Source organism: Centroberyx affinis, unplaced genomic scaffold, assembly GCF_046629955.1.
Source record: "Centroberyx affinis isolate AG114_WGS23_722 - 3 ecotype Tasmania unplaced genomic scaffold, CSIRO-AGI_Caff_v1 ptg002440l_1, whole genome shotgun sequence".
Taxonomy (NCBI): Eukaryota; Metazoa; Chordata; class Actinopteri; order Beryciformes; family Berycidae; genus Centroberyx; species Centroberyx affinis.
Genome location: NW_027280683.1, coordinates 7,875 through 79,137, shown reverse-complemented (window position 1 = coordinate 79,137; position 71,263 = coordinate 7,875). Strand labels below are relative to the sequence as shown.

The 71,263-nt window shown below is 43.7% G+C and overlaps 5 protein-coding genes across 5 annotated transcripts; 4 read left to right on the top strand and 1 right to left on the bottom strand.

The window, feature by feature from the left end:
- Positions 1–12,235: 12,235 nt before the first annotated feature.
- Positions 12,236–16,297, top strand: irx1b (iroquois homeobox 1b). The gene is made up of 5 exons (XM_071533842.1): positions 12,236–12,472; positions 13,411–13,653; positions 14,374–15,166; positions 15,436–15,496; positions 16,249–16,297. The coding sequence occupies exons 1-5, from the start codon at positions 12,236–12,238 to the stop codon at positions 16,295–16,297; spliced, it is 1,383 nt and encodes a 460-aa protein (XP_071389943.1).
- Positions 16,298–27,380: 11,083 nt separating this feature from the next.
- Positions 27,381–31,127, top strand: irx4b (iroquois homeobox 4b). The gene is made up of 6 exons (XM_071533846.1): positions 27,381–27,425; positions 27,933–28,124; positions 28,589–28,701; positions 29,641–29,797; positions 30,257–30,410; positions 30,529–31,127. Exons 1-6 carry the CDS (start codon positions 27,381–27,383, stop codon positions 31,125–31,127), a joined length of 1,260 nt encoding a protein of 419 aa, XP_071389947.1.
- Positions 31,128–36,195: 5,068 nt separating this feature from the next.
- Positions 36,196–39,001, bottom strand: ndufs6 (NADH:ubiquinone oxidoreductase subunit S6). Its single transcript, XM_071533843.1, has 4 exons — positions 38,841–39,001; positions 38,193–38,246; positions 37,400–37,522; positions 36,196–36,330 (listed from the first exon to the last, which is right to left on the bottom strand). The coding sequence occupies exons 1-4, from the start codon at positions 38,982–38,984 to the stop codon at positions 36,262–36,264; spliced, it is 390 nt and encodes a 129-aa protein (XP_071389944.1). The 5' UTR covers positions 38,985–39,001; the 3' UTR covers positions 36,196–36,261.
- A 1,090-nt stretch (positions 39,002–40,091) lies between these two features.
- Positions 40,092–40,472, top strand: mrpl36 (mitochondrial ribosomal protein L36). Its single transcript, XM_071533844.1, has one exon. It carries the CDS (start codon positions 40,092–40,094, stop codon positions 40,470–40,472), a length of 381 nt encoding a protein of 126 aa, XP_071389945.1.
- Positions 40,473–45,727: 5,255 nt separating this feature from the next.
- LOC139656306 (lysophosphatidylcholine acyltransferase 1-like) lies at positions 45,728–67,281 on the top strand. Its single transcript, XM_071533841.1, has 14 exons — positions 45,728–45,969; positions 54,629–54,768; positions 55,595–55,809; positions 56,924–57,036; positions 57,251–57,311; positions 60,495–60,553; positions 62,540–62,574; positions 62,874–62,928; positions 63,477–63,559; positions 63,773–63,898; positions 64,266–64,419; positions 64,793–64,891; positions 64,965–65,115; positions 65,747–67,281. The coding sequence occupies exons 1-14, from the start codon at positions 45,868–45,870 to the stop codon at positions 65,881–65,883; spliced, it is 1,530 nt and encodes a 509-aa protein (XP_071389942.1). The 5' UTR covers positions 45,728–45,867; the 3' UTR covers positions 65,884–67,281.
- The last annotated feature ends 3,982 nt before the right edge of the window (positions 67,282–71,263 follow it).

The window sequence follows — 71,263 nt, the reverse complement described above, 5'->3', positions numbered from 1 at the left end:
TGTTGATGCAGTTTGAGTTTCTGTAGGTGGCGCTCTGTTCTTTGTCTGTTCAGCCATGGTGGCTATCACTGCTCATGTTAACTGCCCACTTCTTCTATTTATTCCAAACAACCTGCTGTTGCTGCTACCAAGAACACAAAACTCTGCTCAACTTTTTGTTCATTCATCTGTCCATCAAACACAATATCTTCTAACTGAACTCAGGAGACTGGTTTTGTGTTTAAGAGGCATATAAAAAAGTTGAGCTGACTTGACGCTGACCGACCGAAGGGGGCGCTACAATTACAGATCATATCTGTTACAGGGGGGTTGCATCATTTGTAGGAGACGACATGTTTACTACTGCCTCGTTTCATTTTGGCCGAGCGCTCGGCTTTTTGAGCGGCGGCCCATGAGAAAACAGTGGCAGACACACACAGACGGGCCACTGGATTCTTTGCGCTCGTGGGCCCCATATCCACTGCGCACTTTAATCTTTAATGATACGGTGATGACGGAGTACTCTTGACCTCCAGGTTTTGCACAGACGCACACACACACACACACACACACACACACGCAGTCACACACCTTAAATCTCTCCAATTCCTCCCCTCGACTCATCCGTCGTGTCGTTTAACTTCTCAGCGTTCCTACAGATTGGTAACTTCCCCGGTCCGGCTCTTCGACAATAGCCAGGTCCTGCCCGGAGCTGGGGAAAGCTGGCCAGCCATTGTCCGTGCTGAAAGCCCAGTTATTCATTGCCCATGAGTTAAAGAGCTGACCCTGGTGTAACACTGACGGAGCTGGCTAACAACACTGAGGCCCTTTGTCTCGCCCGGCCCCGTCTCTGATCACCCTGTAATGAACTGAGAGCTCTGTCGAAAATTTACAGCCCGCCGTTGCCTTCGCCCCTCTCCTCCCTTTCATCCCCCTGTCCCCCTTGTCTTCTCTTTTAGTGCTCTTTTCTCAACAGACATCATTTTAAAAGGTTCCCCTCCCTCCAGACCCCTAATACAATAACAATGGTGACAATACGGGATGGGCCATTAATTTCCCCTCAATGGATCCCAGTTGTTTTCCCCTCTTCTCCCGTCTTCCCTCCTCTCTTTTTCTCGCTCTGTTTTGTTCACCTTCTCCAGCTCTATAGGAATGGGTGAAGAGGTTTCTTCATCCCATAGGGGTCCCAATGCACAAACACACACACACACACACACACAAACACAGAGAGAGAGAGTGAGAAAGAGAGCGAGAGAGAGAGAGTCCTAAATGAATCACCTCCTACTGTTCCCATAATGGGCAGTTAAATGCTCTAAATGCTTTACGACATTTAATCATTACCTCACACAGGCAGTAGTCTCACACACACACACACACACACACACACACACACACACACACACACACACACACACACACCACCTCAAACATTAACCTTATCTCTGAGAAATACAGTCAGGACATATGCATAACTGCTAGTCGTATTTCGGGATCCTAGCTATGCCCAAACTATTTTTTGGTACGGCTAATATCTTTTTTTCCCCCCCCTGAAATATTTTCTCAATCTGGAATTGGTGATGGATTTCTGTGAACTGCAGATGGACCTGCTGTAATAAATCCTCCCCTTGAAGTGTGTGCGAGTGAGTGTACGTGCGTGTGCGTGTGCACATGTGTGTGCGCGCGCGCGCGCGTGTGTGTGTATGTGTGATATCCCAGGCTAAATTGTTTCCTCCAGGCTTTGAGAGGTGGGCATTCAACAGCCTGCCAAAAGAGCTATAGGCGATAATTAAATGATTCCACGCTTGAAAGGAGAAAGAAACAGAGAGAGAGAGCGAGCGAGAGAGAGCGAGCGAGAGAGAGAGAGATACTGAGACACAAAGGGAGGGAGGAGAGAGCTGGATAGAGCGGGAGAGAGAGAAACAGAGAAAGACAGATCGAGATTTTTTTTTGCCACAGTGTGGGATAGTATCACACTCGGTGGGCCAATACACCGTGGATCCAACCCGGTGCCTGAAGCCAGCATGTGGATAAAGACACACCATTAATCAGCCATCTTGGAGGAGTCAAACTGCTCCTGCCAAACGCCAAGTGACCAAGTTCAATTCTACCTCCAATTTTTTTTTTTTTTTTTATCCTTTATTTATCCGGGGAAAGTCAACTGAGCGTGCATGCCCTTTTTCTGCAACACCCTGTTTCACATTCACACACTGGCACAGACTGACAGCGGGAGCTTCCCAGTAAAACCACAGGCTTCCACTGTCAGCCACTGAGCAGCTTCACTGGAGCAGCTGGGGGTTCAGTGCCTTGCTCAAGGGCAGCTCAGTAGTAGTAGCTGAAGGAGGATTTCTAGATTTTCCCAGCCAATCCACGGATTCGAACTGCCACAAGCCTGCTTCTCTAACCTGTGAAAAGTGAAAAAATCCATCATGTTTTGCCCATTGAAAGCCTGCTTAAAGATTTGATCATGTAATATATGCAACTTTATAATAAATTTGCCAGTGAAAGTTTTGAAAAAATTATATGTATAAGTCTTTGTAAACTAAGTAAACTAAAATTTAACAGAAGCTAATAATTGGTCAAATGATAAAGACTAAAAAGTAGCTGCTAAACTTAAAGGGTAATTCCATCCATTTTCGACCTGGACCCTATTTTATGTGACTTTCCATCATAATAATCAATTCTGATGAAAATATTGTCAACTGCTTTGTTATAGAACTACATACATTGCCTATCTCTCTCTTTCGATTTCTCTCACCCTTTCTCTCCCATTCTCTGCGTTTTAGTATACTCTGACATATTCATTCCCAAAAATGTCACTCGCAAGCACACACACACTCACACATACACATACACAGAAATTGTTGGTGTGTATGCCAAATTTTTAAGACTTGGAGCGCTCAGTTCTCATCGCTTGACACTCCTAGTTCCCCAGGTTTCAATGCTCAAACACAAATCTCTCTCTCTCTCTCTCTCTCTGTCTCTCTCTCTCTCTCTCCCTGACAGTAGGTGTTGCATACTAATGTGTGTGTGTCTCAGGGGGGCGAGATGAGGAAGTCCTCTCCCATTACTCAGTGCCCACCAGCTGGGCAGGGGCAAGGGCTACAGCAGCCAGACAGATGGTACTGTCACCCCCTGCTCACACACACACACACACACACACACACACAATGGTGCAACAGCAAGGAGGAAGTCATTAGCTTCGAAAACCGCAAGATTCCTTATTGAACGGGAGGGAGAGGAAGGGCAAGAGAGATATAAAGAGAGAGATGGAGAGAGAGAGAGCGAGAGAGAGAGAGAGAGAGAGAGAGAGAGAGAGAGAGAGAGCGAGAGAGAGAGGTTTTATCCTAAACTGAGTTCTGCTGAGGCAATCTGTCATGGTTGAAGTAATTGCCCTCGCCTTGCGTGAATGAAGTGATCTGTCATCGCCCACTGCATTACTGCCTTAGGAGTTGCTCACACACACACACACACACTCATACACACACACACACACACGCGGTCAGAAAGCCATGACCCTCCTGAACGCTCCGACTAAGACGCATGCAGCTGTGACATCTTGAATAAACCGCCCTTAGAAAATAACGGGGGGGGAAAAAAGATGACAAAAAAAAAGGAAAAGGACACATGGTAACTCTTTCCCTGCGCTCCGTCATTCATAATCACTCTTTGTCTGCTTTATGGAGAGTATAGTTGGGGACTCTGACTCTGTTTTATCAGTAAGAGTAGAGAGGGCTTGGGTCTCATTAGGTCAATATCCTCTGGTCTTATTGTAGCTTATTTGGCTTGGTTGATACACTGTGTTGAGTAAGAAAACAAAGGGGAGGGGAGGTATAATTGCAGTTTAAGTGGTGCCATTGGACTAATATTTGTCCAAGTGGTGAAAAGGGACATTAGTCACATTGATTAGCAATGATTATTGGACCGCTGGGCGGTGTTTTGAGCTGAATGGCTGCACGAGTTGGGTTGATTGTTTGGCATTAATGTGGAGCGAATGGCCAACAAATGTAAAGAGATATAAGGTTGGGTAGATAATAAAGGTAGATGAATGAATTGAGTCGATATTGGCCTTTTATTAAAGGTCAGAAAGGTCAGTGTCGTCCACATCTGATGTGATGGAGTTTGTTTGATTACATATTTATTATAGAATTGATCATTACTGCGCTCGTTGTCTATGAGAAGCCCTTCACCTGAATTGATTCTAATACCACATTTTGCCCAGATTCCGTACATAATAATATGTTTTGTTATTATTATCATTCTGGGTTTCAGTGGAGAGTTTTAGTGTCCCATGATGGTCTAAATGCTGTTTCAGAGGTTTTTACACTCTGAGAAGAAAAAAATTATTGGAGAAACACTGAATGTTAGTATTTCTGGAGATTTGTTTTTCGCATGGAAACAGTCCAATTTAAAGATACTGAATATCGGCACAAAATATTTGCAATATCTGCAGCTTCAGTCAAAAATATCAGTATTGGTATTGGCCTACAAAAACCCATATTGATCAAACCCTAGTGCATACATACCATAGACTCACAGATGCACCCCGCCGCACACACACACACACACACACCTACACACACTCCTCCACCACCGCCGCACACACACACACACACAAACAGACGGTCAAATAGACATACAGTCTGTCATATTTGCGTCTGGTAAACAAGAGCTGAGAGGCTGTTAAAGCCGGCAAGCTGAGTAAACCGGAGACAACGGTGTGCTTAATGAACTGGGCCGCCTCCCAGCACAACATCTCATCATCGCTCGGACTTAAACAAACCACTCAGCCGCTAATTGGCCGAGCTGCCTGGAGCTGCTGTGAGGAATGCACGCTCCCCACCTCCGCTGTTGCTCCTCCAAGCCGTGACAGACACCGGCAAGACGGGCTTTCTGCTGTTGACTCTTAGCGAGGATGTGTGACAGTGTGGCCTTCTCTTGGGCTTGACCGTGTAGATCCAGGTTCATTTTTTCTCCTACTTTTCATTCATGTACTTCCAATTGATGTTTTTAGCATTTGTCACTTTTCACGCACAACGTATATTTCACATGATTCCAGTGTCGAAATTGACAGTTACGTTATGTTTAAAGTGATAATCTATGAGTTCATCGCTTTTTTTTTATTCCGTTTTTTTGCACTTCCCAGAGATCACCTGTCAATCAAACAGTATGTCCAGTACTGTGACGTCTTTTTTCCTTGCATCACTTTCTGTCTGCCAGAGGATTTTTCCTAGCAAAGACCTACCAGACACCAGGTGTTTAGAACAGTAAATGAACCGGCTATAGGTTTATGTTTTATCAGCCGGCGCTAGAGAGTAACAAAATGGAAATGTATTTATATGAAAATGTTGAATAGTGTGTAGTGTTTCTTCAAATAGTCTATTTTGGCAACAGTCAACGGTAAATACACTTTCCAATGAATATGTTTTTCTAATCACGTGATATTAGGGCGGTATGGTTAGTCTACTCACAGGCTTAATGCCTCGGTAAAACACTATCAGTATCAGATACTGTCTGAACAATGGACAGGCTGTTTCTTATTGTGCAGCCAGCGTTCCCCTGACAGTGTCATATTTTTTTTGGAGGTTGGAGTTTTTTCCCCGGGCCATGCAGACGAACCTGGTTGCAGGGTGGAGGAGTGCGGCGCTCCATGAGCTGAGCGTATAGGCTCTGACAGGAAGTTGACAGAGCTTAAGATCGGGAAGCACACCCAAATGGCTCGTGGTCACAGCCTTGAAATAACAGAGAGAGCTTGACGCCAGCACATCTCTCCAGTCGGTCCATGTGCACATATCTGTTTCCTATACTGTACTGGAAGTTCATTCGAGGGCTGTGCAGACAGCTGTAACAGGGATTTGACCAATATGGGTTTCTGAAAGCGGATCTCAGTGCTGATATTTGTGGATAGATGCTGCCGATAGCTGTTATTTTATGCTGATATTCACTTTAATTTTATTGTTTTCATACCCATAAATCCAAGAAATGATTTGGTGTGTACCCCAAAGTGTTTGATTGAATAGGTGCATTAGGTCTAACTGTAATCTAAAGCCCCTCTCACGCATAGAACCCATGAGTTTGTGTTAACTTTTCTGGCAGCACTAGTGGTTTCCCCGACTATCTGTAAAATTTCCATGTGGAATGCGTTCACACATGACACGACGGTCCCAGAAAGGTGAGGCGAGGCCGGGTGTTGCGTTTAAGGCATGTGACACAAGACGTCACTTGCTACTGTTTTAGAAAAATGGTGGATGAGGAGCTCCTGTGGTTCTCCTACTATTATTAATGCGCATATTAATCTGTTCCTTCTCTTGGATGGCTAGTGGCTCCCTTGTCTTGGCCATTTTCATGCGAAAAAAATTCCAAACAAATACAAGAATTCCGTTTCTTCCCCAGAATCGTATTCTTGACAGGGTGGAAAAGCCGCTGAAACGGCATCGTGGGACACTGAAACGCTCCATTGAAAGCTTACTAATGAAATTCTTTCAGGTGGGTTAAGGCTGGTTCATGTTTCATGCAGAAATGGACGTGACGGAGGGCACACAAAACGACACATTGGACGCATTGGAATTGTGCGCAAGGTTTTGCACCACCTGGAATTTGAAACAATACAGACGGCTGTACAAAGAGGAACCGGAAATACTGGCCGATTCCAGGCGGATTCTTATTTCTCGATGGGGGATGTGGAGAGCTACGGCACCGCTGAAGTGCTTCCTCAAAGTTTGGTCGTCGTGAAAAGCGATAGAAGCATGAACACCGAGGTACACAGATGACACGTATGCAGCTTCTACACCTCTAACCACACACGAAGCATGAACCAGCCGGTAGCAGCTCCTTCACTGCAGGTTTTTACAGGCTGAAGCTGTCGAGTAAAATCATATCCTCATCTCCATCATATCGACACCGACTCACAGCAAATCGATATATCACCTAACCCTAGCTGTAAGTACAAAGTCATAGTGAAGTTTGGCGAACAGGCAAAGAGATCCACACGGTACGTCTGGTGTGAAGCTTTTTGAAACAAACAATAAGAGTATCATACGATATGAGCCAGGAGCTCTCCATTTCAGCCAGATGAAAGCGCGATGTTAAAGCCCCGCACCATCTCTCTCTCTCTCTCTTTCCCACTAGTAGTTAATAGGTGATTAAGCCCTGTTGCAGACAGTGGGCCATGGGGAGCCGATTGATCTGCCCTTTGACCCCTCACTCTGATGGAGGGGGGTGGCTGGAGGTCAGGCCTGTAAGGGATACCCTCTTTATCCCTCCCCCAGAACAGGAGCTCAAAGCTGGGGGAGGCACCCAGGCATGATCCCCGGGTCTCTGGAGCCCCCCCCCCCCCCCCGCGCCACATTCATATGGTCAATATGAGCCAAAGAGCAAACACCTTGGTGCTTTGTGGCGGGGCGATGCTTTGACCTGTCTCATGGAACTGAATTGAGTATCTTTGATTTTCCCAAGGGTAACTGAAGCTGTGACAATAACGTCTGAATACATAGACTCCAAACGGATTAATGGAAAGTAAATAATAAGAAACAATTACACAATATCTGTCATAGGTGACCAGTTGGCGATTTGGTGCTCATTCCTCCGGCTTGGTGATAGCAGGTAATTCTGAAGTGAAGATGGAGCTGATCCTTTTCTCAGCTGAGGACTTGTTGGGGATTTTCACTGGAGAGGACTGTGTAATGCTCCTTCTCTTTGAGGTATCCATTGAAGTCAGCACTATTGCATTAAGCTTACTGGTCTTCCTAAGGGCACCTTTTCATCACAACACACACACACACACACATACACACACACAGTCACACACACACATCCCTTCCCTCTCACTCCCCCTTTAAAGTTGAGGTATTGTCTTTAACAGCATTATAACGGTATCATTCCCCTCCTACTGTGAACAACAAAGACAAGAAACGCCAAAGCCTAGAACACAGCAATCTGTGTGTGTGTGTGTGCGTGTGTGTGTGTGTGTGCCTGTGTGTGTGTGTGTGTGTGTGTTCTTTAAAGCAATGCTAATGGACCCTAAGAAGCATTAAAGTGACCCCTACTGTAACAAAAGAGTTAATAATCCGTTTAGAAAACAATCAGATCCCTGGCCATGAGAAAAGCCCCCCGCTAAGCCTTTCTGTAAAGAGGAGGAGGTGGGAATTCACCTCTTTTTTTTTTCAGTCAGCGATCTTGTTGAACATCGCTTGTTTTCAACGCGCTCTCTATGGGGAATGACGGAACTGTATTTAACGGCAGCGCTTAGCCGCGGTCAGCGAATAAAAGGCGACGCGGCTGGATTTCGCGAGCGCCGCGGCCATTTTGAGCGCTTCGCCGTGACCCTCGCCGGAGGTCAGGGTTTGTTATCAGCCCCATCCACTGTAAATGAGTCCCATTGGACTTCTAAAGGAGCTATTAACAAACAAACGCCGGCACGCCCGCTAATTGCTAATGATATAGGCTCTTTGTGTGGCGTTTCCCCTCTGGGTCGAAATGTTCAACCAACAGCATCCATCTCCGCTGAAATAAAGGGCGAGTGGCTTTCATCTGGGCTTGCTCTCCCTCTAGGTGGAATTTCCATTGATATGATAGGTGATATAAGCCGTTATGACTGTGAATGAATCTCCTGCCCTGGATGTCAGATGCGACGCGGCTTAGAAAAAAGTGTTATTGAGTGATGAAAATAAGTTCAGGCTCGACGTGAGGGTTCATAAAACTTTGGGTAACTGAAGGCATTACCTCCAGCTGGCAGGCTTATCTGGCATGCATTAGAGCAATCCATCTGTTTTAACATCAGGTCAGTGCCGAATCTATCAACGCTTATCTCCGCTGTCAAGTAGGTGAAGACAAGTTATTCTCTATCTTTATCCCGCTTGTCTTTCCTCCCCTCTGCTCCCTCCAGAATCTCAGGCATCTTGGAAACTCTGATCACGACGTTCCCAAAAGACGATTTATCAGTCTTTAAAATATATCTATCTCTATGTAAACAAGTGAGAAATCTGCCAGTGGTGTGAGATAAACTTGTTTCCCGAATTGTCTTAAATCAAGCATCATTTTTAATGAATTCATTTTCAATCAGTGGAGTGACCTGCCGTATTCTGCCTTGCTTCACAAGATATTAAAACTTGTTTCTGGGGAAAAAAAAAAATCATTGGAAATATCTCACCCCAGTGGCAACATTTTTTCACTTTTTTTTAAGTTAATTAAGATTTTAACTCAGTATATATTTTTCTAGTGAACATTCACATTTTATGTCTCCGACGCCGTTGAAAATTCAAATTTTGACATATAATAGAACATAGGTCTCGCAGTGAGGCATTTGTGAATGCAATGAATGCCAAATAAGCCAATTACAAGATCATTATTGCATTACTCCTATCATCCCTGCTTTGTTGCAGCGTTAGCGAGCGCACAAAAAAAAGCGCCGCCATGACTCGCCTGGGCTTTTCTTCGTTTACCTCGCCGCAAATTACCCAGGAGGAAATGTCCAGTGCAAGTGGATTGTGGGACTTTATTTGAATGTTTCCTGCGGTAAGTTATTCCTTTGTCTGGGCCGGGCTAATAGCAGGGAATGGGATTCAAATAGAGTCAAGCTGCCTCCTGAGATCCCTCAATCCACCGTCGCCATAAAAAGAGGTCTGAGGCCAGTCTAAATATTTGGTAGTCTTAGCAGGTTCATGTTAAAAGACACACAACTCCTCACACACACACATACGCGTGCACACACACATACACTCGCACACACACACACACACACGGTGAATGCACAAGCAGGCCGAGGCTGTGAAGTTGAATGGCATAGCTCAAAGCCTTCCTCCCCCTATCCCTCTCTCTTTCTCTCTCTAAACCGCCAAACCATTCTCCCCCTTTCTCCAGCTCAGAGGAATTCATTAACTGCCTCTCCACAGAGACACTATGGAAATCAGGGAGCTACAAAGGCAGAGAGAGAGAGAGAGAGAGAGAGGGAGAGAGGAGGACAGGGAGAGAAGAGAGGGGGGGGGGGGGGGTGGGGGGTGGAGGGGGGAGGGTGGGTGGATGGGGCTATATTATCCTATTAGATGGTGGATATGTCTCGTTTCCCTCCCCTGTCATGAGAAAAACATTAATTTTAAGTGAGAAACGAGAGAGAGGGAGAGAGAGAGGGAGAGAGAGAGAGAGAGAGAGGGAGAGAGAGAGAGAGGGATGGTGAGGGTCTTTAACATTGCTCTTTTATCGAGCTGAAATGGAGAGTCCCCTGGCTCCATTTACCTTGGCAATGAGGATAGAGCCGCTCTCCATGAATGCCATTTAAAATGCCATGGAGATTAAGCATCCATTTCTCTCTCTCTCTCTCTCTCTCTCTCTCTCTCTCTCTCCACACACACACACACACACACACACACACACACATGCAGCGCCGCTCGTCATAATATGTGTTTAGAAAACAGCTTTGAGATTCATGAGTAAAGCCCTAGGTGCCAGCGCTGAGGAGGGAAGAAAACGGTGAAAGAGAGAGAGAGAGAGAGAGAGAGAGAGAGAGAGAGAGAGAGAGAGAGGGTCCATCACTTAGCCAGACTGAGCTTTAAGCACTGTAATTAAATCATTAGATCTCCCTCCCGCCCTCCCTCTCTCCTCTCTCTCTCTCTTTCTCTTGCCCTCCCTCTCTCTCTCTCTCTCTCTCCAGCTAGGCTCAGCCAAGCTCATCAGGCGCTCCAGTGTGAAATGATGAATCTGTATTTATGGGGATGGAGTAATTACACAGCTAACCTCTGAGGGAACCCAGGAGGGCCACAGGGCCACTGAGCAGGGCGCAGGGTGCTCAACCTCATTAGCGCTGCCCAAGTGTGTGTGTGTGCGTGTGTGTGTGTGTGTGGAGAGAGAGTGTGTGTGTGTTCAAAGGAGCACATTGAACTAGAGTTGCTGTTTTGATAGCTAAGCCTCATCAATGAAAAAACATCAATCTGCATCCTTCCATATTAAGCAGTCAGACTGCAGTCCATTTGTTTTACAGGTTTCAAATATTCAAAATATATTTGCAGTTAACTTGCATCCCAAATGCAAATGCACACACCATTATTCTATCATTAGAAAATGTACACTCTTCCATAACTGTTTTTTAAATGCTTTCAGCCTATAGGCCTATAATTTCAATACAGTAGTCCATTCTTCTCAGCAAACATCTGTCATTTTCCAGTCGACAGGTCCTGTGTGTCTCATATCTCTGCTATCTCTTATCCTCGTCAATCTCTCTCATTATCTCCAGGCTCCTTTATCTCCAGTCTGAAAATATGCTCCACTGACTTCCGTCGATAATCACGGACATTCCGCTCGGATCTGGCCGACCATATCGATGCCTCCCGGCCCATCTGCTGGCCAGTATGTCCGCCCCGTATCCTCCGGATCAGTTGTCAAACCCAGGAAAGAAACATTTTTGAAACATTTCCCAATGAGAAAGGTCCAAAATATATGTGTTCATCCAAGTTACAACAGTTGTTAATATGGAATTCCTTTTTTCCCCCTCCTCTTTTAGTATTATTATTATTATTAGCCTATTTTAAATATGTATATGAATATTATTATTATGTAATTTTTTCATTTACTCTGAGATGTTTTTCTGTATTCTGACGGCAGAAGTGGACTGTCAAAAAAATAAAGAAATAAAGAATAAAGAAAATAAAGAAAAATGACAATGGATATCCTGTCATCCCTGTTACTTTAGGACAGAGATGGTGGATTTTGCTAAATAAAGTCATACAGAGTATTGACCACAAAAAGGCAGGTGGAATATACAGTTCACGCGCGCGCGCGCGCACACACACACACTTAACAGTGAGAATCGCTGTCTTTCACAGGTTCCTGTTCTGTATCTCTGTACAGACATGGTGAATATTGCAGGGCAGAAATTAGATCACACACACACACACACACACACACACACACACACACACACACACACACACACACGACCTAACCAATGCACTAATCGCCTGCCCCGGGCATAGGAGGAGCTTGGTGCTTAAGTAGGCTGCCAATCAGTCAGTCAGCTCCACATCCAGAAGCTCCTGCGGCCAGACAGACGCATCACTCCGCACTCAAGGTGCCAAACTGCGGCTCTGAGAGGACTACGGGTCGGTGGAAGTGGAAGCTGACAGACTCAGGGGGGGCTGTGGTGATTTAGACACCCCCTTCATCTTCTTCTTCTTTCTGGGAATTGCTACTTTCTCTTTTTTTTTTTTTTGCTGCCTCCTCTTCTTGTTGTGTGACTTTGACTTTGAGAGAGATTTACGCGTCTCCGGACATGTCTTTCCCTCAGCTGGGATACCCCCAGTTCCTAAGTGCCTCCCACGAGGTGTACGGGGGCGAGCGGCCGGCCTCTGCCCGGGAAGGAGGCACCGACGGCGGCGTGAGCTCGTCCGCTACCGCCGCCGCTGTCGGCTCCATGCTGGGGATGTACGGGAGCCCATGGGCGGCTCACAACTACAGTGCCTTTCTGCCGTACAGCGGAGCCACAGACCTCGCCCTCATATCCCAAATGGTGAGAGTTTAACCTTGTTGTGCGTCCATGGTTGAACGAGACGAGGTGTTCGATGATATATTCATTTTGTTGTGGTTTATTCTCTTGTATCGATAAACTACTTCGCAATCATGCCATGCAAATGATTTAGATTTTTTTTTTTAACTTACCGGTCATTTATTTTCCAATTTAAGTGAAGAAGCATTTGTAGTTTTTTATCCTCGGTAAATCTAATTTTCAAAATCATACCAATCTTTGACGTTAACATGTATGTTAAACTGCTAATTAAGCCTAAATTTAGTGCATTGAGGCTACTTTGCAAAGTCTTCACACTTGCAATTCATATATGAAATTCAGATGAGCCGATATTACAAAAAATAAGCATATGATAGCCTAAATCATTTGATTAACAAATATAACATTTAATTTTACATACAAATGTGGGTTCAGTTTTTTGCTACAAGGCTTTGAAAAATAAATCGCGGACATCTCAAAACAAACAAACATATATAGCCTAAACAATGCAGTGATAATCTAAACTTTATCCACTATATATTGTGCAAAACTATGGAATATCAGTATTTCTAAAAGAGAGGAAAAAAACATAAAGGGGGGGTTTTATTTAGAGATTCAGAAAAAGAAGATGTTTATTAAGGTAGGTGGAAAGACCGCAAAATTAAAATAACCTAATGAGCGCTTCAAAAAAGCAAAGAATAGGCTAATTATCGATTGTTAATTCAGGATATATTTAATTTAGGCTGCCCGGTCTAGTTGGTGCAAAATCAAATTTAAGCATATTTTAAAACTTTTTAAAACTTTTTGTTTAAACTGTACAAATAAAATCCTAATTAAAAAGTCATTATTTTACGTATGCTGTGAACTTGAAGAGAGAGAGAGAGAGAGTACATTTTAAGGCCAGGTCGCTCAACAAGTTGCCACCTTTCTCCCCGACACTTCAGGGCTCCCAGTATGACCTGAAGGACAGCCCGGGGGCCCACCCGGCCGCTCTGCCGGTCCACGCCGCTCAAGGCTTCTACCCGTACGGCCAGTATCCGTACGGGGACCCGTCGAGGGCCAAGACGGCCACCCGGGAGACCACCAGCACTCTGAAGGCCTGGCTGCAGGAGCACCAGAAGAACCCCTATCCCACCAAAGGAGAGAAGATCATGCTGGCCATCATCACCAAAATGACACTCACACAGGTGGGAATGCTGAGCTGTTTCCCCTCTTACTAACACTGACAGGCTGGTTCCTCCAAAACAAGTAACATTACGCATTTTAAAATAGCCTTAAGGCATGACTTATTAGGAATAATTCAGGGTCCCTGGAGTACCCCCCCCCCCCCCCTCCACACACACACACACACACACACACACACACACACACCACCACCACCACCACCAATAACAACAGCAACGCCACTCCTGGGTGGGCATCAGTCTCTCCTTATGACAGTGTTGGGACCCTAACTTTAAAAAAACAACAGTGAATTATTCATTACTCGTTTCAAAAGTTGTGTCATAACTTCACTTATTACTCCCTGGGATCAGTAGCCTACTTCGTTACACTGCTCGTTACGTTACCCCCTACACACACACACACACACACACACACACACACACACACAAATGGTGATATTGCATACTTTCTTATACCTTCAAAAATCAGGAAAGTCAGTTCCCTATTATGTGAATGATCAGGAAACCAAGCAGCATTGATGTTCATTGTTCTTGTCATACTCTTGGTTAATAAAATAAAAGTGGCAGGAATTCACCTAGAGAAAGAAAACTTTTCTGCCATTTCTCTTCTGAAAATCTATCATAGTTTTGGGATATTTCAACTTCAGTCGCTTATTTACACGGGGTCTCTGATTTCATTCTGATATATATGGTGTTAAAAACAACCCGTCTTCTTCATTCCAGGTGTCTACGTGGTTCGCCAATGCCCGCAGGCGGCTGAAGAAGGAGAACAAGGTGACCTGGGGCCGCAGCGCCGAGGACCGGGACGGGCGGATCTTCAGCAGCGACAACGAGGACGAGCACGGCAAGAACGGGAGCGACGACGAAGACGAAGAGGAGGAGATCGATTTGGAAACCGTCGATATCGAGAGGCCCGAGGAGCAGCGCGCGGGGGAGCAGGGCACTGGGAAGGGAGAGGGAGAGGCAGAGGCGGGCCTGGCCGCCAGAGAGGCCTCGGAGCCGAAGAGCTCGGAGAGCGGCAGGACGCTTTCTGTGGAGGGCCTGCGAGCCGCGGAGGGGGCTATTTCTCTGATAAAGGCGCCTGTTGTGAAACTCGCTGTGGATCATTCTCCCAGTAGACAGGAGTGCCAGAGACCCGCGCAGAGCAAGCCCAAAATCTGGTCCCTGGCTGAGACCGCCACGGCCCCGGACAGCTCTCACAAACCTTCCCCCGCGGCCCACGCGCACCACCCGGCTTTGGCCTCCGCCGGCCACCCGGCCTTACTCCCGGGTCATGGGATATATACGTGCCAGATTGGCAAGCTGCACAACTGGGCCAACGCGGCTTTTCTGAACGCCAACTCTCTTTTGAACATGCGGTCGCTCCTCGGAGGGGCCCCGGCCGGACACCTGCCTCTCCACGGCGCACCGGCGGCGCGTCACGACGCGCGAGCGGCGGCGGCGGGCCCGGGCGCCTCGGGGACGGAGGATGACAGCGATTTAGAGTCGTCGGGGAGCTTCAGTCCAAAGCGAGATGGTAGGTTGTATGGACTATTGGAGGGCCTGCGCGAATTATTTTTTGGATTACTAGTTGCCAGAATAGGCCTCATTAATGATACAAGTGTTACTTTGATATGGCAATAACAATCCATCCAATATGCTGTAATAAACTGCAAGAAATTATAAGTATTCAGAATAATTATCAACTGAAATGTGTGAGTATCTTTTAAAATAATATAATTGAAAACAAAATCCTAATTGATATAAGCAGTTATAATAATTTATTGCATTGTTTCTTTTTTATAGACGAGGAGAGCGACCACAGGCCCGATTCCCCCAAGTCCTCATTTCAGCTGATCACTGACAGGTAACCTAATGCATTTCAACTCGCTCTGACATTATGACATTATCAGCCTCATTTTCTTTTCATATATCCTCGGCTAAATGAAGCTTAAAGCAGAGGTAAACACTGTTACACCTGACTGGGTGGAAGGGGGGACCTCGCACATAAATCATCTCAAGTGATTGAATCCCCACTTTAACGCCTCGCCAGGCACAGTCTCATATGTCCTACGCCCCCCCCCCCCCCCCCAACACTGAGTTATCGCCACCTATGTCATTTAAATAATCTACCGCCATTTATTCACGCCCCCTCAGTCAATGCACATATGTTAAGGAAAATGCTGATAGCAATATCAGCTATGTAGTGAAGTGTAAAACCACCAAAACTCACTTTATTCACCTTTTTATTTGCAAGAATAGAGTTTGCCCATCTTTTTTAGGGCTTATGTAAATAAGTAAATCTTTAAGTACTAAATTCATAGTATACATATTAATAAGTAGCATCAGACTGGTGTAAGTTATATGAGAATAGGGTTTTTTTTAAGGGAGAAGGCATAAATGAATGCTTTTCTGACAATTTAATTGATTTCTGTTTATACTGGGGGTTGTTTGGTGATCACAGACTGGAAGCATTGTTTACCCATCTTTTTATTGACCCAATAAATCACTCAGTATCATTGGAGGAAATAGAGTATTCACTGTTACACTCATTTCATCTCTGACTTATGTTTTTCTTTTTCTTCTTTTCTCTCCTCCTCTCCTCCCTGTCAAACCTAGACCTCACCATGGGACAGCAGCACAGCGAGTTCTGACATCGACATTATGAGAAGGCAAAGGAAAAAAAAAACAAAAACAAAGGAATAATTTTATTTAACGGAGAACAATTTAATGAAGGCTATTTTTTGATAGGGCAACCTGTCATAGCGTATTACTGTTTAGCTTATACATGCAAAAGAGATGTTTTTTGGTCACAGATTTGCTTGTATCTCCCATTTATGTTTTATGTTTTGTTTTTTTGTCCCTCTTCTATTGTGAATGGAAACATATCGAAAATTGTAAATACAGGATACGAATTTGTCTCTAAAGAATATATTTTTTGGGAACTAAATAAATGTCATTGTAGTCATTTATTTTTAAAGACTCCTTCCCTCTATCTAATTTAGGTTTGGTGCATCATCAAAGTGAGCAAATATGAATGATCTATTCTGTTAAAGATGGGATGCAAATCAAGGAAAATGGGTTGGACAGCGATGCAGTGGAGGGTGAAACCATTTAAACCCAGTTTACCCAACTTTATATTTAGAGTTTACCCTCCTTTTTAGGGCTGACATAAATCTTTATGATGTTAATTCACAGTATACATCATAGTAAGTGATATTAAAATGATGTATGTTATAATGTAATACTTAATTGACCCCCATATGGAAATTCTCTTTTCACTTGTAGCAGAAGATATGGAATTTTAAGTGAAAAAAAGCACAATTTGATACTCATATTTATATATAAAAATATAATTTATTTCTGTGTATGTTGGTGGCTGTTTGCCTCGTGATGATCACAGACTGGAGGCCACAGTTTACCCACCTTTTTATTTACCGCTACATCACTGGGTGTAGCCTATTTCACATTTTCCTTGCCAGCCGAGCCATGCAGTGTCGGCCCGTTCTGCAAAGAGAAAGCCTCACCCGCGTTGAAATCTGCACCCTCGCCAAAAATTTCTGACTTATGCCGACGCCTTGGAAGCCACTGCAAGCGCTGCGGAAATTGAAATTGAAGATTTCCAGCCCAGTTAGCCGAACCTTGTGAACCTGTGCCTGTGCTTTCAGCCCGGCCTTCTTGCTTTAATGTTGGATTATACCCCCTCAGTGCCACCACTGCCGCCTCTGAAATATGGATCAGACGGCAGGAAAGGCCAGCAGCCAGTATGGGGGCAGCAGCTCAGGGGGGTAGAGAGGAGGAGGAGAGAAGAGGAGAGGGGAGAGAGGGGGGGGGGGGGGGGGGGCAATGTCACTCCAAGCCATCCTTTACCTTCACAGGCCCAAAGACAGGGGGTAGAGAGAGAGAGAGGGGGAGGGAGTCTGAGTACTGTTGATAGTGGGAAATATCTCAAAGAGGTGGCTCTATACATGCTTGGACTACCGACGGGGCGCGCATGGCACATGATCCGGGGGCCCAGGACTGTCAGGGGGCCCCGAAAGCCTCGGGTCGATGTAAAGATAAATTTGTGATTTAATTGTAAATTTGCTCTCACACATATTTTCACACTATCTCGGTTATCTTCAATAGTTCTATACTGAGCAATCTTTTAGTATTGTTTGCCTAACCTATCTGATGGGATGGACACTTGTGTGGACTTGACTAGGCAGATTGCACAGTACAGTAAAGTGCAACACACTACTGGACACTACAGTGCAACACAGGGTCAAATGGTGATAGATAGCAGTACAGGGGGGCCCATAGGACATGTTTGCCCCAGGGCCCCTAGCAGGATAATCCGTGCATAGTCCTGCACTATCTGTGCCAGCAGGCATCATACAGCACACTCACTGAGAGAATTAGAGCCATGCACCAAGTTTATGGACCTGGAGACGTGACTCAATGCTGCCACCTCTCTGTGTAAATACGTTAGGCTATAATCTGCTTCAACAGTTGGCCACATTATTTTCCATATCAGCGTTTTAAAAAATCAGCATAACCTCTAACTTGATCGGTGGTGCAGTTTGTTTTTCTCTGGAAGTGCAGGGATTTAAATTTACCCACCTTTCTATTTGCAGGAATTCACTCACATTTTTAGCCTGACATAAATCTTAATGACCTGAATACAGCGTACATTATAGTCTGTAGTATAAAAACTGGTGTAAATGACATGAGAATAGGATCTTATAAGGAAAAACTGCTTTTACTTACTTACTGCTTTTCTGAAAATATAATTGATTTTTGAACAGATTACTGGTTGTTTGCCTTATAGTTATCACCTGGAGGTTGTAGTTTACCCAACTTTTTATTTACCCCTAAATCACTGTGTCAGTTATATTCGCACCCTTCACCACTTGCATTCACTAACCTTCTCCACTTGCCTATAAATAACCGCAAATAATCTGATGTGAGTGTATAAGGTGTGGAAAAATCGTGACTTGAGTGGTGTTTCCAGATGCTGCCAGTCCTCTCCTCACCTAAAAGTCTGTCTTCCCCCATCCACCCATCCATCTATCTATCTATCTATCTATCTATCTATCTACCCATCCATCCATCCAAGCATCCACCCGCCCACACATGCTTCCAGGGAGAGAGAACGAGTGAGAAAGCAAGAGATAGAGATGGCAAACTAAAGTCCAAAGAGAGTAAATGAGAGAGAGAGAAAGAGTGAGTGAGACAGAGATAGAGGGAGAGAGAGAGAGAGAGAGAGAGAGAGAGGGGATGCAGTGAGAGCTGTCATTGAAGTGAGAACAGCGTGGAAGAGAGCCAGGCACTTGAGGCCATTTTCACTTCCTCTGCCAACTCTGACAGACTGCCATCAGCACTGCTGAGGAGAATATCAGCCACTCTTTCTCTCGCTCGCACACTTTACTTTTTCTGCACTTCATCCCAGCCAGAAAGCGCTACTGTTCTTCCAAGTACCCAAACAATATGTTATTCTTTCAAAGTGGGATATCAGTGAGCTTAGCATAATAGTGCTCAGAATGACATCAAATGGCTGTTTTATCAGTTATACAGCGCGTCCAAAAAAAATTTTTTTGTACCGAAAGTGGAACAAAACCCAGCACATCCAAAATATGATTAGCGCTTTCTGGCCGGTGCAGGGAGAAACTTCTTCAGAGTTTGGAGTTTGGGCTTTATGTTGGTTTGCGCGTCACTCAACCTGTCCAAAAACTTTCCCATCTCTCGCAAAAATAGAACCAATACGGTAAAAGTGGAAAGTGGAAAGGCAAGGTAAACAACCCACGATCCCTGATTCTTTTCAGTGATTTTATGAGCTGCTCCTCTGCGGAGTTTTTAAAGTCCTCTCACCCCCTCAAACTCTCAGCATGAATAGAGCCCTCATTGGCGCTTTGGTATTCTGATATAGGCTCTTTGGTGAGTTCTAATCCCTATTAAAGAGACAGATTATGGAGGGGATTTGTCTTTGATTCGCCTGTCCCACTGCTCTTTTCTGTCAGCACCTCTCTCTCTGTATATATATATATATATCCCTCCCTCTCGCTCTGTGCCTCTCTCTCTCTTTCGATGGGACGGTCAGAATTTGGACAATGATTGCCTCCATGTGTCATCATCCCCCCCCACACACTCCCGCCCTCAGCCGTCCTCCTGTGATTATAGCCACATGTGCGAGGGCCCCCGGTCGCCTGAATAGATTTGTTAAAGGCCCCCAGTGGATGAGAGAGGTCCAGGCCCCACAGCCTGGCCCTCGTGTGTGGATCTATCCCCTTTTAGAGGCACCCTGCGGGGGGGCGAACTCCCTGCCGCTCCCCCCACCACCCCCACCACCGCCACCACCGTCAACCCACCCTTACCCCGCCTCCTCCCTCTCTCCGCTCCTCCGCCACGCAGAGATAATCAGGCTTATGTAAAGACGACGTGCTCTTTTGACAGTCATCAGCTCATCAGTGATCCAATCAAGCCCAAATCCGCCATTGTTCGCCCCTCAAAGTGTCTCAAATCCGCTTGTGGAGGAGAGCGGGGCCGTCCTCTTTATCCTGCCAATCACTCCTGACATTCCTGCCACTGTTGCTATGGCCTGGGGTCAGAGGTCATGAAAACAGAGAGCGTGAGCTGACTCGGGGAGAATGGGGGGGAGTCCTAGAGGAGAGAGAGGGAGGGGGTTGTGGGGGGGGGGCGCTCTCCATGCTACGGCCCTATTGGTCAGCCGACCCAGGGGGTAAATGTAGACAAGTTAGGACTCTATAGCCCCGCTGAGAGGGCCAGTCGGACAGAAAGGCGCGGGCAGGGGAAGAGAAAGGGAGGGGGGGGGGAAGGCCAGGCCAAGAAAGGGCCAACGGAAGAGAAAGAGAGAAGGAGAGGTGTGCGTGGAGAAAGAGGGAAAGTGAGAGTTAGGGAGGGACAGCGTTTGATTGCCAAACAGGCTTAGGAGAGCTTGACCTCTAAGGGCTTTGTGGGGGAAACAAAAGGCCTGACACATTATAAAAGTTTCTGTAAAAATAATAATGAACATGCAAGTTAATATTGGATGATTTTTTTTTTTAATGCATTTTCTGTGTGTAAATGAGCAAAGTGCAGTGAGCGAAGCGGAGAACTTGTCACTCCAGTTTATTCTACTGCTGGAGCTCAAGAACAAGCTACCAACAAAACAGTGATTGTCTGATCTCAGTGTGTGTGAGCGTGAGTGTGTGCGCGTACGTGTGTTCTTGTGTGTGTGTGTGTGTGTGTGTGTGAGCGTGCACGTCGCCACTGCTGCGATGTAATTTGAAATGTAAATGTACCTCCCAATGCAATGAAACTAATACATGTCATTGCAGGATAAGCGGGGCACTGGGTTAAATCTGTTGTTGTAATGTTGTCAAAAGAATAATTTTCTGTACCCAGTGTATACGTAAGTGAGCAAATGTTTAGCCTAGACGAGATATCATAGGGAATTTACGCCATTCACTGTTCCTCCATAGGGATTAGTGGTGCTAAACCATTTATTCAAAAGGGAAGTATCAAAACTCATGGGTAATTCAACAAGCTCAACAATACCGAGTTTACCGAGTGCTGCTTCTCAGCCTGCGTTTATTGTTGTTTTGCAGCTGCGAGTATCTTGCAGACAAATAGCAAACATTGTCAATGCCTTAAAGGAGACAAATTTAATATACAGGGAAAATACACACAACAAATACTATGAAAGGGTGGGAGTGATAAGTCCTTTCTCTTGTTCCCTGCCCCATTCATGGCAATAATCTGAGCGAAGAATATAAGAGCCAGATTAGGAGAGAGGGAGAGTTCATGGTTGAGCGTTCGCATCGCTGGCTCCTTTCAGCCATTTTGAAACAATGTTTATCCACTGCTCCGTTATAGCATAGCAACTTAGCTTAGTGTACCGCTGTGAGAGTCCCCGAGGGGGCTGAGGACTCACTGCGTCTTTGTCCGGGCGCTCCATTGAAACACACCGAGGTGTTCGAGACGGGACGGGGGAAGAGGAGAAATAAAGCGGCACAAAATGAATTCATTCGTGTCATCTTGGCGATTTCCGTAATTTGCGCCTCGATTTCGCGAAAATATCTGGGAAATGTGGCGGGGGGATGTGCTCGTCAAAAGCCGCGTCTTTTTTGATTTGTACTTGCCATTATTTGCAGCTGAAGAAGAAAATCAACACTGGCTTGAGTTTTTTTGTGAATAAAACTCGCCATGGTGACATTTAAGCTATAAATACAGAAAGTATCCCTCAATGCAATATCCCCCCCCCCAGCCCCCCCTCTGTCTTTCACTTTGTTGATAATGATGAATGACTCATGGGTCGCTTATCTCTACAGCGCAATTACAAATGACATGCATGCATGTGCACACACACTCACACACTGTCTCTCACTCTCTCTTTCTCTCTCTTTCTCTCTCACACACACACACACACGTAGAGTAATGTGAGTCCTCATTCATCTGCCCAAGTCGTTTAGGGTAATAGAGCTTAATGGAGTATATTAACCCTGTCCAGCTTGCATCCCTCCCTCAGATCTGATACGTGTGTGTGTGTGTGTGTGTGTGTGTGTTCGTGCACGTGCGCAAAGGAGGGAAAGGGGAAACCTGCCAACTGTTTATCTGCGAGGGACACACACACACACGCGCATACACACACACACAGAGCAGAGATCCCGTTTCCCACTGTCACAGATGCTTACTCGCCTCTCCATTAGTGATGTGATTGGAGTGGACATAGAAAACCACCAGCCTCATTCCCACAGGAGCAATCTGAGGAAATTATTACCCCTGCTCCTCCTCTCCCGGGAATGTCCAGAAAGAAGCACTTAATCGACTGCTATCACATGCAACTCCGCCGACCACAAAGCATGAGATTTTAAGCGTTTGGTGTGGATTAATACTTAGCGGGGGGAGAAAAAAAGCGTTTGATGATACGCGATCAGTCATGGCACGTAGCGAGAGGCTCTTGGGAGCTGCGAGGCTTTCTAGATGTGGAATCAGGAGATCAGACAAGTAGTATTTTGTTGGGAAAGGGACAAAACGGATGATCTCTGGAGAATGGAGATAAAGTCAATTCATACTCATTTCTCCGTGAAACAGGGAGTTGTTTCTGTGACGATTTGTCATTTCTTGTGATTATTGGCTCATCCCTGACCTTGGATTGCACTCAGATCAGTGTTAGAGAGAAAAAGAGCCGCAGCAGGAGGAAAGAAGCATATTGGAATCCATATAGAAAGTTACACTCAGCTGTCTTGCCTGATATCAATAGATGTATTAAGAGGAAAAAAGACTAAATTTACAATACCAGTACTCGATCTCTATGATTTTAAGGGTGTGAATTCAGTAGGGTGCAGGGTGGTGAAGTGGACCCTGCTGGTGGCCGAAAGTCTTGGGAGGTCCAGCCAAGGATATAAGATGACATCTGCAATGACACACACACACACACACACACACACACACACACACATGCATACATGCACACAAGCAGATCTACTGTGCTGTCTTTGGTCAGTCACAAAATTGTGGGTGACCTTCCCACCCCTGGTCCACCACAATCGCAAGCTGAGTCCACTGCGCCCTGAGGCTAAACCGCATACACACCCACACACACACATCACCGCCACCACCGCATTCATGTTGTAGTTCTCTGAAACACCAGAGGATGGCGCCTGAGGTCTAGCCAGTGGCACTGCAGTTCTCATCTGAAGCGCTGGGGAGAAGCGTGGGGCCCGGTCCCTTTTCTGTGGTATTCCCAGATCTGCGAATACAAAGTGGCCACTGGTGCATTGCTCTCAAATCAAATGCGGATGCCTACTTTTCTAGTTACAAATGGATTTAGCCTATTGCATTCCCCTTGATGAGCAATTGGAAAGGACTCTGGGGTTTGATCCTTGGTTATCTTTCAAAAAAAAGTGTCTATCTTTCAATAGTGACTAAAGAGAGAGTTAAAGAGTAAATTAGCAGAAAGTCGATGACAGACAGAGACGCTATAAACAAGATACAGCCTGAATCACATGGTGAAAACAAGAGAAGAAGAGCAGAAGGGTGGGCATAGAGAGCTTAGGGATGGAGAAATCAAGCCGGAGCAAGAGAGATGGATGGACAAATAAACAGATAGGGTGGAGACAGGATCAGCGGGGAGAGTTAAGGTGGGTTAAAGTGTGTGTTAAAGGCTGTATCGCTCCCTGTGGACCGAGGCTCGAAGAGGCTGAATAATGTATATGTCCGCTCCCAGAGTAATGAAGTGGAAGTGATAGGGAAGAATACGGCTGGCCTCCCAGGGAAGCAGCACATACTGTATACACACTCCAAAGAGCTGCCGGTACCCTTAGCCAATACCTAGACCTGTCTCTCTCTCTCTCTCTCTCCCTGTCTGTCTGTCCATCCATCTCTTTCAAACACACACACACACACACACTACACAGCGGCTAAGAGGGTTAGCATGTCTCTGTTCCCGTATCCTACATCATTGATGAGAAAGACCAGGGCATTTATAGTATCCTGCGCTCTCAGCTCAGCAGCCCTGGGTTCTTCTTCCATGAGGCTCTTTATTAGACGAGAGCAGAGCAGCGGCAGATAAACGGAGGACCTGTCTGACCGCTGAACAGTCAGACAGGTACTCGGCCTTGTTTGTGGATCAGACCAAAGCCCCGGTTTTGCACTTGTACTCGGTCGGCGCTATTGTGTCGAACAAGAGGCCCGACACCGTAGGCCTTGTCTTGCGGTGGAAAGAATGGGGCTATTTCCCCCCCCCCCCATTCCTCTCATGATCCATTTATTAGCCTACTTGTCCTCCTCTGTCCTCTTCTTCTGCTCCTTCCATTCCTCTCTGAATATCCTCTCTCCTCTCATGTTGCCCTAGTTACTCTGCCCGGTGTTGCATTTGTCTGACGGCTAGAGGCGGTCTTTTCTCCTCACTTTGGTTCACTTCAGTTCAGAAGACCTAAAGAATTCTGGTTTGACCAAGTTTCAGAAGGAATATCTCATTTTATACAAACATTATCTGAAGAATATACATTTTCTCATCTTTCTCATCTCATCAAGAACTGGTCCCCACTGACTTCAGTTGTTTTGGAGAAGGCTGCTATGGAGTTGTGCTGGCAGCCTCCCTGTGTGTTATATGGACAAACTTCACCTGTGTTTCAACTGGCATGAGGGGGAGGTGATGATGACAGAATTTTCATTTTTGGGTGAACTATTCCTTTAAGAAAATGTCTTCAGATTTTCACCAAAAATGAATTCTTTCCTCTCCGTCTTGAGTGCCACCGCCTCACTCTAAATGAGGCGTCATAAGAAACAATAAAGCCATGTTTTGACCCAGGTTGTTAAAAGCTTTCCAAATTCAATTTAGCCCCAACCCCCCACCCCACCCGCCGAGATGCGGAAATAGCTAAAAACCAAGATGGAAGTGGCTCAAAAAGCATCTACATGTTAAACAGGGATTAAAATTGCATAGTTTCCAGACTTTCAGGTAGAAAATATTCAAATGCGCCGCACTGTGATTGAAGGAACTTGTGATTGGAGTTGTTCGGCCCTCTTTTTGCACGCGCTCTCCGCAGCGCCTAGCCCTCTTCCTCTCACATTAACACGCTTCTATCATTAACCCCCATGCCCCACCTACTGCATAATAGCTAGGGCTGGATGCTGGATGCAGGGAGGAGAAAATAAGAATGTGTTTCCTTTTTTTTTTTTTTTTTTTTTGTGGAGCATCATGAATGAATGATTGATGTGAGGGGAGCGGGATCAGAAAGATATAATCACGGTCTAACGAACGCAGCGCCTTAAGAAATATATACTGGAGGAATGGCATAAATATATAAACACATCATATATTAATATATAAGTAGGCCATTGAATATTCAGAAAGAGGGAATTAATATCATCTATGCACCTCCATGCGCAATGCATGCATATAGATTCTTTGTGTACTAGAAGGTAACAAAAGCTTGGAAAGGTGAACCCCAAAATGCCTATACTCTCCCACTGCATTGTCTGTTCATTCATCTATACCTCAGAAGTCCCCCCACGCCATAAACAACGTGAAACCAAGATTAAAAGCAGCCATGTTTATTGTCAGAGGCTAAACAAATTGCCATTCTCTTTGAGTGACGCATGTTTTGTGTGAAGACGCGCAACGCCGGCGCGGGGAGAGAACTTCATTTCCGAGCTTTGAGCACAGATGAGGGAGAGACAGTTAGTCCGTGTTCAGTATATGAGCACCTTTCATGGGACAAATGGAATGTCAATCAAGCGCTGGTACACAGATGCCTTCTCCCCGGTGGGGCCGCAGAGGCTTTCTGGTGATGCGGCTCTGTTGTTCCAGCCTCACTCCGGGTGCACTGGGAATATTTTGTCCTTTTACCCCTCCGCATCCCCTCGCTCCGCTGCAGATCCCCTGTCTATTGGCGATTGCCTCTCGCTCCCCCAAGTGTGTCTCTCGCTCTCCAGGCTTGCCCTCCTCTCCGCATCCATTTCTTCATTTCAGACCCAGCTCTCCTCCATCTCTGCCTTCATGCTCCACAACTTCTCTCCTTTGGCTTTCTCTTCATTTAGCTCTCACCCTTCCACTCCCTGCACTGTGACTGCTTCCCTCTCTTTCCCTGACCCTTCTTTACCTTCTCTTCATATTGTCATGTTTTGCTGTGGTGGGACATAAACTATTGCTAAAACTGACAAAGAGAAATATCTGCTTTTAAGTCCACAAACTCCTCTTTCGTCCTTCTCCATCACTCTTTCACTTGCCTCCCAGGCTGCATCATCCCCTGCTTCTAAAACAGAAAATGCAGGTGGACTGAGAAGAAATGAGAGAAATGTTTCCACTTCACCAGGGCAGCTTAAGACTGGTTATTAAAAACATGACAAGCCATTCAGTTGGTAAAGGTGCTTACTCAAGGGATTGAAAAGAGTGTTTATTGTTTGATTAATTTGCTTGGAGGAGACCTGCAATTTCCCCACTCATGAATATGTGGATGACAGGGAGATTTCTCTGTGGTGACAAGTTATCTAAACTACAGGGCAAAACGATTATGCTAATATCAGGTTGTAGTCATCAATCATCTCGTGTCAATGTGGTGTCACCGCATCACGTTCCTGATCCCCCCTCTGGCCATAGCGCGTGTGAGTAGGGGTGTGTATGCGTGCGTGTGTGTGTATGTGTTTATTTGGAGGTGAGAATTGATCACATTCTCATTACTTCCTATGCCTGGGGACTGTTGGGGGTTTGCACTTGCGCTTGCGCGGAGCTGCTTTCCCGGGTAAGAGAGCTGAAAGAAACTGGGAGGGAATTAATGAGGTGAGTTCCTTCATCTTGATAACAGTGGGCTACACACTGAGTCCAGCTTGACGTCAGAGAGACGCGCCTTAAAACCAAAGAGCGCATCACAGGGAGTCGCATGGTTTGATCACACTCTCTCTCTCTCTTTGGACTGTATGATGCGTCTTATGATAGCAGGAGCTTTGTCAAGGCTGCAGTGTCTATAAACGTGGGGGATCTGCAGGGGAGCCAGGAAGTTACTTTTTGTGACACACGTACCCGCTGCATTAAGTGGTGCGTAAATGTGTAAGTGGTGCGTAAATGTAAGTTTATTACAACTCTATGCGCCCCCCAATTGGATAAGGCGGTTCAAGCTGCTATTCAAGTCGTAAGAATTGGCAAGTTTGCTAGAAAAGTAGATTTGAAGAAGTGTCAGTGGGGCAAAACTCTCCCTTACGCACGGATGCTGTTGGATGTCGCCCCGGGTCTGCGCTCCTGCTTTTGCCTCTTTGATCTTATTTGAGCTATGGCTTATTCACAGCTGGGATACTCCTACTCCACCACGCCGCAGGTAGGTTCAATAATTACATTGTTAAATAAATAAATATTATTATCATTTTATTGAACCACGAGGTTGGATTATTAACCACTGCTACGCTGCAAAAGAAATCCAGCTTAACAAGTAATTTAGTTTGCAAATGAGTCTTACAATTGCTTTCTTTAAAACAAGTCAGAAAGTCAACTAGGTGAGATAGTAAAAAAAAAAATTGCTTCAAATGTTTTCTTGAAACGAGTGTCAATATCTTGAAACAAGGCATAATAAGGCAGATCACTCCACTAGTATCAAAATAATGTCGCTTGATTCAAGAGAATTCTCGATACAAGTTGATTTGCATTGGAAACAAGTGAAATCATTCACTTGTTTTAAGTAAAACATTATTTTAAGACCCACGATAAATATTTTTGCAGTGTGCACAACTTAATACACATATTTATGTTTGCTTTTGGGCGGGAGGGAAGAACTCTCACTGAAAAAGTGATGGAACAAAATAAGATAATGATGTGAATTTCTCCAAAGTTTCTGATGACCTCCAGCTCCCTGGCCGGTCGTCTGGAGTCCGGCGGAACGCCTCCGTCCCACCCGGCGCTGCGCTCCCCGGGGCACCAGCTCCCCCCTGGCACCGGCATCGGGGTCTACAGCGGCCCTTACCCGAAGAGCCAGGGCTATTACAACGCCTGCTCCGGCGACGCCACCGCCCTGTACTCCAGGGTGAGTTTCACATTTTAACTCTGTCATTTAGTTCACTATCATTTTGCATTCAGTCAATCGGTGGCTCCAAATGATAGACACGGAGTAGAAAATGCGCAATTACGCACGCACAAATTGTACAGTATACCAGTCAGTGATGTTGGTGGGCATGTGAGAGTAGAAATGTTTGTTCATAGTGACAACCAACAATAGTAATCCTATGATACATTTTAGGACATAATACTATACATTATCCAGAATATTATAGGGATATTATACAGATACCACAGGAGATTAAAAAAAAAAAAACATACAAAGTACAAAAAGTTCACTATAAACTCACTATTTAGTAGCCTACTACAGATACACTATACGTTCCTGTAGGAATACTATAGGAATATTATAGTCATTTTCCGTTAGACTTTGATCGTTTTTGTTTGTTTAGGCCTATTAATGTGACTTATTTGCTCATGTTTCATTTGCAGGGGCCACTCGATCCCAAAGACGGAGCTGCGTCTGTGCATATGGGGACATCTCAAACTCCTGCCTACTACCCTTATGAATACACATTCGGACAGTATCCCTACGACAGATACGGGTAAGTCAAGGTCTGCTTAGGTTAAAGTGTAAATGTCCTATAGTTAGATCGTATTATCTCAATTCGCAAATCTAATTTTTGCACTTATACGAGACATCCTTCACTTGGGACGGCTGACTCCCTGATGAAATATATATTCCCATAGAGACTCGTGTGTCTACGGTACTCAACAGAGAATTTATAGTGACCTTATCATACTTTATGGTATTTTTTATCTCCTATGGTGTAATCCTATTAGTCCTATAACTATAATATTACTACAGGGAATTAAAGTGTCGGTGGTACTCAATAGTGAGGTTATAGAGGCCTTATCATACTTTATGGACATGCTTTATCTCCTATGGTGTCACTATAATATATTATAGTTGATCGTTTTTCTGAGATATTTGTATCCCTCTAAAATGTATCATAGATTACCATGGATGTTTTTCATGAGGGATGTCTGGCCTTAAAGGAATAGTTCACCCAAAAATGAAAATCCTGTCATCTGCTCACCCTCACGCCAAATGAAACACAGGTGAAATTTGTTAGTCCATATAACACACAGGGAGCCACACAATCACACTGTGAATAGAAAGACCTGTACACCATTATTTGTTGCAAATCAATCAGCTGTAGTTAAGATTTGCACTAAATGATGGTGTAAATATACTGTAGGTCTTTTTGGAACTCTGAAGAACTGGTCCCCACTGACTTCAGTTGTTTTGGAGAAGGCTGCTATGGAGTTGTGCAGGCAGCCTCCCTGTGTGTTATATGGACAAACTTCACCTGTGTTTCACCTGGCATGAGGGGGAGGAGATGATGACAGAATTTTCATTTTTGGGTGAACTATTCCTTTAAGTCAAATATCCTTGCGCTTGCTTACACTTTTAGACATTTTCTCGCAGCTTAGGATAAATAAATATCCTGTTTCGTGTTGAATGTCACCTACTTTTTCAGGTATTCCTGCTCTGATGGTGCTTCGCGGCGTAAAAATGCCACCCGGGAGACCACCAGCACCCTGAAGGCCTGGCTGCAGGAGCACCAGAAGAACCCCTATCCCACCAAAGGAGAGAAGATCATGCTGGCCATCATCACGAGGATGACTCTCACACAGGTGGGACTGGGTTGCTTGTGGGAAAATGGGACTTAAGGATGCACTGGGTGGCTGTTTAGTGAAAATTAGTTAACTTCTTCATGCCAAAACATCTTCAAACAGAATTAACTGATCGACTAATGAGTCTTTGACTTCTTTTTTCTTCCCTTCTTCCTTCCTTGCCCTATTTTCTCTTATGTACATTTCTGATCCTTCCATCCTTCCCCTATTCACTCTTATGTCTCTCCCTCCCCCCATCATCCCTCCCTTCCTTTCTTCCACTATTCCCTCTTACTCATTCTCTGCACTTCCTTCCTTCCCTTCTTTTTCCTTTCTCCCTTCATTCCCATTTTCCTTTTTATGTCCCTTCCTTCCTTCCATTCTACTCTCCTTCCCATATTCTGTTTTATGCACCTTCCTTCCTTCTCTCCATTGTTCCTTCCTTCCTTCCTTCCTTCCTTCCTTCCTTCTCTCCCTCAGGTGTCCACATGGTTTGCCAATGCACGCAGACGGCTGAAGAAGGAGAACAAGGTGACATGGTCGCCACGGGCCTGTAAGAGCTCTGACGACAGAGGTTGTGATGACGACAGCGACGGAGCTGAGGAGCCAATCAAAAGTGAGAAAGAACTGCCTGGTAAGTGATGCCTAAAACCCTGTGTTAACATGTTGTTGCTTGGTTCAGATGTTGCACTTGCTCTATAGCTGCACTTGTTCTATAGATTTACTGTCCACTTTATTACTCATCATTGCAGATCAGCAGTGTGCAGATCTCCAGAGTGATCTTGAGGACTTTGACCTGCTGGAGTCGGATGGTTCTGACTGTGAACCGAAACCACAGTTTCTAACTGAGGATAACGCAGCAAACCCACCGACAGATCTTTCTCATCTCACATGTAACCCAGACCCACTGCATGGAAAGGAGAGATTGTCCCCGGACTGCCCCAAACTCACACCGGCCCAACACCAAAACAACGGCTTCTACCTTGGATCAGACCTCCAAAGTCCAGACGCCAAACCGAAAATTTGGTCCATCGCCCATACTGCTGTTTCTCTGGACCCCAGCTTGCAGCCGGAATACCCTCCGTGTATGCTGTCGTCGACCGGGCCCTCCTCTCCCGGGTATCCGTCAAATGTGGGGCTGAGCTCGGCGGACCGGCAGCAGGACTCGCCCGTAGCCACGCTCAGAGAGTGGGTGGACGGGGTTTTCGACGACTCTCCTTTCCAACAGAGATCACTGGGCCAGGCGCTGCCCAAACCGGCCGCGGTGTGGAAAGGACTGAACGACGCCATGATGGAGAGTAGAACACCGGGACGGTCCTTTGAACATATCGGGCCTACGTCATCTTTGTAGCCCACATTGTGCTGACTAAACAACACAAAATCAATAGCATTTTCAAAGACTGCTGGACTTCAAACAAAAAGTGTATATTTTGTTGTTGTGACTTGACCTAACTACAATTAACAATATCTATTTTGGCATTTTGATTGGCCCTATCTCATCATAGACTGTTAAAAAGCACGGTAAATATGGGCCCCACTCATTGCCAAATGTCTATACTTTGACTTCTAGAGTGAGAATTTGTCACCACAAACAATGGTTCACAAACATGAAAAATATCCAATATTGTACACTTGCACTATAGCCTGCACATGCACTGAGTCACAAAAATAAAAGGTGTATTCCGTAGCATGGCAAAGTTTTCTGAGTGTGCCCTTACGTTAGCTGTCCATGGTGCTGAAACCACTAGCGGTTGCTGCAAGCGGTGTTAGTTTAGATGCTGTAAATCCTGCTCAGGAATAGTGGGATATATAGCTCCATGGCATTGGCTGCGGGTGTGTGTGTTTGTGTGCATGCGTGTGTGTTTTGAGGAAGTGAAAGGGGGGAAGTGGGTGGTATTCAGCCGTGACTAATGGAAACACACAGAGGAGGGTGCTGCTAAATTGTTAAATCGATGCCACTTCCACCTCGGCTCCAGATATAGCTGCAATCAGCGATGCGTCCCTTTTCATTAGGCAGCTTTTGACTTTGTCAACCTGGGACTGCGAGAAAATCCACCGCGCACAACACGCCTAATAGAGCCTCTTAAGTAATTTTGAGTAAGATTCACACTACACTCAAATCTTTATCCACTTCGGTGATCTTGCCATACAACCAATAGGAAGGAACATAATAGAAATAAACAGAACAGAGGCTGCCATCATTAGGACTAAATGTTTTATAAAAAATACATTTCTATCAGCTTAAATTATTAACCGAATGTTCACAAATGTAGGACTCCCAAAACATTTAAAAACCAACAATTTCTAAAAGAAGGCACAGGAACAGTGAGGAGAGTTCTTCTACTTTTCACCCCCATCTTTCTCCTCTGTTTTCGATTTAGGAACGGTGATAAAGTATTTATCAGAACAGAGGAGGGATCTGCCGGGGCTTTGTATGGAATTAACCATTTCAGATTAAATAATTCAGGATGAATTCAACCGAGAATTTCATTCTGTTTCTGCCTCATAAATAAGTAAGATTTAAGATGATAAATAATGACATCTGACTTCTTTTTTCTGTAAAGTTTTCTTTCTTCTACCTCACTGTTGGACACGATCCCATTGTGATAGGCTGTAAATGCGTTTCATATATTTTGGTTTCAGTTTTTATCATTGAATTTTTTTCCTTTCCGTTTTAAAAATCAGCAGCTGAATTTGACTTTAAACAGGCAGACGGTAGTGTCATGATGGATACAGAATGGCACTCAGATAAGAGGTTGGCCCAGTGCTGAGTGGGGTTAAGAGAGATAAGGTTCTACCTGTTCTCACCCTTAGGTGTTAGGGACATGACTGGTCCCCCTGGGCCCGGAGCGCGGTGAACACTGCAAAAAAAAAAAAAAAAATCTAGTATTGAGTCTTAAACTTTTTCTTAAAAAAAGTGAATAAAATCTGTTAATTCAGCCAATGGATTGAGATAATTTCACTTGTTTCCAATACTTATTCTGCCTTGTTTCAAAATTGTGGCTCTATCTTGAAACAAGTGAAACCGCATTGGAAACAAGTGGAATTATCTCAATCCATTGGCTGAATTTTTCACTTGTTTCAAGAAAAATAAATGACTAAATGCTACATAATGATGATAATTTAAGATGGACATTGTTATAGTGAAAGGACTACTACAGTGGAAGCCATTTTATTTTATTCTACATTAACAGTGCATTTTCCAAATAATTCCCCTTGGAGATGGATCTAAGCAGTGCAGCAACAATGCACCTAACATGTAAAAAGTCGGACCTCTACAATGGATACCACCCCACTCCACACTTATGGTTCCAACACAGTGCAACATGATGACGCAAACCTTAAAAGTACTTTCAAAACTGGCCATATGTCTTGTGAGATTTACCCCCATCTTCTCTCTCACCTCTGTTCTTCACACTTTCGATCTTGCTCCACTGACCTCTCGCGCCTTCCTCCCCTTCCTGCTGCAGTCGTCGTCTCTTCACCCCATCTCCTCTTCTTTCCCTAACCCTCATCTCTCTCTCTTCCCCCCCATCCTTCTCGACCCCACCCTTTCGCTCTCCCTCTCCCCTCGTCTCACCTCACCTCGGTCTACTCTAGACACACAACAGCGAGTCTGACACGAAGGCCTGCTCCCTGGGCCATATGATGTGATTAAGCCCCACTGTGTTCCTTTACAGGTCGGGGGAATGTTAGACCCGCTGTTTACTTGTTTGGCTCACACCACCAGGCGCTATTTGCCCCTTTGTGTCTTATGGGAGAATCAACAGAGAGGCGATAGGCAAAACATGGCTTCGTGCATAACAGATGAAATGTTTACACCCAGAAGCAACCTACAATTGTTTACACCCAAGAGCTAAACATCAGATGGAGGACAATAATGTTTGAGATGATATGATTAATTTACAATTCATCTTATTTTCTTCTTATACTCTGTGAACCTTTTGTGTGTCATGGCATCTTAATTTAAGATGTTTTGATGGAATGTCTGCACAGGAAGTATTGACAACTTCAAATTACTCCTCTCTGCACCTTCAGTCTGACACCTATTCCCTCTCAACACTGTCTGCGTCTCTGTCCCATACCCCCACACACACAGACACACACACACACACAGCCACGCACGCTGACATACATATCCACACAGAAGTCTCTTGCGTCTTGTCACACACACTTTGGTTTTCAGGGGCTATCAAAGTGCTGAGTGCAAACTCTCTCCTCCAAAAACTGTCACATGTCGTCAGAGGTGTCTCACTCCCTGCGGTAACCCTCTGAGCTCCTGGCACTAGAACAAGTCATTATTTCCATGGTAAAGGTCAGGAGCTCTGTCACCTGACTCTGAAGTGGAGCTGAGTGGAGTCGCCCCCAGACAATGACCAAAGGTCAGTTTTCTGTTTTGCCTCCTAATACAGCGGGTATGGATTGGAGGAGGACACGCTGCTCCCAGATCTGTGTCTACGTGTCCCTTCTGGCCACGGTGACTTCCCGAAGTGAAGGTTCAGATAATTGGCTGCAGGGAGCTCCATAATGAGCCTGAAGTGTTGTAATATGACACATCTTAAAGGAGGAATATTTTAATAGGGCAATTACAATGGCGAGGAGGAAGTTTTGTGTGGAGAGAGTGATTGTTTTGGAGGGGCACTGTGTTAAGGAATTCAGTGGCATTTAACTCCATTATCTATTGTGTGGCCCAGTAGTGAGGAGGTTTTCACTGTGATTACAATCTCACTGGAGCCTATCTCTGTCTGAATTATCTGACCTAACAGTGCGGGTCACATTATGCTTAAGAGTATCCTCAATTACTATCTAAGATTATGCAGAAAGAAAGCAGATAACTGGATGTAGCCAGACCTCTCTGGTGATTTGACAGTTCAAGTGAATGAGCCCGTCTGCAAATTGGATGAGTCTGACTTCAGACATTTTCAGCATAATCTGGAGTTATCTGAAGATTATTATCAAAGAGTATTACCCTTCTGTCTATTACGGTGTGTGGTACATTTAAGGGCAATGAATAATTAAGCACAGTGCTGTTTAATTCAACACAATTCATATGCTCAGTTTCATCCTAAGATTTTGCCCCTAGCTATGCCTATAACTCAACCACCCAGCACCTCTGAACCGCTCAAACTTACCAACCACAAAGCCAACCAGTCAACTCTCTGACACTGACCCGGCTTGCCTGCCTCATTTTAACAATGCTCCCCTCTCCCCTTCAATCATCCAAACTGGCCTGACTATAGATGAGGTTAACTACAGCATAAGCCCCACTTCCAGGAGTCACCAGGGCCAATTATATCAGCCTGGCTACTCTTCCCAACCTGAGCTCCATGGTGTGGAAAATGCAGTTCCACTGGCTGCATCACTGGGGACAGGACAGGCTAGCGCTGTCTGGAGCCTGAGCCGAGCGCGGGCCAATTTGGCATGCAGAGGTCTATGGAGAATAAGCCTGATGAAATATATATATGATCTTCTTCAAACATGTATTGTTCCGCGCTGCTGTGTCTTATCAGGCTGGCTCCCTCCTGATGTCTTCCAGGCTTGGCAGAGCGAGACTCTACAGCGGAGGCTGGGGAGGGCCGATGCACAAGGAATGCTAAGGTCCTCTCAACGCTCCTCAAGATAAACAGAGCAGAGGCAGGCCATATATTGCCTACTTATTGATGAGAGCAGGTTCAAAGCGTGGATATCACAAGTAAACAATTATTCATGTATGACATGAAGTGAAGCCATCCGTTTCCTACTTCTATGGATAACAGTGAGCCAGATATCAGATTTGATAAAGTGCAGTGTGGCCCTCATCTCACTTCAGTATAAATCAGCACAGCAGGCTTTTATGGTACAAACTAAGTCAAACCAGTTTTACTGCAATTACTACTTACAAACCCCTTAGTGTCCCATTTAAAACAACTAGCTTTGTTCTAGTCAATTCAATATAGTGTCTAAAAAAAAAAAAAAAAGAGGGTACACATTACTTAGGCTCTTAACTCTGTACCCATGTACCCAGACCATACAGATCTGTGGGACACTGCTGACCTCTGCCGGCCACAGGGAGAACTGCACCCAGCTATCCACCACTGGAATTATAAAACTAGAACTGCACTAGTGCCAATAGGGGTGATAGCCTGAATCATTTTTTAAGCGACATGAAAGCTCTGCAACAGTTACATTATGGAATTCAAACAAGCATCAGAAATTGCCTAAGAATGTGCATTATCCATTTTACAATTTATAAAAATCTCAATGCAACTTCACATAGCCTCCTTAAATCATCAACAAAAATCATTATGCTAACATGATGTATGTGTGTTAACCTCTCATAATAATAATTTAAAACAACTGAACACATTCAATAGTTATTATGAAATATTTTGAAATCAAAAAGGTTATGTTTGTCCAAACAGGCTTCAGAGACAGAATGAAGAGTGGATATAATTTATTAACCAGAATGACAATTTACACAGAACAGGAAGGACAGAGGAGGCGTCTCAATGATGATGCTTCTGCTTGAACTGTAATCCACAGTAGCCGCATGTGCCCACTCTAGTATCTTTATCCTGGAGACACAGAGAGGAAACATGGTATAGAGAGTCAATCATTGGGTACCTTTGCATGCACTCTAATAATCCAATGTGACCCTCATTAAGGCAATAGCATGTGTCATGTAAATGCCTTATCTTAATCAGAGTAAGGGCATAATCAGTGTATGCATAAGCCAATGAAAAGATTTCTGCTCAAACTTTCTTATCTATATTTTGCCATGTAAATACCTTAGCCCGAGTTCATTCAGTAAATGCATGGGTCAGAAAAAGGTCGTAGAGGAAGTTGACCCAGATGCAGTGGTGGTGTGTTTGTTTAAATGAATGACAACATGGTGACAAAAGTGTTGCATGGTGCATTTTCTGCTGTAAGATGTCACTGAGAATAACACTGCTTGGATCAAGGTGTTCTGTATGCATATCAATGCGATGTGACAAAATGTTCTGACATGCTCCATCTGACACTGAGATGAATGGATTTCATTGCTTCACATCGTTCTCTGAGTAAACTAACCCGATTATCAAATAAATAAAAGTATTGCGTGTATGTAAACATATCCAGTATTATGTCTGAATTCCAGTCCTATATGATGAACTGAAGTTTGTAAGTGAATGCTACTTGACAATATTATAGTTTACTCATTGTGAAAGTACTGTGCTGTACTATAATGGGCCTACTATCGGTCCAGTATACTACTAGCACACTTTGGTTTTCCTTTACCAAGCACACGTGATCCTGTTTGGGTAGAAGAGGAACACAATGACCAAATGACCAATGATCAGAGTAGGCCACTAGCAAATATGTTTGAAGTTATTGGCATGCTTCAAGTACCAACACTGATGCCCATGAATAATGCAGGCACTGCTTGGGGCATTCGGTAACAAGAACAACTTTTAATTACAGCGACCCCATCATGCTAATCAGTGTAACTTTTACACACCAAAATGCATCAACCCTCCAAGTTTCATCCAAATCAGACCAGTGATGTCTGAGATATCATGTTTGACAGACAGATGGATGGACAATTGTATCATGTGGGGGACAAAAGTATTTAGTCATACTAGTGTGTGCACTTCAGGCCCTTACCAGGTTGATGTAGACTTTGGGGTGGCCCAGGGCTCCTCCACCTCCATCACAGGACACCACTCTGGCTGAAATGTCAGTCACTGGCTCCTCTGCCACCAACTTGATGGCAAAGTTCTTGTTCACCTGGAAAATAATTTGACGTGGACACAGTCCACACATTTGCATTGTTATCCCCTGGCAAAAACTAGTAAGCAAAATGAGGTCTAAACTAGAGAGTATTCCTCATTTTGGCAGATATCCATTCAACCAAGCAGCACTTATTTCACAAATATTTCAAGTTTTAAAATTGGTTTAGTACAAAAGCACCAAAAAAACAAAAAAAACCAAAAAAAAAAACCACACCAAGAAATACATGGTGATATATTATTGAAATGCTGTGTAGTGGTCTGAGCATATGGTGAAATGAGAAGTAGTAGATCCTAAGGATTTGGGAACAGGTCATCTGTGATCTTTGACAAGGCTTATATGTTTATATTTGAGCAAGAAAATGCTGAATTTGACATGGTGTTTTCCTACTACAAAAAGTACGACTGCGCATATTTTGAACAACAGAGGTCATCGTTACAAAACACAGCATCAGTGACGCACACTTAACAGTCACACTGTGTGTGCACCATTTGGGAACACATTTCTTGTCCAATACCTACCAGTTGAACCTCATTTTGATCCAGGTTAACTGGCAATATTGAACAGTAGCTACCTTTTAAGATCTGTGAAATATCTAGTTGATTTGTGACCTACTCATGAATGAGCCAAAGCTGCGCAGTAACCAAAGTCGCCACATATAACTTACCTCTTTCTGTCTGCCAACGAATCTGGCCCTCCTGGGATCATTTTCATCATACACCTGAGTGCAGGGAACACTTGATATGAATTGGATCATCAGGCAACACCAATACTTATCAAACACAATTTGCTAGCTCTGGTAAAATGTATTTTCCCAAAACAACGGCATCACTTCCGCTTTCTGCCACAACTATTTCTGACAAGATTGGGATTTGGGTACGCTATAGCATTACCAACTAATAATACAACAAGGCTTGGAACCGAGAAAGTACATGCAATTAGCCAAAATTGGACTTGCTCATCCAGAGTTAGTTTGCGCTTGTTGGACATCGGTAAGCAGAGATCGATTGGCTGAACTTTGTGCTGCGAAATATGTGTCGTTATACAACTTGTAGCTCTATCATGCTTTGGTAAGTCTGCTTAAATACAGTGGACTGACCATTAGTGGAGGGTCGTCATACAAATTTCACGGGATAGTGAAAAGAGGATTGTCAGACGGGGAGATTTCTGCTGATGCCTTGTCGTTACCTGTCCGATAATGGACCCATTACGTTTACTAGCTAGAACTACTGGCACAACGCTAAGGTTAGCTAAGCTAGCTTCTCACCTCCATCCGGGACTAGAGAGCATACGCACGTATTGAATAAAACCTTACCTGTCCAGTGTGGGTGATTGCCTCGCCGGTACTGGAGACGTCTAAGCTGTAGCGATGTGCAGGAACGGCAGACAACCTCAAGGGTGAAACGAGCACCTTAGCATTTTTACTGAAGGACAGAAACCTGCCCGCTGCGGCCGCCATGTTTACAACTGCCTGTTTTCCCAAGATGCTTTGCGAGAAAGCCTTCCTACTCAGCCTCTGCAGGGTCCTAATAACCCTATATTTTGATCTTATTTACATATCTTTCAATCACTGGTGTCGTTGAATAAACAGAATGCATTACTACTATCATACTCAGTATAATTTTAAAAATTGGTCTCGTTGTGCTTTCAAGTAAAAAAGAAGTAGCGGGCACGCAGAAGGACCCTGAGGAGCACGTTACGTGTCTTCTCAACGTCACTGACGTCGTAGACCGGAAGCAGTTGTATCCTAGAAGAACAGCACCGCGGCCGTGTAGCGGTGATTAAAACGCTACATTCGGGGGCATAACCCCTGTTTTGAACCTCTTGGGAAATCAGAAAGGTTTGTGCATATTCTTCGATTTTGTGATACGACAATGACAAGGCGAAATAACACTTGGTTTCGGCCGGTTTCATGTCTGGCCTTGAACGCCAGCAGGATTGACTGCATACATGCTTGTCTCCTTGGCATGTAGCATAACCTAGAATGGCATTGGTTTAATAGTAGTGTGTATACATTGTTTTGTTACGCAATGACGACCATGGTTTATATCGTGGTATACACATTAATCTCATTACGGTCTCTGTAAATAGTTGAAATGAACAAGGCAAGTAAAGGTGACAATGTTCTGTGTGTGTGTGTGTGTGTGTGTGTGTGTGTGTGTGTGTGTGTGTGTGTGTGTGTGTGTGTGTGTTGGGGGCTCACTGTTTACTTGAAACAGCCCCCTCATCCCTTTTTCATACCAGCCTCTGCGTCAACCTACTAAATTTTGGGGAATTTGGAAATATAGGGGTATGAGTCAGTGTATACACGATAGCAATGAACTGGTGTAAGATGTAGGCCTACATTAGATTAATATGGATTTACAATTACAATTTCACATTTGGCAGACGCTTTTATCCAAAGCGACTTACACATGAGATTTGCATACAACACAAGCAAGTTTCTAGATAGGAGAGAACGAGAGTAAGTGCTATAGAGCTAAGTTCTGGTCCAACAGGACAAAGGTGCTACGAGACAGTGCAACAAGTTAATGTAAATGCCCTTGCTCTCTCAGGCTTTGACACCATGGCACCCCTCCTGTTGAAGCACCTGGTCAGTTCCCTGACTCGCCAAGTGGCCCAGGTGACCCGTTTCACTCTGAGCTCCTCCTCACCTGCAGCCAGTGTTTCCAGATGTCTCTCCACCCTCACTGCAGCGCCCAGCAGACTGCTGCTGTCCTCATCCAGAGCAAACTCCATCCAGCCCCCCTCACCTGGATCCTCTGCCCAGTGCGGAGCGTCCCTGCTGGGACGGTGTCAGCATCTTCCCTGCGTCCAGCCCTCTGCAGGGATGAAGACCAAGTCGGCCCTGAAAAGACGCTGCAAAGACTGTTTCATTGTTCGACGGAGGGGACGTTTGTTTGTGTTCTGCAAGACAAACCCAAGACACAAGCAGAGGCAGGGATAAAATGCTGTCTACAAGTGTTTTGAGAGTGTGGAGACTTTTATTTTCTTGAATGTGTTCTGACAATAAAGTGTTTGACTGACCATACCTTTCATTGGTAAAAATAATTTACAAAATATTAGTACACAAAACACAATGAAGAAAGTTCCAGCATTCTTTAAACTTTGGCATTTTCTTTATCTTCCAAAACATTTTAGCCTATATGGGGAATGCTAGATTATTTACGATGTTCAAACATTAGCCAACTATAATAGCTTTCTCTTAGTAGGCCTAAATACTTAAACAATTGATAACAAATGATGCTGCATGTATTGGCACTACTAATTATTGTAAGTAAAGTGTGGCCTATCAATAACAAGGAACAAACCAATACCAAAACCAATGGTGTTGGTGACCTTTAGCTAATGGCTACTTGGCTACTTGTTGATGAGTTGGATTTTTGCTATAAGTGAGTTTTTTTCTTTTTGACATAGCTATATTAGCAACAAGCGCGAATTCGCAATAGCTGCGACCACGTACGCGCATGCATACACGCGTGGGGAAAATTTTGTGGACCAACCGACCGACAGAGCGAGCTGTAGAGCCGCTGGTCGCAGCTAAAAATGAACTTGTTGGTATAAAATGTTGCTCAGCTAAACCGTGTGGCTAAACATGCTAGCGCTAGCCAGATGCCTCCATTTAGCGGCAGGAAGGCACACCTGTCTGCTCGCTGGTTTTACCATCCTCTAACTATAATGTTCACTTGTTTTTAACCTAATATGCAGTGTTTCATATACTACTTGCAGTAATATTTGCATAGTTTCTCACCTTGTAAGCCGGAGGTTTACTGAATAAGGAGATAGTCCAGTAACACATGAAAAAAGTTCCAACCAAAAACTGACTTCCAAAATAAACGCTCCAAACAAAATGACATCCTACAGGTGCGTTCAAAATTTGACAATGCAACACATATTTTTAAATACAAAAATGCTACTTTGAAACATCTCTTGATACAAATGACATTTTCTTATTTTGAACTTCAGCCAATTACAGATTACAAAATATGCAAAAGTAATTGAATACATATTTCAGATGCATTTAATTAAAATATAGTTATTGACCCCTTGTTTATTGTCTATGGATTATGTAATATCTGTAACATAAATCATGTATCTTAGTATGCAAACATGTTATATCTGACTTTTTGCATTGTTCTTCCACAAACTGAACCACATGAGGGAGCCAAAGTCTTAGCTACACAAATAACTGAACCTACAGAATCCAGCCTGCCAAATAACACATTTGGCCACTTCCACACTTGATTTCCACTGCCTTTTACTAACCACAACTAGTTTATTATCATCAAGGTTTCCCGCACGGTTCCCTCAGATCAGAGTTTAGCAGTTTGTTTGAATTATGAAGTTGCATAAACTGCAGACAGCATGTTCTGCCTAAAGTTGTCACTTCTCAGGCGCACAGTTTCGAGAAAGAAATGACTGTTTATCCTAATGCCAAGCCTCACCTTTTGTGTTATTACTGAAAGGAAGAGAAAGCACAATGCACACAACAGTATTGACAGACTGGCAACCTGCAAACAGCGCAGCCATGGAAACCTGAATCCTCTTCAAGGTGTTTGGCAACAAACACAAGCTCCAATAACTCTGTTTGAAAAGTTTTTCTAAAGGCTGAACATTTGCTGATAGAGGGAGGAAGAACAAAAAACTGTGTGTGTGTGTGTGTGTGTGTGTGTGTATACCTGTTTTTTTTTATCAGAATGTTTGTCTAAACTGATTTCCAGACAGCACAGCAGGATGGATATTGATCTCATATTTGCCTTTATGTGCTGGCATTTCACTCAAACACACACCAGCCTTTCTTAGGCAGTCTGACTGCAAAGATGCTATCCAGCTTCCAGCATCTTCTTATATGTGCCCTATGAGTGAGTGAAGTACTGTGAATATGAAGGGCATCAACGGGTAAGAATATCCCCTTGAAATAAATGGGAAAAATGGAGTTAACCCTCTGATCACAACCAACACTGGGTCAGCGAGTGAATAAATTTGGCAGATATCCAGTGAGAACATTCATTTTTAGTATGGGCAGGAATGAAACCCCTAAAACACATCTGGATGTACAAACACCCTGTAGGATAAACCATTCAACATCTGTGGCTTTTGAGAATAAACAAAGTCTCCATAAATGAGGAAGCCGTTGTCATCTAATAATTAAAGACACCCAAAGATGTCAGGCGGCACAAATTGATGGGTGGATCAAATGCAACTTCAAATACATATCTCATTTCAAGCCCAAACACACATTCCACGCAGTCTCACAGAGTTCTTATCTGTGTTTGTGTGTTTGTGTGTGTGTGTGTGTGTGTATGTGTGTGTGAGATAGGTTGTCAGATAAGTGCCCTGCACTCAATTGTCTCACAGGCTCACTTTCCCACGTCCAATAAGGTTTTATGGGATGAAAGCATCAACTCAAGTTTGTTCATCCAGGTTGTAAATCATAGATCACCCTTAACAAAAACCATTATAGTATTCCTGCAGTGTTCTTAGAAGGACTTATAGTGTGTCTGCGGTGCTCAATTTATAGTGATCTTATCGTAGTTTATGATATTTTCTATATCTTATTGTGTCATAATATTATTTCCTTAATATTTGTATACAGACATATAATTTTACTGTGATATTTGTGTAGTATCCTTTTAGGATAAGTATAGTTTGTTTTCGTAAGGAACTGACTGTGACTTTAGTGTGTGTGTGTGTGTGTGTGTGTGTGTGTGTGTCTCACTGTCACTTGTGTGTGTGTCACTTTCACACATGCGCCTATTGCAGCCACCAGTCTTGAGGATTCAGCTGCAAGTTGGCCAGAGATAGTCAGAATAAGGCCGGAAATTTGGTGATTTTGCCTTCAAAATAAAAGGTTGAAACATACAGTTTAAGATGAGAGATGAAACTTGGATAATCCCCATGAGGAATTTTGGGCATATAAGTAATAGCAGAAGGATGCAGCAAAGAAAAGTGGAGTATAAATACGAGTCGAGCAAATGGGGGTTATGCAAACATACTTAACTGACACTATATGAAACAGAAATGTAATGTAAATGTTTTTCGAAAATCTGCTTTTAAATTAATTTTAATTTCTGGTAAATTTTGTACAGTGGACTATAATTGAAGATGCATTTGGCAAATCACTTTGTTAATAGTTCGGCATGCATTTTGGAAATATGGCTGATATTGAAACCACAGTGATTCAGAGTAATCACATGGTGTAAGCGTGGCTTAAAATTGTGCTTCCAGGCCCTAATAGTTGTGTCTCAGTGCAGTTTGGCATCTCTCACATTTGTCCAAAGGAGCTACAGGCTACAGCTACAGTGTCTTATGATTTTATGAAAACATAGTGTGTCCTTAAATGCTCACTGCAGACCAATGCCTACCAGCAGTTAGAAAATATACTATCTCGATGTTTCAATCAGAGAGCAGCAGCCGACACCAGAGGACTGGAGCAGAGATGATACAGTCTCTGTTAATGCTACTAGCCTACTGCTATCACTACTGCTGCTAGTACTATTACTATTAACACATTTGTACAGCATAAGCTCACTCCCCTCAATAAAAAAGAACAAATAATAAATCGGCCTTGAGATGGAAAATAAGGGCTTGCACCAAGAAATGCAGGGTCTCAAGAGAGACAAGGCCTACTGCAAACATATGCTCTGCAATATGTTTAAAGCAGACAGGGAGCAGCTCCTCTGCCAAGACAACGAGGACCTCCGCGGAAAAGTAGAGGAACTCAGTGAAAGGCTGAACATCAGAGACGAGCTGGTCAGGAAGCTGGAGGCCTGTGAGTTTGAAAACATGGACCTCCGCCGAGACATGGAGGAGGACAGAGAGAGAGAAATGAGCTAGCCACCAAGCTCAAGGCAGAGAAGAAGGAGAACGAAGTCCTGTGCCAGCAGAATGAGGACCTCCGCAAAGACATGGAGGAGCTGGCCATGAAGCTCAAGGCCTGCGAGACGGAGAATAAGGCCCTCGAGCAAAAAAACGAGGGCCTCAGAATTCTCCAGAGAGAGAATAGCACTAACCTTCAGTCAGAGAAGAAGGAAAACAGAGTGGAAAACAAGATCCCTGAGCTGAAAATGCTCCACAAGGGAAGATGGGCATGGAGGATGTTGCGACTGAGGTCAAGACAGAGGGATGAGAAGAATGCCCTCGACTAGGAGAAGAAAGCCCAACAAAAAGTGGAGGAGCCTAAGGAAATGCTGGTGAAAGAGAAGGCCACCAGCAACCTCCAGCAACCATCCAGCAAGCAAAGACATGAGCACACTAACACCTGTGCTCACTCTCTCTCACCACCTGACACCCCCACCCCCCTTTACCTTCTATTTCTCATCAATATCACTAATGATATCTAAAATAATGCACCACCTGTATGGTTTTAATTCTGTAGAGAATTGTAAGTGGCACTACAGTCAACACAATGTGGAGGATTTAAGACAGCTGGGCAGAGACAATATTGTAGAGAAAATATAAAACCTGTGTTGGATCTATAGTTGTTTTTATGTTTTTATGGTAGCCTATCAATTGTTTGTGTGGTATATTTAACTTACAATGACAAACATTAATTTATTTAAGTCATTTGTCTATGGGTGTGTCTACTACTCAATAAACTACATTTTTTTGCATATTCTTTTAGGTGGCTACTTGTCTACATAACTTACATTTAATCCTCAGAGAAATAAACTCTAACACAATTGATACAGACTCTAAAAGAGACGGGGGGTGAAACCTTTGTTGCTTTTCATTCCCCCCATCCCATCTTTTCAATCAGTTTTACCTGAGAACTTTTTAGAACTTTTGTACAGTGGCATGTACATACTCTTTCAAGGGAGAAAATATAATATAAGCTACTTACATTCGTGACCTCTAACCTCTCACTGAGATTAATATGTATCCAGTCTACGGTATAACGGTAGGTATATCTTGCAGGTCCACTGGATAATTGGCTGTGCACAAATAATGAAATGATGATTTACCATGTCTTTTTCATACTGTTGGCACTGATTGTAGTATATTGAGCAATTAGCTGTGCTCAACCTCCAAGATGGCCGCCAGGGGGCATGTTGCATCCGATGTCATAAGCCATCCGTAAGGCTTTTATTTTGAAAGTTGGTACCGGAAGTCACATCGTTTATTCTGGCCAACTTGAAAGTGGTGAACGAGCCTCCCCGCCCAACATCACTCTCTCCGCTCGTCAGAAGCAAGCGAGCAGTACTGGAGGAGGGTGAAGTGTAAATACTGAAGAACACGTTGTGCCACAGCTGAAAACAACAAAATCAGCTGGCGTTACACAACATTTTGGAGTTAAACCAACACGGTTTTTATTTCGTTTCGGGGGTTTCTGCTCGTCAGCAATGAAGTTGACAGCTGGTCGCCCCTCCAGGCTGGATGGAGGCTCCGAGTTGAGAAACCCCTTCGTCCACGAGCTGAGATTCACCCTGACAGAGAAAATTAAGGTAAGACTGTGAAATGAGTTCATACTAAATTATCTACAGTTGTACATCTTCCTTCGTCGTATAACGCTACAACCAGGCATGTAATGGAGCCTAAACTCACTTTACACACCTTTTTTAGGGCTGACAGTACATTTGTGATGTAACGCTACACCACACTGAGTAGTATCGTGATAACAAAATAATAGGAAGCTGTCCTAAAAACTTTAAGGGGCTGGAAAAATCTTGTGACTGACTAGGAAAGCTGGTTCCTCACTTTTTCCTTGGTCATAGCCAGTGATGTAGGGGTAAATGAAGAGGCAAACAACCAGCAATATAAACTCAAATCAATTACATCTTCAGTAAAACATTAATTTATGCACCTCTTAAAAGACCATCAGTTTGATACTACTTACTATACTGCATTTAGTATTACTTCCACACAGATCCATGTTAGATCACAAAACCCCTTTTGATAAGATTATGTCCTAAGAAACCCAATTCTAGGAGATGTCAAAAATGACTCTGTACATGTAGATAACATTCATTTAAAATATTATGAGGGGCCAAAATATACTTAAGACATACTTGCAGGGCCGGAATAACCAACCACAGGGCCCCTGGGCACACATGCCCTACTGGGGCCCCCCTCCTCTCAGTACACACCCACACCGTAACTCAAGATACTAGCCTGTCAAACAGTACAAACGTAAACCTTTTACAGGTTCAGTAATCTGAAACTCCGTTTTAGCTATTACAAACTGCCATTCCTTGTATCTGGCTCATTTAATTAGAGAGTGATAACATTTGTCCAACTCCAAGGCAAGCTTTAGTTTTAGGTGGTGGAGCTCCCCTTTGTTTGCATTTGGATTGCAGGTTGTGGCTTTAAGGAGGTGAGGTGACAGGTGGTGGGAATGAAGCACCAAAAAAAAAAACAGTTAAATGTTGAAATTTATTGAAAAGGTTTGACTGTCTGTACCTAGACCCCCCTGCCCCAGCAGTATATAATTAGTACTCTGTATCTTAGTTGGATGATATTCACTAAATGCATTGCTCATAAACATACAGACAATAGGTGGTTTAATAGCTGTGATTGGGGCCTCCGTATCAAAAGAAATTGTGTTTAGGACCCCCAATGTCATTAGAGGCTGAGACTTGGGCCCCATAATCACTCTAAATTGTGGCCTACAGCTGGGGGCCTGAGGCAGGTAAGTGTGTGCCAGGGTCCCCCCTGTCGGCACATTTCAATTGAAATTAGTGAAATTTTGCAAAATGCATTGAACACAGATGCAGGACTTCAAATATTTTGGGGCCCCTGGTGGTCCGGGGCCCCGGGGCATGTGCCCTGCATGCCCGGTCCCTAATACAGGCATGCATACTTGCACATATCAGAGTGTCTGCAGGTTCTGAAAAAGTCTGAAAATGTGTTAAATGATATCTAAAGTCCTGGTCTTGAAAAGTCTTGAATAAGTCTTCAATTCAGTTTTAGAAAACGTAAATGTTTTCACATTTAGTTCAGTAGTGAAAAGGGTCTTATGTTTCATTGAAGCTGGCATTAACAAGTGTTAAATGTAACTTGATGAAACTTGCAGCCTGAATATGTTGTCAGCAGTGCACAGCAAGGAAATGCATTTCCAGTGTCACACACACACACACACACACACACACACACACACACACACACACACACACACACACACAAACACACACACACACCCCCCAATCTTTGCTATACCTAGTCAAATATCAGCATCTTGCTGCCTCCTAGCCTCAGAGTGACCGTTGCTACATTCATTGTGTGTGTTATCTTAAACCCAAGCAGTGTCATTCCAACAACACAATGCACAATGATGGGTCCCTCTGCCAAGCCAGAGCTCAATCTTGATCGCCCAAATTTGCAAATGTTTGCATTTCACTTTCAAATCTGCAGTTCCTGACAGTGGGAAGGGTTTGTTCTCCTACAGATTGGAAGGCATCCGTTTCTTTTTTACGATGGTACTGTCCCGCTGTAATGTACTGACACACTGCTGCAGGACGCCATGCACATGACTTCCACATTCCCCCTCTGTCGGTCTCCCTCCCCTCTCTCTCTCTCTCTCTCTCTCTTTCTAGCTGTTTCTTTTCACCCCCCCGCGCTCACACCCACCCACCCACACACACACACACACACGGGCACACACCGTGTTTGCACTTGGGTGTCAACACAGGGGTTTGGTGGGTAAACAGGCCGACGGTTAAACAAGGCTAAGCATGTATACTCGAATGACTGACTTTAGAAGAGGTGTGTGTGTGTGTGTGTGTGTGTGTGTGTTCTAGACCTGACACGAACGGGGAAGACAAGTAGCGGCTGGTGAGGTGCTGCTGTGTTCCTGCCCACAGATGGTTTGCTGTGGCTGGCTGGGTTTAGGCCTCCTAAGTCGACCGCAGAAATCAATGGGATCTCTCTCAGGGTGGGATCCCTCCTCGTCCATCAATCACTGGATCGATGGGTTCTCATGCTAAGCGATTAGTGCGGTCAGCTGACAGCGCGGCTGCCCTGGACACACGCTCATTTCATCTAGTGCAGAGTGTTCAAACCTGATTTTACCTGATTACAGCAAGTTAAAGTTAAAGTTTTTACCTGATTAAAACAGGTTAAAGTGAAAGTTTAACCTGTTTGAAACAAGTTAAAGAAATCTGCCATTGAGGATGAGATAGATAAAACACCTCACCTCCAGATTTTTCTCGAATTAAGTGTAAATTCCTTGATACTAGTGGAGTGATCTTCCTCATTTCAAGATATTGACACTTGTTTCTAGACAAAATCCCTGAAACAAATGAAACCGCATTGGAAACAAGAGGAATACGATTTTTAAGCCTCAATATGAGACCAAAGATGAACATTTTTAGCAGTGTAGAGACATACACACGTGCATTTTGTGCACGCACGCGCTCACACAAGGGGAGGAAGTGCGCTGTTCCTGCTCTGCCCCTATGGGCTTATCTGTTTAGCCTTTTCCCCATAGCCCCAGGCCCCAGGAGAGCCTGCCTGCATTCACAGCCATACATACAAAGCACAGGGCTCAGGAAATTGGCCTTCATGTTGGCACAGTGTGTTCCCAACAATAACGTTCCACTGACTCTGCTATGCGGTGTCCTCTAGAGTCCTGCACACAGACGAGTGTTAGGCACAGACAGTGGCTTTGCATGCTCACACAGCCATAAACCATGCTTTAATCTCGTGTTACAAAGTCTTTTAAATTATCTGGATCTAATGTATCTAATCTGTCTAACCTTAATGTGTTTGAAATGCATGTATCAAAGGTCTTCATTTGAATTTGTAGCTTCCCCAAAAGATGTGAATAGGATCAGCAGTAGCGTCGGTTTCATTTTCTTCTGTTGTATTGTATTACTCGCACTCACAGTTTACAGTAAATGTGATCCACATGCATATCCACTCTTAGATTAGTGAAGTACGGGGTTAATGCAATATGCCATGTTGTGTTTTTGTCTCACGCTTTCATAAATCTAATTGGACTTCATCAACATCCCCCTAAACAATCATTTTTCCACATGTCCTTTTTCTTATAGTGTCCATTTATAGTTTCGTAAGCTTCATCAATCACAGATCGGTTTTGCAGCTTTTTGTTTCTTGATGTTGGTTGTTAAATTGCTCTTAACTTTAATTCCAGGTAGCATTGAAAAGCTCTTAAAAAGTCTTTAAATTTGGCTCTTTTAAAGTTGCAGCTGCGAACATTTTCCCAGTATTGTTCTTGCTGGAAGAATCTCTTTAGCGGTGAATGGGTTTACTTCTTTGTCAGTTTTTCCACTGGAGTTTGCAGTAGATTGTAAACAGTTGTTCTGTCTGTTCCTGATCAAAGCAGCAGTCAGGTAAGCTGTACCATGTGTCTATCTGTGTCTGCTTCTCACCTCCTACTACCCGCTTCTAATGTGGCAGTGAGGTGTGTTTTTCCACTTCAGACACGTGTATGGACACACCATCACACACAAACACACACACACACACACACACACGCACGCACAGTCACACACACACTAACAAATGCAAGCTCTGCCTGAACAAAAACATCACTTCCCTGAATACCGTTGGCGGTAGAGCCATATGAATGCATGACGTGTTTGTTTTTCTGTGTGTGTGTCTGTTGGTCTGCTTGTAAATCTATGTGTGTGTGTGTGTGTGTATTATGGAGGGAAGGCAAGTGGCGTTTGGCGCGTAAGCACATTCCTCCCCCTGGCTCTTAGTCTTCCTGGAAAGCTTTTTTTTTTTCTAACTCCCAGCAAACTTGATCAGCAGCACCATGGACCAACTAGGTCAGCAAGTGAAACGGACCGACAGCAGCGAGCGCTCTGACCAGCTGAGTCACACATAGCTGAGCAGTGAACATCATACAGACGCGGCTGCCAACTCTCCAGCTCCCAGACAAAGACATGTGACATCTGATAGAGCCGTGGTGTCCAGAGACTGGATAGGGACCCAAAGCTGGGTGGCGAGACCATTCAAATTGTCCCCAAATTGTTCTGTAGCAATAGCAGATGCTTCTTGATTTTTAGTGATCAAAGAATTGAAGCTTGAATTTAAATGTTGCACTCATTGTAAATCGCTCTGGATGAGAGCGCCAGCTGCATGCCTAAAATGTAAATGTAAAACTGTTTTGGATTAAAAATGTCAGTTTTATATGGCGATACCAGCTATGTTATGCTGTTGTACAATTCCCATGCCCCGGCAATGCAAACTAAAACATTGTAGATTTTGGTAAATAAACTGAAAAATACTGTACATTTTGCCAGCACATAACATTTCACTTCCTGAAAAACATTTAGGATGCTAGAATAAAAATTTCTATAGAGACATAGATTGCATGCCAAAATGTATTGTGTGTGTGTGTGTGTGTGTGTGTGTGTGTGTGTGTATTGACAACAGGCGGTACTACCATTAGCCCCGTAGGCTTTGCCCTGGTGGACTGAGCTCACGTTGCTTGGCCTTTCTCCCTGCCTGGCATGTCAGTTTATACACCAACAACATGACAAACAGCAGGAGACACTGAGTGCTAACTGGGTCCCCAGGTGGAAATCAGAGTGCATTGTCATTGGCCCTCAAATTGAAAACAATTAGCCCGGAGCAATTAGCTCACACTCCTGGGTGTCCCTTCACCATAGGAGCACATAATGTGTGCTGGGTCTCATTGCACAGAGCAGTTTTATGACATCCGGCATGACCACGAAGAAAGGGAGAGCAGGGTATCTGCAGGTCTGAAAAGAAATTATCTCAATTTAAGTATTAAAATAAAGTATTACAATGTCTTAAATACAGGTATTGGAGCTCTTATTTCTGTGCATGGTTTCCGCTTTACTAAACACATTTGGAATTCATGTCCCTTAACAATTTACTTCCCGCTGTTCCTTTTATTTTCCTTCCCATTTATAGTTTCACAACTTTTAATAGCTGTGTTGCTTGGTCTCAAAATTCAATTCCAAGTGGCATTAAATATGTCTTAAATTTGGTTTTCTGAAACCTGCAGATACCCTGGAGAAAGAGGTGAAGAATGTGGTGGGACGTGACTGCACGACAGTAAACTTTGTGGGAAGAAAGTCATGGGTAGAAACCAGCAACTGTTCCACAAAGCATGTCAAAGTCACAGAAGGATGGAGACTGTTTTCTTTGGCCCCTTTCAGCTGGGAATAGAGAGAGTGTAGTGGAGTGACACACAGGCTAAAAGAGAACATGATGGGGTAAAGGAAAAAAAAAAATCAATATGTAGGGTTAGGTTTAGACATTAATTTACATGAAAATGTTGTGGATTATCACTTTTAATAAAGTATATCAAATACGGTTTCAAGAATGATATAGTGCAAAACAGGCATTTTCATAGAGATTCAGCTCTGCTCCAGTTCTATGTGCAATATTGTTACATCCCTTTACTGGAGTAAGACCTATGGCACCTTAAGGCATCAGGCTGTTTAAAGGCCTACTCTCCATCTGCCTCTTACCTCTGCATCGCCCCGCACCCCGTCTGTCTCTACTGCTGTGTGTGTGTGTGTGTGTGTGTGTGTGTGTGTGTGTGTGTGTGTACGTGTACATGTACATGCATAGGCGTTGGTATGTGTCAGATGTTTATCTTTGTCTTGTATGTTGCTGTGTGCATGGGAGGGCAGCTGAGTGTGTGCGTCATATGTGTGTGTATGCTTGTGTGTGTTTACGGAGAGGAAATGCCCTGCTTTACGAAGGATGGGCTGAGTAACTCCATGCCTTAATGGCCCATGGCAGTCTCGAAACACTTAAGACAGAAGGTGTGTGTGTGTGTGTGTGTGTCAGGAGACAATGGGTCCGTCGTGGCTCCCCAGAGTCTCCTGAATATTTCAGACACAACAGGACTCCTACCAAGTTCTTGAATTTTCCCGTCATGACACAGGACACATGGAGAGTCGCTCAAGGCTTTATGTGTGCTGCCATAGTCCCTCTGTTTCTATATAGACATTAGGATTACATTAGAGGATTGGATTAGATCCAATCAGACAAATAAGTCACTACTCTAAACTCTGTGTACTCTACACCTCTAAACATCAGATTGAAGTAGAATTATCAAAAAACGATATCCCACCCCCATCCCTTGATTGGTTTTCATCATAATTAGTCATCTTCCCCTCGCACAAAGATAGTTTGGATAAAAAAAAGTGTTCCCATTACTTTGATTTTATGGAGTAAAAGGATGACAAGAATATCAACACAGAGGAAACTGAATTTTCTTGATTTTTTGAAGGCAAGAGAAGACACAGTTGCTGATTATGAATGCGTAACGGGAAATTAATCTAAGGAGTAGTGTAAGAAATGACCGAATATCACTTTTGAACTGAGCAGCGAGTCATGAGTAATATGTTATTTCTTTCACTAACTAGCCCAGAATTGCCCAAGGCCGTTCTTCCACAGCAGATTTCAAAAGACATCAGCCGTGGATGGGTTGGTACCCACAAAAAAAGGCTACAAAATCGCACCACCCCCCACCCCGCCCCGTCCCACCCCCTGAGAAAATGTCAGTGGATCCTCCCAGATGGATGTGTTAAGCTCTGAGGATGAGTCCACTGTGCATCAGGGATGGGGGCGGGGAGGTGGGGGAAGGCGTTGGAGCGTCATAAATCAACCCCCTTTACTGTTTATTTATTAATCTGGCCCTGCAGTCTGCACCTGGGCTCCTCCAGAGAGAGAGAGGGAGAGGGAGGGAGGAAAAGAAAGAAGGGGATGAGGGGGTGTGCGTGGATATGATTCCCCAGAAAGCATGTCAGAAAGTGCATAATTGCAAGGAAAAAGAAAGGGAGGGGGGAGAGAGGCGGTGATAGATGAACGCGCAGCGGAGTGGATAGATGTTGGGAGTGAGAGATGGATGGATGGATAGATGGTTGGAAGAGAGCGGCGAGGAATTCCTCTGGGATTGGAGATTACTGTAAGGTGGGCCGGCAGGTTGAAGAGAGGGGGATGAGAGAGAGCGCGCTGAAAATGGGGGGGATGGAGAGATCGAACGGAGGACGGACAAGGGGGAGGAAGGGGTTGAAGATGTCACACAGTCAGAAATTACACCGGCGGCCGTGACTTTGTGACCCTGTTAGTACACACACACACACACACACACACACACACAGGCACACACACCATATCTCCCTCATTAGGGAGAAAAGGCATGGCAGTTCAGGCAGCTGACCTCTCACCTCTGTTGTGGGATGTGGACTTCACTAAGCTTTAACTCCTCGATATCAAGACTCAAGACTGTTTAGGCCTTGCTGACATCCTGAGTTGAAGGATAAAAGGATAACCTGTACTTTTTTTTTTTTTCTATCGCCATTAATGCCCATGAAAAGTGTAAACCCACCAATGCATTTGCCACAGGCAGAAAGTGAGATTAGACTTTTCAGGGCGCAGTCGTTATTTAACCAAGCTGATAAATGAACATTCCTGAGTCTGTACTTGCTAATGTTTTATATATTCTTACTCAATGTTTTTATCTCTGTTAATTGTATATTTAACCTAGTTTAACAATGTACTTTTTAAATAAATGGCAAGTATTTCAGATGGTTTACTCCTTATGTAATTTGTGCATAACGATAAGCAAACAAACAAATGAATGGCGATAGGAAAATACTAAAATTCCACTGGTGTTATCCTTTAAGAGATCAGGAGTAGTATCCTTTATTTTCATCACTCTGTGTCTGCAAACGCCTTTTTCTGCTGCTACTCCTCTGTCACCCAAAACTCCTCAACATCTAGGTTTAAATACAATCAAATGTATTTTTCCTAGCTAGTGTGGATGTGTGTAGACCTGTATGTCTTGGACATGTAAGTCTGCTGTGGGGCTCCAGGGGCTCCTAACCAGGAAGCTGTGAGGAAGGCATCACTAGCGGTGTGTCTGTCATTGATAGATGGCAGCTTGTTCCTTCCTGACAGCAGGAATTCAATTTGCTCCCTCCCCTCCCGACCCGGTAGGACATGCGGGCATATTTGTCTACTGTACAGGAATGTGTCGACACCAAATCGCTGTGTTTGACGGTTTGAAAAAAAAGCAAGTCCTAGGAATGTTAAATGATTGTACAGTGAATAATAGGTTGTGGAAATGCAGCGGAATGCTAAAAATGAAACCCATTCATCTCCCCCCCCCCCCCCCCCTCTCTCTCTCTCTCTCTCTCTCTCTCTCTCTAGATAGGACTGATGACGGTGACGGTGTTCCCAGTGCGACTACTACTAGTGGCCTTTTTCATGCTGCTGGCCTGGCCCTTCGCCTTCACAGCCTCCCTGGGACGCTCTGACTACACCTTGGAGCCACAGTCATGGTGGAGGAGGTGTGTGTGTGTGTGTGTGTGTGTAGGAAAGTGTGAAAGGCCATATGGACTCATAGCCAGGCATGACACATGGGAGAGTGTGTGTGAATTGCAGTGTCCAACCTACAGTATTTGTAGATGATGATGACACACAGCAATTAACAAGCCCGTTCTCAACCACCAGCTTGGACCTACTCTATTGATCATCTCTGGCATCTGTTGAAAATGTATATGGATTCATACATCTGCTTATATGATTTCTTTTATGCACGTTATCAATATGAATTAATCTGAAGCTATTTGATGTGAGAATGACCAGATTGAACCAAATGGACTCACATCTGACTGACCTGAATCCTATATATATGACGGAAATGGACATTTTATCCACAAGCAGTAATGAAGGCTGGAGAGCGGTTTGTCCGTCATGAAATTGAATTAAATATTGTTAAGATGCACTTACTGCCGTGTGCAACCCCAGTCTTTTGAATACACTGATAAACACACACACAGTAGCCTAGACGTTAGCGAAGCAGGTTTGTGACTGGAGGGTCGCCGGGCAAATCCCTGGACCCGATTGGAGGATGCGTGACACTTTCCCCTCCCTCCGTCGAGCTGCCCTTGAGCAAGGCACGAAACGCCCAAACTGCTCCAGCAATAGCCGAAGAGTGTGGTTGTACTTGGCAGCTCGCAGTGTGATTGTGGGAAGCTGCTTGAATGTCAAGCCAGGGCGTTGCTGGAAAAGAGCAAGTGTGTTGAGTCAACCTTCCCTCGATAAATAAAGCTTAAAAAGACACACACAGACTTGTACATATTTTTTCACCCGTCTGTGTGTCCCCCTTATCAGGCTGGTGGACCTGTCTCTCCGGGTGATCATGCGGGCCATGTGGTTCTGTGGAGGTTTCCATTGGATCAAGGTGAAAGGGGAGCAAGCGATGTCCTCCGAAGCACCCATCCTCACCCTGGCGCCGCATTCCTCCTACTTCGACGCCATCCCGGTCACCATGACCATGTGCTCCATAGTCACCAAGCTGGAGAGCAAGAGCATTCCAGTCTGGGGAAGTGAGTGACACACATCTCCATCACCTCCACCACACCTCCACTTATTGAAGGAAACAAGGTTAAAGGTGCTGCATGTAGCATTCTCAAACATCAATATATCATGGTCAAATGAATTGTGATACCTGTGTATAATTACCATAAACAAATGAGACCATGGTTGATATGATTGCTATCTATCTATCTATCTATCTATCTATCTATCTATCTATCTATCTATCTATCTATCTATCTATCTATCTATCTATCTATCTATCTATCTATCTATCTATCTATCTATCTATCTATCTATCAATCACCAGTGGCATTGTTAGTGCTAGTGTTTCTCAAAATTAAGACCACATTTCCCATAAATCTGGATGTTGCTTCTTCAGTCAAAGGTTTTCTCTTTTGTTTACTGAAGAGAATAAACTTATTGGAAGTGATTTTTACAGAGGCTTTTAACTTGTTTAACAGTCTGGCTCAAACTCTTAAAACTTTGGCACCATTTGTGCTGGAGGAACAGCAGCCTCTTCCCGCTTTGTGCCGCAAAGAGATCCAGCAGATTTCCCGCCAAATGCGACACCTGTGGCACACAATGTAAAATACAATATAGAGTCTGGCAGAGGCTGACAATGATGGTGATGGTCTTGTTTGTTTATGGTAATTCTACTAATATCTCAAAATGAATGTGGTAATAATTTATTTATGGTAAAATGCTGCACGTAGCACCTTTTTAAGATGTAACTTACGACCTAAAAAGTTTTCGCAGTCACAGACCTGATGGGACATAAATCACACTGCTGACAGCCACCCTACATGCTTCACATACAGGAGCTGGGCAAATACAGTCAGGAATGGAAGGAACGTATCTATTGTGCCTCAAGCTGTCTTACCCAAAGACATGTAGGCTCTTATACATCATACCTGTCTCACTCTAACTGGTATTTCAACATACATGACTTTCATTGGATTTCAAACTATTCATTGTAGTCCCTCAGCATGTCAGCAGTCCCTTATATAAATGTACTTTACTAATGATCGCTTTTACTAGTTTGAATGTGAAATGTTCTAAGTTTCTGTAGCTTCTGAGTTACACTTTCTCACTTTTACGTTATCTTCATCTTCCTCCCTCCAGCTCTGATCAACTACATCAGGCCGGTGTTTGTGTTTCGCTCTGACCAGGAGTCCAGAAGAAAAACTGTGGAGGAGATCAAGCGGAGAGCCCACTCTGGAGGGGAGTGGCCTCAGGTAACACACACACACACACACACACACACACACACTGACCTAACCTCAGGTTACACCGTACGACCTAGGTGAACTTGGTCATAGAAAGGTGATAGCATAAAGACGGTGAGTCACACACACAGTTCGCACAGTTCAAGGTTAATTTAAGGTAATGGATGGCAAGCTGAGTCTGTGTGTGCATGTGTGTCTATATGTGTATGTTTGTTCATTCCAGATCATGATATTCCCAGAGGGAACGTGCACCAACAGGTCCGGCCTCATCATATACAAGCCTGGTACGTGTTCAACCCCCCAACCGCTTTATGCTGATCTTGAAACCAGTTGGAAGGGCAGAGTGTATTTTACGACTTGTTTCACACATTCATTGCATTATGATGGTTTTCAGCTGTTTTCCTCCACAGCAAGTTCAACTGTAGTGGTCTGTAGTGTTTATACTTTTCAAACTTTTCTGAGCTGAAAAAACATTAACAAACCGGGAAGGAAGAACATTTGTAGGTCATGGAAGAACTCTGATTTAGTTTGTCATGGAATTTTACAGTAGGGAACCCTACTTGATTATTTTTACAGGATCACTGCACATTAATCAGCGTTTCTGCAAATGTGCCAGTTTTAGCCAGCTAGGTTTCTACTTCTTTTCTAGTCCATGGCTGTTGATGTTAAAACCCATTAAAATGACAATAAAACCTTACATGCCATTTAAAGCCTCATGAAGAAGCCAGGCACTGATACAGATACCACATATGCATTTTTTTCATGTTTCATGGGGCAGGAAACCAATGTTTTTTGTCCATCGGCCACAGTGGCTGGTGGATCCTAAAATTCGCCATTCACCTTCACTTACAAGCCAACTCGATATTTTTAAAATAGAATAGGAGTCCAAATGATGGTTGGTTATCTTCCTCTGTGGGTTTTAGAGTAGACTCATTTCTTACCTCGGGTGTGTCTGCGGGTTAGTGCAGAGAGAATGCGTGTGATGGTTTTATACAATGTTTATTTCATGTGGTGTCCTGGTATTTGTACATGATTACCTATGCATGGTGTGGCCTACATAGCTCTGTGGGTGTGTCAAGGTGTAGATGTTTGGATGCATTCATTTGTACTCCATCTTTTCCTGTGTTATGATATGATTAGCCCTCCGTTCGTTTAGGGTTAGTTATATATGTTCCATCCTGAGAGGACTGTGTGTGTTTGTGTCTGCCAGAGTTTTGTTTTCCCAGGATTTCAGGGTTTATATTTTACATTTTAGGCATTTAGCTCTTAGCCAGAGTCTAGCTCACTTTCAATGAGTGAGCAGGTTGGGGGGGTTCAGTGTCTTGCTCAAGGACACTTCAAGAGGACACATTAGTGTTGCTGGGATTGAAACTTGAGACCTTCCAGTTGCAGGACTGTTTCTGCTAAGCTTCACTGTTGTCCCCTCAAACTTCTTTTATTTCTAATGGGTGATCTTTGTTTTCTTGTTTTGTTTTTTCAAGCTTTTTTTTGTGTTTCTAATCGCATCCCGTGTGTGTGTGTGTGAGTGTGAGTGTGTGTGTGTGTGTGTGTGAGTGTGTGTGTGTGTGTGTGTGTGTGTGTGTGTGTGTGTGCGCATGTGACCTACACTAACCCAGTTATCCTATCTGCCATTGTTCCCTGTCCCCTCTATCTAATCCACTCTCCTCCAGTCCTCTGTCACTCTGTCATTCCCAGTAAGCCCTGTTGGTCACACTCTGGCCTGCTGTGGTTGTGTTTGTGTGTGTGTGTGTGTGTGTGTGTGTGTGTGTGTTTGTGCAGCTTGGTCTGTCTGCTGTGTGTTACCGTTCCTCTCTGGATGTGTCTCCTCTAGTCATGTCTTTTCACTGGCTCCCAGCACAACAAAGCAATTGTGTGTGTGTGTGTGTGTGTGTGTGTGTGTTCACGTGCACCTACGTGTGTGCATGAACGTGCTGTGCACTTACCTCCCGTCCTTATCTCTTTTTCAAACGGTCTCTTAATAGAGCAGTCACTTTCATGTTCACCCTTCTCTCCCTGTGTGTCTTCTTATTATACTCATTATTATTCAGAAAGCGGTGGTGGTAATTCATGAGCTCCTACCTGTTCTTCCATATTCTCATGTATGGCTGGACCGATATATGGGGCCGATATTGGCCTTGTATTAAAAATCAGATATCAGTTAGTCACGTTGTCCACATCTGACATGATGGAGGCTCCTCCTTGATCACAGCTCGACCAAATTGGCAAATGAGTCCCTATTTGTCTGTAAAGGCTGCAGTGAAACCTGCCTCACCTGCTAACCCTCCTGCAGTGTTGGGGAGTAGTTTCACTACATACAGTATAATGAAATTGTTTAAAGCAGCCGTAGGTAGGTCTTATTAGTTGACATTTTGTTTGAATTCAGCAAAAATAACCCCTGTGTTGCACCATTGCTCTGCTCTTTCCAAATGAATTTGGAGGCTTGGGTGTCTAACCAATTTGGCAAACTGTGGAGCAGGAGAACTTTGCTTGGTGTTAAATGTCAATCACCTGAACACTCACTGCCACTGGTTCAGTGGGTAGTGGAGGGAGGGGAGAGGGGGGTCAAGTGCATTTGTCCTCCAATTTGTCCTCCTTCAAACTTAGCTACCGTGGCTTTAACTACATTTTTCAGCAGCTTGGTAGTAGTTCAACTAAAATCATAGCTTTTAGTAGTTTGTTGATTTGTCATTTTGAGGTGTAGCTAACCACTGCAATTATTATTAAATTAATTTTTTTTCTGGTATAAAAGAAAAATTTGGGCGGAAACACACTGAATATTTGAAATTTTATGTACTTTTATGGCCATAGAAATTGTCAAATGTAAAGCTATTGAATTCCCCATATCAGTGGAACCCTATTCTCATGCATGATCTTGCTTCCCTACTCAAAGGTGGGATGGTAGCCTGAAAAGGGTTTTGGCCGGTAATAAATACCGTATGTAGCCGTCTATCAGTCCGTCTGTCATCAGCAGGACATTACAGGACCTCAGTAGAGACGCTGTCTACCAGGCTGGAGGTTATCCTGAGGTTGTCAGCTTGTCACTCATCTAAACCAATACACCTGACTCGACTGACGACATTGTTCTCTTGGTCTGGTCCATCTCTCTCTCTCTCTCTCCGTCGCTCTCTTCAGTTCAATCCAAATCTGCTTTACTGGCATGATGAAGAAATCTGTGTTGTCAAAGCAATATAGTATATAATTTTTTGAGTGTATATAGATATGTAGGATGAAAAAATAGGGGGAGGGCAACATACTATATGCATTTTTTTCTCTCTTTTTCTTTTTTCTCTTTCCCTCATCTGTCCTTTCCTTTTTAATTCTTTATTACCAAAGCACTTCATAAAATGTCAATTTTTTTTTTTTTTTCATTTGTTCAAAAACCATCAAACTGCATTTTCTTTTTCTCCTCCTTATCTAACATTCTTTTATTCTCTCCCTCTCTCTCTCTCTCTCTCTCTCCCTCTCAGGTGCGTTCATACCAGCGCTCCCAGTGCAGCCAGTAGTCTTGCGCTACCCCAACAAACTGGTAAACACCCTGCATCCTGTCGTTCCCTTCCTCTCGCACATTCTTCTCATTCCTTCCATACCTGCTCTCTGTAACCCCTGATATAGTTCAAGTTCAGTGTGACTCCTCTCACACACACACACACACACACACACACCTGTGATGTAATGGTTTCTTTCCCGTTAGCGTGTTTGTCTCATGTTGAATGACTTCATGTCATGTAGGATGATATTTCATCCTCCCTCCCTCACTGCCTCTCTCTCTCTCTCTCTCTCTCTCTCTCTCTCTCTCTCTCTCTCTCTCTCTCTCTCTCTCTCTCTCTCTCTCTCTCTCTCTCTCTCTCTCTCTCTCTCTCTCTCTCCCCCCCCCACTCAGGTTTCATGTCTCTCTCTCAGCACCTCTCCTCGCTCCCTCATGAATTATGCAGTTCTTATTACCTCCCTGCTCTTGCCTGTTTTCCCTAGAAAGCTTTTGTCACCATTCCCCTCAGTGCTGAGTTTAGTCACCAAGTGACAAAGCGGCAATGCGAGGCAGGGTTAAGTGGGGGGAAAAAAACAGGAATTAACCACACTAACAGGATACAAACCCAACCCTAGTTTGTATATTCCCATCCAGAATGCTTATTTCTACAACATCAGCAGTGTTTCCTTTCCATCCCATCCATTTCCATCCATTCTTTTAGCTGTGGCGGCCTTCTGCAGCTGGAGAGCAGCTTAAACCGTAACACCTACTAGAACTGACGCTGGAATAGGAATAACAGTCAGAAACCAAAACTACATCCAACCCCAACATTTACAAAATAATACATGAAATATTGATTGTCAGTGAGCCAAATCAAAACATCTATTTTGTGTTCAACCTGAATGTTTTGCATGTTTACTTGTACATATTTGCCTATAATTCATGTTAACAAACCCTAAAAAATGCTGAGCATTAACTTTGTAATACCAACAAGCATAGAGAGAGACTGGTAGCATCACTTGCGAGTACCTAGATGGCCCATATGAAACTCAGCTCTACTTATTTCTCATCCCACCTTACATTTAGTGCATAGTGAAATGAAAAAATCTTTCTTGGGGTCACTCCCGGTGCATTCCAAACATGCAAAAAACGAGAACCGCATGAACAAAACAATGCAACAAGACAACATAGTTCAGCAGTGCAATAGAAGGTCAAGTGTTAAATATTGAATTATACAACATTTGTTTCCGACCACACGTTGTGGTTGGACGAGAAGCGTTCCATGAGTGCTTATAACCACAATATATGAACTTGTATGTCGTAACTCGAACGGTATCACTCCGCCGTGAAGTATAACTGGAATGAAGCAAGCGATGATGTTTATTGCTTAGCAACAGGAAACTAATTTTTGCTGGTGCAGGGCCAAAATAATATGATTAAATTAAAACCCAAAGCTCATACCTTTGTTTAATGTTTATACAACTGTAAAAAATGTTGTAAATCAGCAGCACACTGGTGCCAATAACCACAATACAGCACTGCCTCTTACACTGTATATATTATTGCTTAAGCAATCAAGTATTGCAGTATTACCAGTTGAAGCAAGTTCAAGTTTGTTTATTTATATAGCTCTTAATCACATGCATGTCTCAGAGGACTTTACATAGAATGAGCCTACCTAGGTATAACTGATCAACAATCAACCATAGAACAGACTGATAGGATAAGTATGAGTGACAGATGCTGGGTAATTCAAGTATTTCAGAATTAGAATCACAGTATTTGATAAGATGCATGGGAGTCTATGTTATAGGTATAAAGTAACTGGGTCTATGGCCATCGTCGATACACACTGATACACACACACCTAACAAAAATAACAAAACAGCAGTTCCAGGGAGCTGTTTAAGGGAGAGACGAGACTGAGGAAGTGGAGTTGGTAGGAAATGGACTTCTTGCAGTGTGTGTAAGTGTGTGTGTGTGTGTGTGTGTGTGTGTGTGTGTGTGTATCCTGAGCCATTTCCTCTTTCCCCTTCGTCTCCACAGGATACTGTTACATGGACGTGGCGAGGTCCTGCGGCGTGAGTATCTCTCTTTCTCTCTCTCTCTCTCGCTCACTCACACACACACCACAAGACACACACACATACTGCCGCTATTGCCCCCTGCTTGCTGTGTGGTTAAAACACCAGTGACCTGTTTTCCATTAAAAAGGAATTCGGTACGATGCTTTAGGGGGAACCTCCATTATCCCTCGTGCAGTACCATCTGTTCAGCCTCCTCTCCGTCCTTCTTATTCTTATCTCTCTCTTTCTGATTTCCCTCACTTCATCCCGTTGTCTTGTCATGTGCAGAATAAACAAACTCCTCTATCTTCCAGGTTCAAGATCCTGTGGCTCACTTTGTGCCAACTACATAATTCTATGGAGATAGAGGTGGGTGTTTCAGCGATTTTACCTCCAGTCTTCTTTCCAAGATGGAGGGATGATATTGGAGTCAGACTGATATATTGGGCCTTTTATTAAAAATCAGATATTGGCCAGGCAGGGTCATCCAACTCCGATATGATGGATATGGTGCAGTTTGTTTGATCACGTAATTATTGTAGAGTTGATCAATGCTACACTGCTTTTCTATGCAGACCTCTTAATCTGAATTGATTCTAATGCAACATTTTTATTGCATTCCACACAAGTATGCATCAATATGTTATTAATTATATTGTTATTATTGTTATTGGGTTTCAGTGGAGAGTTTTAGTGTCACATGGTCTAAATGTTGTTTCAGAGGCTTTTCCAGCCTGCCAACAATTAAATTGTGGGGGGAAACACTGAAGGCGTGTAATTTTTTGGAATTTCCTGCCGTGGAAAAGATCAAAACATCGTCGGTGCAATCCAATATGATTGGTATCAGAACTGGCCTTTAAAAACCCCAATATTAGAGCCCTAGTTGACATTTCCTTTTCCCCTCTCTCTCTCCTCAGTACTTGCCTATATACACTCCTTCAGAGGAGGAGAAGAGCAACCCTGCTCTGTTTGCCAATAACGTCAGACAACTCATGGCCAAGTGAGTGTGTGTGTGTGTGTGTGTGTGTGTTTGCTTATGTGTCTTTGATCAAAGTGTGGGGGTGTGTGTGTCTGCAAGTCTTATGTTTGCATGTGTGTGTTTGCGCAAGTACTTGTTTTCAATCTCACACTATTAGTTTAGACACACAGGCATGAATTCCATCCATCAGTTGGGAGGCGGGTCCTGGTAAACTTTTCCTTTGCGTTCTGATAGGGCGCTGCAGCTGCCACTCACAGACCTGTCCTTTGATGACTGCCAGCTCAGCCTATCACAGGGCCCGCTGCGCATCGCCGGCAACAGCAGCCTGCTGGAGTTCAATCGGCTGGTGTGCCGCTTGGGGTGAGTGGAGGGAGACTGGGCTGACTGGTTGGACTGGGTGGAGGCTGGGTGGGGGATGAGAGTGTGGGGTGCCAAAGCTGAAGCAACAGTGACACCTAGTGGTAGAAGGGTAGAAACACTGGTCAACTGTGTATAATTAGGGTTAGATTGTTTAATTCACTGTTTATTGTATAATTTAATAATACTAAACTGGTTGTCAAGGGGTATTATTGTTGTTATTATTGTCATCCTGGTTTCCAATGGAGAGTTTTAGGGTGACAGTAATTGGTTTCATAGGTGTCATACATGTGTTAAAGGATAACTTATGTCGCACATTGTAGTTTCTTTAGATTTGTATGTTTTTCTGCTGCATTGTGTGTGTGTGCAGGCTGAGAGCGGGGACTACAGACACGGTGCTGGAGCAGCAGGCCAGCAGAGCCAGAAAGCTGTGTGGAGACAGGCTGGGTCTGGAGGACTTCGCCCAGTACCTCAACCTGCCTGTTACCGACGTCCTCACACAAGTCCACAGCCTCTTCGACCAGGTAAACACACCATATACTAACTACCTTCAAACAAAACAAGCGGATTCAAGGTAACTACAGTAGTGTTTTTTGTTAAAAAAAACTTTTGTTATATATTTGTGAATTTATAAAGATAATTCCATAATGAACTTTTCGGAAGGACTGAAGGTGCAGACTTCATTATGTGATATAAATGATTCCCATATTCTTATTATGTAATGTTGTGTTGGTGTAACATGCAAAGACCCACTTTGTCTACTTGTCCAACTGAGTGTATATGCTTTCAAACTAGTTTACTAGTTTTTGCAGGAAATCAGATTTGTCCTATGCTAAATCTGCTCCATGAGCTCATTCATCAAGCAATTTTAATTTACGTTCATTGTCCTTTCCCCAGCATGGAGAGGGGCAGATGGACATCAGGCAGTATGTCATTGCTCTGTCTACTGTGTGTCGACCATCAAAGTCTATGGAGACCCTCAAATTGGCCTTCAAGGTGAGTGCTTTTGCTTTTAAGTCTGGTTTGATTCAGTTTTTAAGTCATTATACTAAGATGTGGTTATGTGCAGATGTACGAGAGCGAGGAGAACGGGAACATCCTGGAAGAGGACCTGGCCAACATCCTGGAAACAATGCTGGGAGTGGAGGAGGTGGAACTCTCTCGACTCTTTTTAACTCTTGACTCTGTCGGTATACCTGACACAGGGAAGATCACATATGGTAAGAGCCAGTGTTTGTTTATGACGATTCGTGCATCTCCTTTTAAAGGTGCAACATGTAGCATTTTGAAACATCAGTATATCATTGTCAAACTAGAAGGGCACTTGGAGAGTGCAGACCTCCGCCAAGGTTTGTGCTATTATTGCTTGTTTGTGAGTCGGATCCGGATCCGCTCCAAAATTGAATGGGTTCTTCCTTGGCCCGTGCTACACCCTTCCACAAAGTTTCATGAAAATCGGGCCAGTAGTTTTTCTGTAATCCTGACAAACAAATGGCACCGAAAACATAACCTCATTGGCGGAGGTAATTAGCTGTGATATCTTGGTATAATTACTGTAAGCAAATGGGACCACGGTCAAGATGATTGGTGGCCTCTATCTCATATCAGTGGTATTTTTAGTGCTAGTGTTTCTCAAAATGAGACCAAATTTTCCCATAAATTTTGCTCCTTCAAAATAATTTTTTTTTATCAGCCTTTCTCTTGTTCCACCATCTACCATTGCAAGAAACTCTGAACTCTTTAGCTTGTACCGTAAAGCAATCCAGCCCTACAATATAGAGGCCAATAGAATCCGCAGTACTTACCTTGAACACCATTTCTCTTCTATATCTCAACCCCCCGTTTTTCCAGATGAACTCCACCATTTCATCAAGCAGCATCCAGACTTCACCCGGCAGTACCTAGACTTCGCCGGCGCTCCCCACCGTGGCTGCGTCCCCCCGGCCAACGGCTGGAACGGCCAGACCCACAAGAACAAAGACGACTGAAAGGTGGACCTGAGATTTTTCCACTGCCCCCATCTGCCTGTTCTATCTGTCTAACGGCTTCCCTCATATACTGTAGCTCGCCTACCACCTCTGTGCCTTTAATTTTAAGTGGGGGAGATGCGGTCAGGGGGGCAAGAGCAGGGAAGGAAATAGGAATAGAGGAGTTTGGATGCAAGGAGAGTGAAAAGCGGATATAAGAGATGGTAGGAAGTGTTGGGATGGAGCGACGCAACACGGGTATGACGAGGGAATTAATGGAAGAGACGGATGGAGAGACGTTATGTGCATGAAGGAATTAAACAAGGAATCTACACCTCTACTCCATTGCCTCTCTCCATTTTCCTCTGAACTCTTTTTTTTTTTCTTTTGTTTTGAGACTGCAAGGTGATTTAAAGAAGCATGACGTTTTTAAGAAATGCTCTCCAAATATATCGGGTATTTATTTGAAAATGATTTTCTTATGTGTAAACTATGAATATTTATTTTATCAGTCGATGAAAGGAGGTTTTTTTTTTTTTTTTTTTTTTTAAACTCTGTTGTTGACAGTTTGTGCTCAAGGTTAGCACTGTTGTCTGCCAGGCAATTGGACATCAACAGAAGCCAGCGTTGCACTTTCCCATTAATAATCACTTTCATACACAGTTCTTTAAGACATGCCATTGGTAAAAGCCTGGGTTCCCCATTCCCATGCTTTTAAATCAGTAAGTAAGTAAACATTTTGAGTAAAAGGAATCAGGTTAGAGAGGTATACATGCTGCCAGACTGGTCTTGCATTCATTGATGGGGCTAGGTTGCTGCCATACCAAACTATATAGCAGCAAATAGATGAAAGCAAAAACAGTCTGGCAACAATTCCAGGGAAATCCTTCTTTACTTCAAGCGACTGTCTCACTGCCTTAGACGAACGGACCAAGACTCCTTACAAAAAGACGTGTTGACCAGGATGACCGACAGGGACCAAAATTGAAAGGACTCCAGAATGGCTTTGTTTTGATTGGTGACTGATATGGTGATAGAAAGACTGTGAACTGATATGATTTGTGTTTAAGCTAAATGTGAATATCAGTACTTTCTTTAAGGAAAGGTTTTCAGCCATGGAAATATTTTTCTCCAGGTAAAAAGTTGCCACAAACTGATTTTAAACCAGTCTACTTTTTTCCAGACCAAAAACAACACTAAAGAGGAGCACACACAACATCCGCATATCTTCAATTTACCAAGCTTCTGTGCATTCCTTGGCGGCTTAAATATTCATCTCAGATGGTTTACGCTGGACTGACACATTTTGTACATTTGTGACTGTACTTTCTTGTGATGTTTTTAAGTTTCCATTTCTCAAGAAGTGGTCTTGAATGCAGATGTACAAAATCAAAACTCCTTGCCTTTATTTTGCAAATAAAAAGCTTTAATTTATGTTATTGGTCCTCCTGTTTTTCTCCACTAGGGGGAGCTCTGCTTTCATACATTGACCATGAGTGGGTTTGACTTCATTGAACCCCTCAAAGAAATGTACTTGTATGGCTCAAGGATGGTCTCAAGTCAATGGTTTTCTACTGCAGTCACTGGTGGAGGATTTTTTTTTCTGCTGCTTTTACTTTTTACCACATTTGCTCTGGTTCTTTGTGTGTCAGTACCTCTTGATCATTCTTGGTAATCATACAGGTGATGGCCTGCAAACAGACAATACCAACCCACAATGTCCTATTCCTTCAATAATAACTCCTCCCTTATGAGTCCACATGGTGGCGCTAGCTCCCTGAGCTGCACACACCCGAGACACCATGCACCGCTGCCCACCTGATGGACAGGAAAAAGCATTACCTCATCCCTTCCTTTCATTCCTTCAGGTAAAAATAGACAGATTAAGCCCGGGCTTTGATGAGAGGGAGCTACAGAGGAGGTGTGGAAGCAGGGAGAGAGGGATAGAGATGGAGGAGAGAGACTAAATGGATCGTTCTGCTCCAAATCCAATTCCTAATAGCTGGAGGGAGGGCGGGTGGGAGGAGGGAGAGGAAAACAGTCAAAGAAAGAGGAGAGGGAGAGGAGGAGTGGAGATATCACGTCTAACAATTAAGACCTGCCTTCGGGGGCTAAAGAAGAAGCTTTGTTGAGAACATATAAATTGCTCATTGAGCGCTGCCTCTCTGCAGTCTCTCTCAGATACCCCTGCCTCAAAGGAATACGCCATAAAAGACAGCAGCCTGCCGCCTGCAGCCCACCACACAGGAGGGCTGGAGTCTGTTCACAGTAGTTTGGGATCCATCTCCAGCCCTCATCCCATCCCAACACACACACACACACACAGTAAACACAAACCTGGATTTAGTCCCAGTGACTGTGGAAACATCACTACATCCATCCACTGTAGATCCCCCATGCTACCTGGACATTTCAGGGTCAAAGACTATGCTCTGTAAGAGTTGTACTATTTATTCTTGTTGTACAGGCCAAGTGCTTGAGCCTTTGATTGCCCATGCCTGAGAATGAGTATGTGCGCTTTTCTCTGAACCAACAGTGGCAATCACCCTATTTTGAATCAAAATTGTATCTGTGTGTGTGTTTTATACTGGATGACTTGATATGACATTGTAAAAAAAAAAAAAAAAAAAGGCTTTAGCAAATGTTTTTCCCAAAGTGGGGTCCAAGGACCTTAAGGGGTCTTTGAAGGAGACCCCAATAAAATGAAATGAGAAGTTTAATTTCAATATTTTGTTTTTCACAAGGCACTGGAACGACAAGAGAATGGATAAGTAGGACTATTTTGATCATAGGTTTCACAATCTCCACTGTAGTTATCACCCCACCTACAGTATAGAGAGTTATGGAATTCATATATAACATAAAAAATCTTCTCAGATGGCGTTCACTGGGACAAAATCTTATCAAATGGGGGTCTGTGGTCTAATGCAGATCTATTTGAGGACCCTTGACTTGAAAAAGTGTGGGAACGCTTGTCTTAAAGGATGATCAGTGAGATGCTTGACCTTAATTTGTTTTAGCTATGGGTTGGATTTCACCTATGAATTTGTGTTCAGCTGCATTATTCCATTCTAATCGCATCTCAGTTGTTTTTTTCGCCATGACCTGATTCTGCCCAACTGTACTCCGCTAGTGTGGAAATGTTTTTTTTTTTGGGGGGTAGCAATTGATTCGATGACTAATCCCTGAGCAAACATGTCAGCTTCTCTTGCCACTCTGCTTCATGTTGTTCATTATGTGGGTCCGGCAGTCTATGCTCATCCTCTTATTGAGTTCAATGAGAAAATGAGCACATCAAATGATCTCTCTAAGTCCTAATGTCCAAGACCACACCTTACTAGACTACTGTGAAGCAGAACCAGAAGTTGCTTTTCCTTTTGAAAGCCAACTTTTTTCTCAACAAACTTGGTCTCATTACGGACTTTAAATCCTGATTCACCCGCTGGCTTCTATTGACTGAGCTCAGTTGTTGTGATTCCCTATTGAAACTGTAGACAGGATCAAACAGCAAAGGCTCTAATCATACAGTAGATGAGTGTTTGCATCATGGAGTGTGTAAGTTTAGAGTTTTTGTCTTCTAAACTGTAGTGTTTGATGTTTTAGAAATGCATACCTCTAAATGAGAAAACAAATATAAGAACAATGTCGATTTCAGTTGAATTTTCCCTTTAAAGAAACATTTTTACAAGGTTTTTGCTAGCAGTTCACATGGCGTACTTTTTCTGCGTGGTTCTACCAGGATATTAGATAACATACTGTAGATAATAAGTAGATATTGTACATTTTTGGAACTGTTTGTAGACAGGAAGAAAATGCCAAAGCTCTACTCATACAGTAGGAGAGTTTTCTCACCATGGACAGTGTGTGTAGGTTTGGAGTTTTTATATAACCTGAACCTGAAATATAACTAAAATGTCGATTTCCGTTGAATTTTTTGCTTTAAAGGAAACATTTTATGCTATTTTAACTGACGCTAAGCCACTGCTTCACATAGCATACTTTGTCTGCATGGACTTCGAATTTGATCGATGTTTTGTTGGGTAGATAATGTAGATATTGTACTTTTTTTTTATTACTGATCATCTTGCACTACTATTCATCTACTTGCTTTGTCTGGCATGGATGTGATCCACTCATCTCGAAGGAGTCGGTGTCAATCATTACTGCTACTAATAATAATCAGAACACAAACACTGTTTCAGATGCTACTGCAGAATTTCAACTGGGATTGACAAGTCCTTTGTGTACAGCATTACTCCCATTAGGAAAGAAACACATCCTGGAGGTGAAAGGTGATCATTCAAAATCGTTATGTGAGAAGTTATTAAAAATTGCCCAAGCCCAGTAAGGGATCATGGGTAGACAAAAATCATAAGGTTAACAAGTCCCTTGTGCTCAGACCTGGTGCATAGACCAAAACCAGCAGACTAAACAACATTGATAGCTTGGTCTGTACTCAAAAAGTAGGATGCCAGGTTCCTTTTTTTTTTTTTTTACATTCCTTAATCATTCAGGGGAAAGCAAAACAGCCAAATGTTAAAGCACTGATGATGGCCAAGAGTGGAAATGTCTCTTCTTCTGCTCTCCCCTGAATAATTAAAAGTCACAATGAAATTAAATATTTCACATTGTTTGCTAATTCTCCATATCATAATGTACACTGAATGTACAAAATATTAGGTACATCTTCCTGATATTGAGCCGCAGCCCCTTTTGCACAATCCACATCACACATCTCAAAGCTTCAAAATCCATCTCCAACTTGTCTGCTTCTCTTTACCTGCATCTCCTCCTTTGTGATTGGTCTAGATTTCAAAAGGGAAACCAATAAGGCATAATGGCTTTTACCTGGATTCACCTCATCAGTGTGCTTCATGAAAATAGGAAGTGTGCCTAATATTTTGTACATTCAGTGTATTTAACAGTACATTTTGAAAATGTATAGTATATTATATCCAAATTTTATAACTTCTACTTCCTGCAAAACAACATACTGTATGCTTAGTGTTTATCTCATGACACACCAGTAGACATACATAAAAAATTCTAACCAATAATCAATAATAACCAATAATCTCATCACAGATTTTTGAACAAACCCTCCCTCCGCCTCTTCTATCATACCAAACCTGCAACTTCACAACTTCCAAAGTGACACGAGTGGCACCATGGTGCGGCGGAGCATTTTTTGTAATTTTTGGCCTCAATGGGTGAGGATTTGGTGCGCTGCCTGCTGCAATAACAGGGTGATGGAGGTGTTAAAGGAGGCGTGCAGGCTGGCATCAAGGTCCTCTGTGTCACTTTCCATGTTTATTATAGTCCAACCTGCTCACTTTTGAAGAGTCCCTTCCTGTGCTGTGTCCGAACATCCTGCTTCAACCAGAAATGCGTCGAATTTCGG

Coding starts and splice junctions, on each gene's coding strand:
- mrpl36 (XM_071533844.1), top strand. CDS start 40,092: ATGGCACCCCTCCTGTTGAAGCACCTGGTCAGTTCCCTGACTCGCCAA.
- LOC139656306 (XM_071533841.1), top strand. CDS start 45,868: ATGAAGTTGACAGCTGGTCGCCCCTCCAGGCTGGATGGAGGCTCCGAG. Junction 60,554..62,539: donor TGCGCTACCCCAACAAACTG/GTAAACACCCTG, acceptor TCGTCTCCACAG/GATACTGTTACATGGACGTG. Junction 64,892..64,964: donor CCCTCAAATTGGCCTTCAAG/GTGAGTGCTTTT, acceptor GGTTATGTGCAG/ATGTACGAGAGCGAGGAGAA.
- irx1b (XM_071533842.1), top strand. CDS start 12,236: ATGTCTTTCCCTCAGCTGGGATACCCCCAGTTCCTAAGTGCCTCCCAC. Junction 12,473..13,410: donor TCGCCCTCATATCCCAAATG/GTGAGAGTTTAA, acceptor CCGACACTTCAG/GGCTCCCAGTATGACCTGAA. Junction 15,497..16,248: donor TTTCAGCTGATCACTGACAG/GTAACCTAATGC, acceptor TGTCAAACCTAG/ACCTCACCATGGGACAGCAG.
- ndufs6 (XM_071533843.1), bottom strand. CDS start 38,984: ATGGCGGCCGCAGCGGGCAGGTTTCTGTCCTTCAGTAAAAATGCTAAG. Junction 37,523..38,192: donor TCGTTGGCAGACAGAAAGAG/GTAAGTTATATG, acceptor ATTATTTTCCAG/GTGAACAAGAACTTTGCCAT. Junction 36,331..37,399: donor CCAAAGTCTACATCAACCTG/GTAAGGGCCTGA, acceptor CTGTGTCTCCAG/GATAAAGATACTAGAGTGGG.
- irx4b (XM_071533846.1), top strand. CDS start 27,381: ATGGCTTATTCACAGCTGGGATACTCCTACTCCACCACGCCGCAG. Junction 27,426..27,932: donor CCTACTCCACCACGCCGCAG/GTAGGTTCAATA, acceptor ATTTCTCCAAAG/TTTCTGATGACCTCCAGCTC. Junction 28,125..28,588: donor CCACCGCCCTGTACTCCAGG/GTGAGTTTCACA, acceptor TTTCATTTGCAG/GGGCCACTCGATCCCAAAGA.